At 47.4% G+C, this 72,089-nt stretch overlaps 2 protein-coding genes, 1 long non-coding RNA gene and 1 pseudogene across 7 annotated transcripts; 1 reads left to right on the top strand and 3 right to left on the bottom strand.

Annotated features, from left to right (window-relative positions):
• Positions 1-14,387: 14,387 nt before the first annotated feature.
• On the bottom strand, positions 14,388-20,247 carry LOC125535605 (uncharacterized). Of its 5 annotated transcripts, none has more exons than XR_015615738.1 (14): positions 19,805-20,245; positions 19,638-19,738; positions 19,443-19,500; positions 19,288-19,366; positions 18,754-18,815; positions 18,192-18,282; positions 18,015-18,091; positions 17,656-17,884; positions 17,167-17,567; positions 16,860-17,033; positions 16,607-16,724; positions 16,201-16,399; positions 14,721-15,963; positions 14,388-14,639 (listed from the first exon to the last, which is right to left on the bottom strand). It is a non-coding gene; the product is annotated as an uncharacterized LOC125535605 (long non-coding RNA). The 5 variants fall into 5 exon arrangements; XR_015615740.1 differs by lacking the exon at positions 18,754-18,815 and having other exon boundaries at positions 14,721-14,828; positions 15,850-15,963; positions 19,805-20,244; XR_007294734.2 differs by lacking the exon at positions 18,754-18,815 and having other exon boundaries at positions 19,805-20,247.
• Positions 20,248-26,214: 5,967 nt separating this feature from the next.
• On the top strand, positions 26,215-27,303 carry LOC125540968 (tyrosine--tRNA ligase 1, cytoplasmic pseudogene; annotated as a pseudogene).
• A 5,527-nt stretch (positions 27,304-32,830) lies between these two features.
• On the bottom strand, positions 32,831-33,833 carry LOC125535608 (ricin B-like lectin R40G3). Its single transcript, XM_048698669.2, has 2 exons — positions 33,375-33,833; positions 32,831-33,298 (listed from the first exon to the last, which is right to left on the bottom strand). The coding sequence occupies exons 1-2, from the start codon at positions 33,816-33,818 to the stop codon at positions 33,065-33,067; spliced, it is 678 nt and encodes a 225-aa protein (XP_048554626.2). The 5' UTR covers positions 33,819-33,833; the 3' UTR covers positions 32,831-33,064.
• Positions 33,834-35,812: 1,979 nt separating this feature from the next.
• LOC125535607 (ricin B-like lectin R40G2) lies at positions 35,813-37,744 on the bottom strand. Its single transcript, XM_048698668.2, has 5 exons — positions 37,370-37,744; positions 36,871-37,278; positions 36,638-36,760; positions 36,307-36,535; positions 35,813-36,216 (listed from the first exon to the last, which is right to left on the bottom strand). Coding segments are annotated over exons 1-5 (1,122 nt in total). The 5' UTR covers positions 37,730-37,744; the 3' UTR covers positions 35,813-36,214.
• Between the last annotated feature and the right edge of the window lie 34,345 nt (positions 37,745-72,089).

A 72,089-nucleotide genomic window follows, 5' to 3' on the forward strand; every position in this document is an offset into this window, starting at 1 on the left:
CGATTTTTTTATTAATGGTAAATGATAATTCTGTAATTCTGAAACTAGTAACAGCCAGTGAAAATTATAAAAATAGGAAGGACGCTAAGAATAATAACGTTCAGGTTGGACTCTATTGCTAACTACGTCCAGGTCTGGACGCTAGTATAGACGGTGTTTAGTCATGCTGTTTGATTAGTATCTAATTAGGCTTAATCGTGTTGTTTTCCTCTGATAGATAGATATTTCATGACCTATAAACCTTAGTACGCCGGCAGTCGTCGCTTCTTACCTTGCTGGATGGTAAGCAAACTCTAGCAGCGACATCACCAAACATTATTGGATGCAGGAGCAACATCATCTGGCTGGCGACTTGTCATTAGAATCATTTCCTCGTCATTAGGATAACCCACTGAACCTATGGTTGGCGCATGTGAGTTGTTCCACGGCCTGGTTGAATTTTCTTGGTTTGGTCTTCTTTACAATTTATTCTATGGTTGCGAGTGTATATTGTATAGACGAGGTTGTTACTCTTTGGTAATACAATTGGTAATTGGCTAGTTATGAGAACAGATAAGTCGGTCTTGAGTCGGCGGGGTCACGCTTTCGCCTCTAAGTGTTGGTGCACCGTTGCCGGTACTTTTGGAAACATGACGTGCCGGTGCCATATCCCGAAGTGAACCTGCCGCATGGATCATACCTCAACCTCGATAGGGTTCCGGTGCCAGCTGTACCAGACTCAGGCCGCGCGCAACTGACGGAGATCCACCACCATCGTGCTCTACTCCCGGCCGACCTCCGTCGCGACCCAGCTTACACGATGCATTCACCGAACTGGGACGCGGTCGACAAGAAGGCCTAGCGGCAGGCGGCGGAGCGCGATCGACGAGAAGGCCTAGCGGTAGGCGGCGGAGCGCACGATGTTGGCCGAGTGATAAGCAAAGCAGCAGCTGGGAGCCTTCCAGCAGATGTTCCCATGGATGGAGTTGCCGATCTATGTCGACCTGACCAAGGTGGAGGAGGACAACGATGACGCCTAGATCTACCGCCCGCCCCTAACTAATTTTCTAATGTTTTCATTTAATAATTTTTAGTTTCAATTAAAATAAACTGGACCTTTGTAGGCTGTTTTATAAAAAAAAATCAAAATCCAACGCAAATGTGAAATGTGTGTGTCCGTGTTGCTCGCATCTTTGGACTGACGGACAAAAACATGTTCGCCTGACCCATCAAACAAATAAAGAACAAATAAAATCTATGCCAGTTTGGGTTGTTTGGAGTTTCCCTTAGGTTGGACGTTAAACCAAACATTGGACGCTGCTAATTAACAACAGCATACAAGTATGGACGTGGTTCGTAACAGCGACCAGCCCTGGACGCTACTGATAATGGCATCCTTCCTATTTTCCAAATTTCCAACTTATCATTACTAGTTCAGAATTACAGCACTATTATTTATTATTAATAAAAAATCGGGTGCGGCTAGGCTAGCAGCCTAGCACCTCGCACGCCATGACGCCAATGACATGAGACGTTGCAGCACGCACAAGCCTTCCCCTCACCTTCCCTCCCTGGCGTGCCACATGTCCGCGCCATGCGGCTTGGTGGCCATGGGGACTATACATTTCCGCACGCACAAGCCTTCCCCTCACCTTCCCTCCCTGGCGTGCCACATGTCCGTGCCACTGCAAATTAATTAATTAGGCACGTCGTCATCATGGGGACTATACATTTGTAAGCTATAGATATGGATCCAAATCGTTTGTGCTTCACCAACACACTGAAGCAAAACACAACCCGGTCGATCGTTGCCAACACGAGAAGCCAACCGCGCGGGAATGACGCATGCATGCACCACCGTGTACATCGATCTAACTGAATCTGCATATCTAGCGCCACATAGGCAAATGGCAATGGCTATAGACCTGTAGTACCTAGTATGTGCTTCGCGCCGAGCTGTACTGGATCGACTTGTATTCTGTACAACAGGGCGGGTAACATCAGCACCGGAACTTGAGAGCCACCTACAGTATATACTTGCATAGGCTCGTCGATATGCACGGCTTGATAGGGTGCGTAGACGACAGGGACAGATATATACGTACGCTTGCAAGGTGTTTAATTACTGGAATGTACGTGTACATATCCGGAGAAAACGTCGTTTGCCCTGGCCTCCATTTTCTTAATCGAGAGGCCTCGTCGGGTCAGGACATTCGAGATGGTGTGTGCAGAGGCATGGGAATTTAATGGGAAACGAACATCAAAGAGTATTATGATATTGCAAATGAGCAGGACCATGTGGGCAAGCTCTCGGCCACAATCTGCACATAAGGAGTATGATATATAGTGATTAAACGGTCTTATATTTCTTTACAGAGAGAGTGGTATACAGCAAGCAACAAATTACCTTTTTGTATGGCGAACAACAAATTGCTGGTATACGATATTGTATAATATACCTTTTCATGGGCTCTTGGTGCTCATGTGGCAAGGATCTAGTGGTGCATCTTTTCTTTGGCAGTCTTCAACATTATACTTCCTTTATTATCTCTCCTTTTTTCTGTTGTAAAAAAAGGTCTAGATAGGTGCACCCTTAGTAGGTCTACTTATTACGTGACGTTGATGCTAGATCCTCTTCCAAATGATGGTGTCCTTGTCACGATGTACGCTTTGACACCAGTAGTGGTACAGTATAATTTACTTGAGACACGTACATATGTCCCGTTAATGCCGTCAACTTGAGTGCTATATACTTCAGTCCAAACACCCCAGGAAATCTCAGGCAGAATCTGAAACTTCTTCTTGGTGTACAAGTTGAAGCCTTCTCAGAAAAATATCTTGGTTTACCTACTGCAGTAGGCAAGATCAATAGCGGCACGTTTGAACACTTGGGTGACCGAGCGCGGGGCAAGATGAACGGATGGTCAGAGCGGCTTTTTGCATGTGCAGGGAGGGAGACACTCCTAAAATCTATCGTGCAAGCGATCCCGACATTCAGCATGAGCGTTTTCCTCTTGACCAAAAAGGTGTGTAAGAGTTTGACCTCAAGTATGGCGAAATACTGGTGGGGAAGTTCCCTTGATCGTCGATCCTTACACTGGCTAGCCTGGGATAAATTGGCTACGCCCAAACCCAACGGAGGGATGGGCTTTCGCGACATGCGAATTTTCAACTTGGCTCTATTGGGAAAGCACGGATGGAGATTTATGACCAACCCGAATTCACTGTGCGCCAAGGTTATGAAAGGTAGATACTTTCCCAACTCTGATTTCATGCAAGCTTCTGTTCCAAAGTCGTCTTCAGCTGTTTGGAGAGCGATTGTGGCAGGCCGGAAAGCACTAAATACAGGGTTTGTGAAGAGAGTGGGCGATGGATCTTCTATTCGGGTGTGGGAGGACAAGTGGATTCCATCCACCAACACCATGACCCCCCTGCTACGACCAACTCACACGGCAGTCCAGACTGTCAATGATCTTATTGATACATCTAACTGGACATGGCGTCGTGATCTTGTACGAGAGACTTTCATTGCTCCGGATGCTGCGGCAGTCCTAAACATACCACTGCAGCATGGAGGAGGGGAGGATTTCCTAGCCTGGGCACATGAGAAGTCAGGCATCTATACTGTTAAATCGGCGTATCGAGCTCTGGTGAATCAAAAAGAGCGACTAGCTCTAGAGGAGGGGCAGATTACCGGCACTTCAACGAATCAGCAACAGTTGTGGAAGGATGTTTGGAAACTCAATGTAGTCCCAAAAGTAAGAGTTTTTTGGTGGCGCGTGTTAAGGGGCATTCTACCAGATGAGAGCACCTTACATCGCCGTCATATTCGAGAAACCAGCACCTGCAAGGTCTGCCTCGCCATGGATGAGGATCTGGAGCACGCTCTGCTGCTCTGTTCCCATGCACGCCGTTTTTGGGAGGAAGCCCGGTTGCTCTTCGACATCAACATCCCGCGGCTACACCCACACACTTGGGCTCGAGTTATTTCATGTGACCATCGCTTCTCTGATAAAGAACGGGCGATCATTGTCACATTCATGTGGGCTATTTGGACGTCTCGTAACCGATTGACACACGACGGGGACGGGGTGGATCCAGCCAGTTCCGTTCGAAGAATCAGGGAGGACCTCGCCATTCTTGAACTGCCTCGACAGTTTAGTTTGGTACTGCCTGGTTATGGTTGGCAGCCACGAGCTGATGCTACCATTAAGATCAACACTGATGCAGCTATACATTTAGATGATGGGAAAGCAGGAGCAGGTGGAGTTTCCCGATCTTTCTCGGCTCTAAAGGGTGCATGGTGCAAGCCCCTTCCCGGAGTTACGGACCCCCTCATCGCCGAGGCCCCAGCTCTCAAGGAAGGAGTGATTTTCGCTTCCCTACGCGGCTACACACATGTGATCATAGAGACCGACTGTCTAGAGGTAGTAAACCTCTGGAACTCGCGCCTCACCGACCGTTCGGTGATTGCACCTATCTTGGCAGAAGTTAGAGAGCTCTCTCTTAGTTTCTTCTCATTTGTAATTCAACATGTACTGAGACCAGCTAACGGTCCTGCACACCTGTGTGCTAAGCGAGCTTGTTCGCTTAACGTGACCGAAAACTGGTTGGACTCTACCCCTAGCTTCCTGATCAGCAGCCTTCTGGCTGACTGCTCGGTGAATGCGTTCGTTGAATAAAGCTCTCAAAATTCCCCGCAAAAAAAAAACTTACACATATATACAACATATACTTGCCTGTATTAATCTACCATTTACAGCTACACTAATGTTCAATGGCTATTGCTATATTGCACAGCCGCACAAATGGTAGATTAATGTAGATGTACAATATAGCAATTGGTTACCGGTACAAAAACGTCACCTAAGCTACTTGACTTTCCTGTAGATCAATGTACTGATAGAAATTGGTTACCGGTACAAAAACGTCACCTAAGCTATAGATTGCTAGCTAGATGGATTGACTTTCCACTGAGTTTGGGTTTTGTATGCAGGGATTTCTGCTTGACTTTGGTACGAACATACGTACACGCGGTGCACTCTGGTATTTTATACACAATTTTACCGTTGAACATACAGATATAGCCAAGGCTATTTTAAGGCAAGCTATTGTTTGGCAATGCAACTCACATTGATTTGAGTGCATACACGCACATATATATTTACAATGAGCAGCCCACGGCCTCGACTATACATGGTAACTAGGAGGCGGGGTAAGGTAGGAAATGATCCTACATATACATGCGATATACTACCTATACAGAATATATTCAACACCCCCCCCCCCCCCCCCCCCCCGCGCGCAGTCGATACGTCACCTGTGACGCAAAGACTGGACCGAAACTCCTCGAATGTAGTCGTCGGTAACCCCTTGGTCATAACATCGGCAAACTGCTGAGCGGTGGGGACGTGCAAGACCCGGATGTGGCCAAGAGCCACCTGCTCATGCACGAAGTGAATGTCGAGCTCGATGTGCTTCGTGCGACGATGATGAACGGGGTTGGTGGAGAGGTAGACGGCAGAGACGTTGTCGCAGTAGACAACAGTAGCCTTGGCCACGCCAAGGTGCAACTCCTAAAGAAGCTGCCGTAACCAGGAGCACTCGGCAACAGCATTAGCCACAGCGTGGTACTCAGCCTCAGCACTCGACCTGGACACCGTGGGTTGTCGTTTAGACGACCACGAGATGAGGGAGGGCCCGAGGTAGACGCAGTAGCCGGAGGTGGAGCCCCGAGTGTCAGGACAGCCAGCCCAGTCGGCATCGGAGTAAGCCACCAGATCAGTGGAGGAAGACGCCGTCAACGTGAGACCAAGACCCATAGTGCCACGGATGTAACGAAGGATCCGCTTCACCAGGGACCAGTGAGAGTCACGGGGAGCGTGCATGTGTAGGCACACCTGCTGAACCGCGTACTGTAAGTCGGGACGAGTGAGCGTCAGGTACTGAAGAGCGCCGACGATGGACCTGTAGAAGGCGACGTCCTGCGTCGGCGTGCCCTCAAGAGCGGAGACCTTAGCCTTCGTGTCGATAGGCGTAGGTGCAGGCTCGCAGTTAAGCATGCCGGCGCGCTCGAGTAACTCCTGGGCGTACTGCTGCTGATGAAGAAAGAACCCATCCGCTCGGCGCACTACCTCGATTCCAAGGAAGTAGTGTAAAGGACCAAGGTCCTTCATGGCGAACTCAGTGCCGAGGCGGGCGGTGAGCTGACGGAGAAGCTCGGTCGACGAAGCAGTCAAGATGATGTCGTCGACGTAGAGCAGCAGGTAAGCCATCCCACCAGCGTGCTGATAGACGAAAAGAGAGGCATCCAAGCGAGTGGCCACGAAGCCAAGCTGCTGAAGGAATGCAGCAATCCGCTGATACCAAGCACGAGGGGCTTGCTTGAGCCCATAGAGTGAGCGCGAGAGCAGGCATACGTGATCCGGCTGGGTGGCGTCGACGAAGCCAATGGGCTGCTGACAGTAGACCTGCTCGGCGAGATGGCCATGAAGAAATGCGTTGGAGATGTCCATCTGGTGAACGGGCCACGCGCGAGAGACCGCCAGCTGCAGGATAGTGCGAATGGTGCCCGGTTTGACAACCGGGGCGAAAGTGTCGGTGAAGTCCACACCGGCATGCTGGCGGAAGCCACGAACAACCCAACGAGCCTTGTAGCGCTCGAGGGTCCCGTCAGGGCGAGTCTTATGATGAAAGACCCACTTGCCGCTGATCACGTTAGCGTGCGGCAGCCGAGGCACCAACTGCCAGGTGCGGTTGCACTGAAGAGCGTCAAACTCCTCCTGCATCGCGGCGAGCCAATGAGGGTCACGAAGAGCCGCTCGAGCCGACGATGGGAGGGGAGACGGCGCCGAGGTGGACGGCACCGAGGTGGAGGCCGCAAGAAGGTACTCGTCGACGGAGTACCACTGACTCGGGCGCAGCACACCGGTCCGGGCATGAGTCACCAAGCGGGGTGGCGTCGGGGCCGGGGCGGCGGGCGAGGGTGAAGAAGAGCCCGCCGAGGCCGAGCCTGCCGAGGTCGCGGGAGAACCCGGCGCGGACCCGGGCGCTGGAGAGGCCGACGAGGGCGCCTCGGCCGAGACTGCTGGAGAGCCCGAGGCGGTCGGCGCGTGAAGAGCCGCCGAAGAGCTCGACGCAGGGGTCCCGGCGGAGGATGCGGATGGCGAGGGAGGCGCCGACTCGATGGGCGTCGCTGCAGGAGGCGTCGGGGGCGCCGCGGTGGAGCCAGGGGCCGAACCCGTAGCCGCCGAGTGGGGCGTCGAGCCTGCAGCCCGCGAGGGGGGCAGGGGGCCGAAGCCAGGAGGCGGCCCGAGGGAGGCCCGAGGGCGCGTGCGCGCACCAAGGGGGCCCGAGGCCGAGTCGCCAGGAGTGGGTGGTGAAGGCACCGGCGAGTCGGTCGGTGGTACCTGCTGAAACGGAAAAACCCTTTCATCAAAGTAAACGTGTCTAGAAGTGAAAACACGGTGGGAGATAGGGTCATAGCAGCGGTAGCCCTTGGTGTTGGCGGGGTAGCCCAAGAAAATGCACGCGAGAGAGCGGGGGCGAGTTTATGGGGGGTGGTAGAGGCGATGCTAGGGTAGCAAAGGCACCCGAAGATGCGAAGGTCGTCATAGGATGGCGGGCTTCCGGAAAGCAAGTGGTGCGGTGCAAAGTTGCCGCGAACGCGGCAAGGCCGGATGTTGATGAGACGTGATGCGGTGGAGAGGGCGTCGGGCCAGAAGCGGGGTGGCACATTAGCATGAAATAATAGGGTGCGGATGCAATCATTAAGAGTGCGGAGAACCCGTTCGGCCCGCCCATTTTGTTGCGAGGTGTAGGGGAAAGTGAGATGAAATATCGTGCCATGTGTGGCGAGGAGATTACGAACCGCGAGGTTGTCGAATTCCTTCCCGTTGTCGGTTTGGATGGCATGGATGGGACGACCAAACTGGGTGGTGACATAAGAGTAAAATGCGGTTAGAATGGATATGACGTCGGATTTCCGCCGCAATGGGAAGGTCCACACATAGTGCGAAAAATCATCCAAAATGACGAGGTAGTAAATATAGCCGGTATTACTCGCAACTGGAGGTCCACACATCACTATGAAGTAGTTCAAATGGATACAATGCAACCGAAGAGGAAGTGCTAAAAGGAAGCCGAGTATGTTTGCCTAGACGACACGCATGACAAGTGTGACCGTCGGTCTTATTGCAAGTGAAAGAAAAACTCCGAAGAATATGACGAAGGGTGGTGTCGTTAGGATGTCCCAAGCGAGCGTGTCAAAGATCCACACCGACGGAGAGGGCGACCGGAGAGGTGTTGGTGGAGGCGGGTGGGTGGACCGGGTAGAGCTCGTCGGGACTATCACATCGGTGGGGCACCATCCGGGTACGGGCGTCCTTGACAGAAAAACCACACATGTCAAATTCAACGGTAACAGGGTTATCACGAGTAAGAGAACGAACAGAAACAAGATTGGTAATGAGTCCAGGAGACACAAGTATGTTAGATAATCATATCGGTGTGGATGTGGAAGGGAAATAAGCATGGCCTATGTGTGTAATGGGAAGTGATGATCCATCACCGACGGTAATGCGATTGGAAGTATGGACGGGATAAGAGGTATGGAGAGTACCGGGGTTGGCAGCCATATGGGAGGTGGCGCCGCTGTCCATGTACCAATCGCCGCCACCCGTGTAGTTGGCCGGCGAGGGGGCGGATTGCAGTGCCGCAAGGAGGGCCGGATCCCATGGAGTCGGCGGGAGCGGCGGTGCCGATGGTGTAGCAGCGTAGGGAGCGGGCGGCGGCGCGGCGTACGGCGCTACAGCGTAGGCTGCTGAGGAGGGCGCGGTGTACGGCGCTGGCAGAAGTGCTGCGTACGGCGCCTGCGCCGCGTACGTCGTCTGGGGCGCGGCGATCAGCGCCTGATGCGTCGCGGGGCGCGGGCCCAAGAGGCCAGGAGCGGGCGGGTGGGGCACTGGCATGCTGTACGCATGCACCAGGCCCGTCCACGGGTTCTGGGCCGCGGCCCAAGGCGCGGTGGCCTGCTGCTGGCGAGGCTGGCCACCCTGGCCATTGCCTTTGCGACCGCGACGCCCACCACGCGGCGGCGATCAGAGGAGGCAGGCGGGGGTGGCGGCCCCTGGAAGGGACCCGCGGGCGGCGGCGGGTACTGCCCGTAGGAGGCCGCCGGAGGAGGAAACCGCGGCGCGGCGGGCGCCTGTGGAGCCGGCGGGGGCGGGCCGCCGCGGGAGGTCCCGGCGGCGAGGGCGACGTGGGTAGCCTTGGTTTTCGCCATCTTCATGCGACGTTCCTCCAGACGCAAATAAGCCACGACCTTGGGGAAGGTTGGCTCCGGGATCAAGGTGAGGTTCGAGGCAGTATTGCCGAACTCCTCATTGAGCCCGGCCGTCAGGGTGCTGAGGAGGAGATCGTCGGAGATGATTTCGCCAAGGTCACAGAGCTCATCTGCAAGTTTCTTGAGACGCATGCAATAATCATCGATAGATGAATCAAGTTGATGAGACCCAAAAAATTCTTGCTGAAGAAAAACCCGGCGTTGGAGTTGGTTGTCGGTGAAGAGCCCGTTGAGTTTGGTCCAAACGGCGAGGGCGTCATCCCCGTCGGTGACCACCGTGTGGAAGAGATTTTTGGAGATGGTAAGGTAGAACCAACGGATGAGCGTAGCATCAATGGTCGTCCACTCGGCATCACCAAGAATGAGGCTGGAATCAACGGAACCGTCGATGTGATCATGGAGATGATACTCGCGGAACACTAGAGAGAAGTATGTTTTCCAGGCGTAGTAGGTGGAGGTGGAGTAGTCAAGACACACGGGGACACGACGGTGGATGTCAAGATCGCGGATGAGAACAGGATCGGGTCCGGCGAACGGGTTGGGGATGGTGGAACCGGAGGCGGATGAACCGGGTGAGGCCATGGCGATGGAGGGAGGTGGCTAAGTGTGGCGGCTGTAGGAAGGCAGCGGCGGCAGGGGGAAGGTGCGGCGGCGGCGGTGATGCGGCAGCGGCAACCTAGGCGCGGCGGCGGCAAGAGCAGAAGCTTTAGGAAGAGGATCGCGTGAGGGAAACTGATACCATATTGTTTGGCAATGCAACTCACATTGATTTGGGTGCATACACGCACGTATATATTTACAATGAGCAGCCCACGGCCTCGACTATACATGGTAACTAGGAGGCGGGGTAAGGGGTTGTTTGGATACAAAGAATTAGATGTGGAGTTTTGAAAAACTGGTTTTTAGAGGATTTTTAGGAAAACCAGTTTTTGTTAGTTTTTCTGTTACGATGAGTCTATACAATCCCTTGTTTGGGTGGAAAAAGGGGAAAACACGATTACACAATTGTCTTCCGCTCGTCCCAGAGGCCATGGCTCTTCGCTAGTAGCCTTCCTCTGCATGTTTCTCTCGTCATCTTCCTTGCATGCTGCATGACACACATGTATGGCTCTCCTGCTAGCTAGCTTATGATGTGTACATGGCAGGCCGACGTAGCAGTGGCAGCGACGCTCGTACAGGTGCACACCGGTATGAAGCAGGACGCTGCCAGCGACGGTGTCAGCCGCGCCCAAGCTGAGCATGGCGGAGATAACATGGCGAGCCGGACAAGCCGTTGCCGGCCGTGGCGACGTTGTCTCGGCAGAGGACGAACATCACGGAGTTCGACGTCGCCGCTGTCATGGTGTCGGTGTTGGACGGCGCCGTTGACGCTCGACGGAGCTACCAGCAAGGACGACTTGGACACAAAAATAGACGACAAAGAATTAATGCATACGTAGACCATGAAGCTCAACCAGCCGATGCATCCAAATAGCCAAAATAGGCCGTGCGCGGTATTGGCCTGCGCGATGGTAGAGAATGCGTTTGTAGAAAAATGACTAATAGTCGTTTTTCTATAAATTGGCTTTTTAAGATTTTATAAAACTCAGTATTACTTATCCACGGATTAGTTAGATATCCCAAATAAGTTTTTAGGTGGTTGTAACAGAAATCACGTTTTTAGAGAGCTGGTTCTCTAAAAACTCTCCATCCAAACAACCCCTAAGGTAGGAAATGATCCTACATATACATGCGATATAATGCCTATACAGAATATATTCAACACAAGCCTTGGCTGTTAGCCCGTGACCTGGTAACCGTCAGTCATTCCCCGGATTGCAGAAACACTGGCAATGCTAATTAACCAGTCAACCGAAAGATAAAATTAGACGATCAGATCTGGGAATCTAGGCATAGAATTTCGTGTACTTTTTTGACCTGGGCGGCAGTGAAATCAAAGCATATTCGCTCCCGTGCGGCCTGGGAAGCAGCGAAGCCGCAATATGGACCGGTGGATCCGCGTTTGACCGTGCGTGCGTGCGATCTCGACGGTTTGGGATCGTGTGTAACGGACAAACTACTCCTTTGCCTAGGTCTCAACGAGCCCAGGATTCTCGGGTTGGGTTCGCCGCCCCGGCATGCATGATTCCTGGAAGAACGAATCCAACTTGTCGACAAGCGGCAAAATTTTATGTTTTGACCATTTTCTGAAACCTATTTAAGATTTAACACTAGTTCAAAAAAAATTCAAGATCTGATCATTTTGCTATCGTTAGAGTCCATGACGATAGGGTCTAACAGCCTACCGTCAGGGACTTTGGCGGTAGGAAACATCACTATCGCCAACCGGGCTGGCGGTAGCCTGCACAACCCTACCGTCAAGGTACTTGGCGGTAGGCACGAGGACGCACTGTGTTCAATACTTTATACTTTTGTGTCTGTACTGATGTTAATTTTTTTTTCAAGAAATGCACGAACGCGGCAGAGGCTGTCACGAGTGAACACATGGTCCACTGACCCCATGACCTCCATGGACTCCTCCATGACAGGGTCGACAAACGGGCACGGCTATGTCCCGCTCGTTGCGGCTTGCGGGACACTAGCTGGCGTCGCCTCAAGAGACGTCACCAGGCCGGCCCAGTAACCACGGCTGGTCTCATCGCAATGTCGCGTGAGGTATCCTCTTTCGTTTTTCCTCCAGTTTTTTTCATATTTTTTTTGTTTTTTCGTCAAATTTTTCTACTCCCTCTGTTCACTCTTATAAAACATTGTAGATATCTCAGACAATGCTCAAAATAATTCAATCTAAGCTGTTTGAAACATCTTATAAAAATAATGGAGGGGTTAGTATTTTAGTATTTCAGAAATATTATATATAGATATATATTAAAAAATACTTTACATTTTCCTAAACTTAATCTTGCATTTAAAAATGTAAAAAAGTATACAAAATATTTATAATGTATATAAAAAATGTTATTTATATGTGCGAAAAGTGTTTGTGAAATTTTCAAGAATGTCACGTGTTAGACGAAAATGTATGTGCCTTAAAAAATTATAATGTGCAAATAAATGTTCTGGCAGTAAAAAAATGGTCATACATTTAGAAAATGTACATTACATTTTGAAGCATATGTTCATCCCATTTAAAAAAAATCTTTGTACAAATGAAATAAAATGTTTGCATAAACAAAACAAATATTTTCATCATTAAAAAAACCGACTTGTATTTTAAAATCACACCTATTTGAAAATAATTTTTAACAAAAAAAGAACTCATGTATTTATTAATGTTAAAAGTATATTTAAAAAATTAGATGTATACAAAAAATATACTTTATGAAGAATGCATATTTTCAAAAATATTTAGCATATATTTTATGGCATATGTTCAATGAGTACAAAAAATATGTTTCCCATATATACAAAAAATGTACAAGGAAAATTATGCATTTGTTGAAAAGAGAACCCAATAAAAATGAAGAAAGTAAAAAACGCCAAAGAAGTAAAACTAAAACAAAATAATCAGTGAAGAAACACAGATAAAAACAATAAGGAAACAAAAAGAACAAAAGTAAAACCTAAGAAAGACAAAAGGTAACATGGAAAACCAAAGTATAACAAAGAAAGGAGAGAAAACTGAAGAAAACCAATGAAAAAATAAATAAAACCAAAGTATATAGAAAAAACAAAGCACAAACAAAAAAACGAACAAGCGACTGCCCCTAATGGGCCGGCCCAATCAGCTCACCTGTAGGCCATTCTTATAAGGAATTAGTATGAACGAGATATAGTCCCTACGGTGGCGCGAGAGCTATTTATCACATTAAACGATCGAAGTGGCAGCGCTCGCTGAAGCCTTCCACCATCAGCCCAGGGCACAGTGCAGTGCTCGTAGCCACTAGGCCACACTTAAGCTCGTGCTAAACTGGGTTCATCACTTTTTCCGCTTCTTTCACTGTTTTGCATTAGTTGCTTCATTTTCTTTCTCTTTCTTCTTTTTTTCTCTTTCCTTTTTTTTCTATTTGGTTTTCTTTGTTTCTTCTGGTTATCCTTTGCTTTATTACCTTTTCCTTACATTGTATATTTTCTGTGTACAATGTGAAACATTTTTATACCTATTTACCATTTTTAAGTACATGATTAAGATACAGTAGAAACATCCTTTATAGTCATTTAACATTTCTGAAAGTCAAAATTAACATTTTTATTAGATAAATATTTTGATGTCTACTTTTATTCATACAGATTGTACTTTTTCTGTATACTTAAGAAACTTTTTTATTATACACCTTTAACAAATTTTAAAATATATCATTAATATTTTTTCACATGTATGTTTTGGTGTCTACTATTTTTTATACAGATTGTACATTTTTCATATAAAGAAGAAACATTTTGATGTGTACATTTTTTTTGCATAATGTATATTTTTTATATATACATGTTCACTTTTTATACACATCGGAAACATTTTCTAAATACATGATTAATATTTTTTTCATATATGTATGTTTTGAAGTCTATTTTGCTCATAAACTTTTTTATTTTTTCATATATATTCGAAATATTTTTTCAATACACATACATCTTTCAAATTCTTATTTAACATTTTTTATATACATGAAAAAAATCGACGGACATTGTGTATTTTCAGTATACTTTTTTGGTATACATGGGAAATATTTTTTCGATATAGATTTAACATTTTTAAAATGTTTTATATAAATTGGTTTTGTAATATACATATATATATATTTAATATTTTTAAGTTTAAGCAAAAAAATGAAGAAACAGAAAAAAAAACTAATATTTTGCATGTGGCCTGTGGCCTGTCTTGCACTGGGCCGGCCAGTCTCGCTTGTGCGCACATAGGGGCACCGCGATAACATCCAGGCTCGATGGGGTCCAATCTGGCTTGCCATGTTCGGTGCAGCATCCAAGCGTAGTATTAACTAGATCGGAAACGCGCCTTGGCGCTTGGTGCCTGGCTGAACGTTTTGTCCTAGCGGTTAAACAAACCGCAATAGTTACTTGGTATAGAATCATTTGTCAAAGTCATGACAGAAGGCAAGGCAATCACATGTACCAAATGCAAAGCAACCACGAGGGAAGTTCATAGGGAATGGAAATATATACTTTACAAAAGCGAGAGATCGGTCGATCAATCCACATCAATCAAGTTTGATACAGACAACGTACTTTTCATGCAGCAAAATCAAGCCACAGTGACAACGCAAGAACAAAAAAACTATCTACTTTCACAGAAGCATATTTTTTGGATAGATCTACCTGATCGTCTTGACTTCCAACCTTTCATACGCCACAACACATGAACCTGCTATGAGTAGTTTGTTCAGTCACTTGAAATATATAACACTTTCTCCATTGACAACAGAGTTATGAACCTTCAACTAACCTTTTCAAAGTTTGGATTATCAGCGACGACTTCCTATGCGCAGTGTCGAAGCCAAAGACACATAAGCGATTTCTTTCAATCTTTGACCAACCTGTAGTTATTCTCACTCTTCCATCCACACCATATAAAAATGAACAGAGGGAGTAAAATAACAAAACATCATGCTTTAGTTAATGCAATAAAATATGAACCCTAACAAACATGAAGGCATAGGATGATGGTTAAGTCAATAGCAAATAAGTAGTGAGAAAATAGGCCACATCACTTACTTCATCTACCTTCTGCAATATACAATACGATCAACACTTCTTTGTTTCATGTAATGACCAGTACCAAGTCTGGGTGTTACTGAAACAGTTAATGGAAAGACCAATGTTGGGGTTTGTAATGTTTCAAATAGATCTGCATAGTAGGAGACAGCTGCAAATCCAAAACTTTGTCACGAGTCACTTTTGATTGTTGATCGGATGTTTTCCCTTTATTAGTACATTGTACAATCTTTTTGCTGGTCAGAATAGGCAACCAATACTAAGCCTTTCATACAACAGTTCATGTCCACAATGTTGTTAAAATCAATTCCATAGATCCATCAAAATAAAATGTTGTTCACAAACCATTCTCTTATGGAAGACCAAATTTTAGCAGTACCAAAATGATCCACGATGCTACTGGTTTTACTAACCGTTATGAAACAAAATCCACACTCTCTAAAAATGAATTACTAAACACCCGATTAGGCAGTGGACACATTTTCTGTGGCTTAGGCAGACCAAATTAAGGAGAATTGAGAACATCTTTGTTAACGTCACAGGGTGTACAATGTACGATGTTCTCAATTCTATTAACTATGAAACATATGTTCTCTATGGTCTTACAACATTACAGAAATTATCTTATCAACGGCTGCATTAAGAAAGAGAACAAAGAAGTCCTAGCAAAATAGCGGATGAGAGCACATTTTAGTATCCACATGAATGAGGTACACACGATGTCGGTCATTGTACCACCTAGCTATCATTTTAACTACAAGCTTTGGATCTTCAGTTGGATAAATCACAAGGCTTTGGTTTCAGTTAGATTTAAAAACTTTGGGCCTTCAGACAACAAATGTACCAGCAATCCACTGTACCTTCTGCTGACCTGGGCGTCGAGGTTGGGGTGACGATGACCTGGCCGCCGGGATTGACGCTGCCGACGACCTTGGGGTCAGGGTAGGGGCTCGCGGCGATCTGGCCATCACGTCCTAGTGCAGTAAAGAGTAAAAGGTTTTCAATATTGTAACAAGCATCAGCTAAAGAAGTGCACCTATATGTAGAACAAGCACATTTGTTGCTGGCTCTCGTCTCACATCACATCTTCCATTCATGTACAAAGACTAACAATCAATCATGGCAAGAATCTGAATCATTTGGCTAACAAGTTGAACAAAATAGAGAAAGAATGGATTGAGGGGAAGAGGACATTGGAGGGGAGTTCATACCTACAGAGGCGGATCTCAGGTTGGCGTGGGTGGCACGAATTGGTCCGGAGAGCTGCGCGCAGCTCAGGGGCGGCGCATGATCCGGCAAGCCGCGTGGGCTCAGGGGCGGCCGGAAGAGCAGTGTGCCGCCGGCGGGCAGGCCGGAGGGGCGACGGCTCAAATTGTAAAGCACTGCATGCTTTTATTTGCTTCATATGAACTGAAATTCAAATCATGAGCAACAATCAGAACAGTTTTAACCAATATATATGGAAGACATAGAACATAACAAAGAGGTAAACAAAGCAAGAGCTGCAAAAATTAAGTAAATTGACCCAAGAAGCATGATAGCAGGCACATCAAATCAAGAATCACAAGAGCATAAAGGAGTGGAAGATAGAAATTAGGGGGAGGCAGAGCAGGTCACCATGCTTCTGAGGCAAGAGAAGCATGGGGTCCATTCTTGGCCAAGTTCAGATATGCAATCTAGGAGTACGAACAGGAAGACCAGTCCGCCTGCGCACTGATGTACATCTTCAAAGGCACTGCACGGCAAAAGAAAATCAGTGCACTAATTAAACAAAAAATAAATAAAGATTCATTTGAGATTAGCGATATCAGACTGTATAGAGAAGCTAACTTCTAGAAACTGGAAATTCTGAGCAAGAAAGATTATATACCAGAATAAACATAGCTTCAGTTATGGAGTTCAGGTTAACTGAGTTCAGGTAGATGCCGTCGTAATAGGTGAAGGGCAGCCCGGTCCTGCTGTTCCTCTTCCTGATGCTGTAGGGCGGCATAATGACCCCTCTATTGAACACCTCCACGTACATTACGCCCCTGGCCACGAGCAGCTGCAATAATAGTTCAAGGAGGAAGGAGATATATCAATAAGCATAATGACAAATGCCAATAGATTTGATACAATTGTAATGCACACTGTTTCCGAATCCCACAAATTTATTGCCTGAGTCAAATCTATAGTACCATTGTATCAAGGCGAGGCAATAAAGTCAAATCTATTTGCAAGTACATGCAAGGGCCCAAAGCACTCCAAAGGATGTTGCACATCATGCGAGGGCCCAAAGCACTCCATGATTTGATACAATGGTACCGCCGAGCCACAAATTGATAAAAGTCATCGATATCCACCAAGTACATGCTAAATAGGCAAGGCAATAAAGTCATCAGCAGGTTCAGCTTGTCTACACAAGTACATGCAAAATAGGCAAGGCAACAAAGTCTTCGTGACCCTCTGCACACGGAAATCTCTGTGAAACTGAAACGCGAGGGCCCAAAGCACTCCAAAGGATGTTACACATCATTGGATGAACTTGTTTCACCTCCTTCCGCCAAGTCAAGGACATGCACTTATAAGGTGCGCACCTCTAATATGCACAAAGTGAGCAGAAGTTAGTTTACAGAAATATGAGAACTCGAATAAATGAATGGAAAGGAATCCAAGTATAACTTTACCTGACTAAATGCCAGTCTCTATCTACATAGCCCGATAGTCCGGATGGAAAGCGAGATGGTCTTGATAGCAACCATCGTCGCCCAGAAGCAACCAAGTGATTTGGCGGTAAGTGCCTAGGAGCCCGAGCGCAAGCAGGGGAATCGCTAGTACAGGCATTTTGATAAAAGACCGTCTATCTACATTAACCGTCTGCAAAAGTTTTATGTCACCAGAATACTGAGTTTTGTCCTGAAACGACACAAGAATCAATCAATGGGCAGTGACTCTTACAAGGTAAAATGATAACAGATCAGTACATAGGAAAGCAAGGAAATAGTAACATGCACATCAAAGCAAGGTAAACAGATAAGATAAATACCTAACAGAAGGGATTACTTCTTCCCGCCTTTCTTGCCCACACTCACTGGGGCAATAACAGGAACAGATGGTTCAGACCTGAAAACCATGGACACAAGGGGGGGAAATTATATCAGACAACAAACATGGGTACATTTTCAGTGGAAGCGATGTCGACTGGCAGAATAACAGTAATCACCTCTTTGCGTCAGCTCGTCAGATGTTCTTTTGGACGATCTTCCCACTAACCGAATCTGCCGTATCGTCGGCCTGTAATGGGAAGTACGACCCTGAAAATGGGAAGTACGACCCTGAATACTCAAGTCCCATGGTAGTCACAGTAACTCTTTAGATATAAGAAATATAGGTGTTCTCTTAAGAAAAAAAAGAGGTGCAGACCACAAACTTTACACTGAATACTGCAGTTACATCAAGACCACCACATCAGAACCTCCTAAACTGAAGCAAAGTAATTTATCAGTAACCTTATCGTGTTCCCATTCCATGTATGACGTTCCCTTTTTTTGTATCTTTGCCGAGATATATATCTTCAGACACCTTGTTAACGTACAAATTAGAAATCCCCTTTTGTCAGACCAAAAGAAGGCTATTCTGAAACTACATCACCAGATTCCAGGAACACCGCAAATGGAGTAATTGTAACAGTAATCCTAAACTGGGACATGCATTAGCCTATATAATTATTACTCGGCAAAACACACTTTCCATAAAAATTAATTACTGTGCTCAAGAAAACCTACTCAAGATGGACGGAACCAACATTCTTCAGCTACACACAGATGGATGCAAGATGAACAGCTACCTAGGCCAGATATTGAATCAAAAGTCATTGATTTATCGAGCAGTGCAGAAAGTAAAAAAAAAAACGAACAGGTGACCATCTCCCAAGCTCATAAAGCGAGCACGAAACCTGAAATTTATCTAACATGAGGCCAACAACAGAACTGGCCAAGTAACAATTTATCCACATAGAATTTCCTTCCTAATTAAGCCAAGCCCCAAATACTCTTATCCATACACAAAAGAACAAAAACATCAACATTCCATGCACAAAAGAACAAGTGTCGCCCTACCAGGAAGGGACAAAAGGCAAGGCAACCACAAAAAAAGCCAGTGCACAAAGTGAATGATACTTTTGGTTGTATCAGAAACAAGACAAGAAATAGAAGGATCTTATTCTCCAGCCTATGCACAACCAGCATATCACCATACAACCGTGTACCTAGCTCTGGAAAAGAAGGGGAGCATAAAGGAGGGGGAGAAGAAGGGTTGACCTGCAGATCAGTAACCAGAGATGAGCACCCATAGATCGAAGGAGGCATCGACCAGGGGATTGAGCCACAGAGGACCAATCTGCAGGTATAGAAAGGGAAAAAAACAGAGATTAGCAGAATCCAATCACCAAGAACAGGAGAAAATAGACACATACCTAGAGATCGACGAGTGCATCAGTAGATCCGGCGGAAAGACTGGAAGAAAGAGGGGACCTGCAACCAAACGAGATCCCAAATCAACAAAAGGCTGGTAAATAAATGGAACCATCTCCCTCGCTGCCTCCTCCTCATCTTGTTGGCGCTCACAGGCGGCGACGTCCAAGCAAGAGAAGGCAAGGGGGTGGACTGACCTAGCGGCACGCCTCTATAGCTCGAGCTCGGATTGGGGCGGCGTCAACATGCGAGAGGCAGCAGGGGAACGAGCAGCCACCATGGCGCCTTGCCGGCGACCCTGAGCCACGACTTGTGTTAGTCATCAGGGGCGTAGAGCTCGCTCTCCCTCACGGACAGCGCTCACCTGACGAGGACGGCGGCGAGCATGCCGTGGTGCGAGTCTTGGACCAGGTCCGGGTGCCTCTCCACACGCACGGGCAGCGCGCCTCGACCCCGACACCGGATCCGACACCGCCATGAGCCGCTCGACGGGGCAGGGGCTGGAACTGCACGGCGGCGGGGCAGGGAGGCACGGGCGGGTCTAGAGTTTGAAGGGGCGGCGAGCTGGGCGACGCCATGGGTTGCGTGCGGTTGGCTAGGGTTCCGAGGGAGGAGGCGGCCGCGGTGGGTGGGTGAGGAGCGGCGACAAGGAGCAGCAGCCGCCGCGGTGCTTCTCTGAGGGCGGCGGCGCGAGGGGGAGGGGGCAGCGACGCGAGGAGAAGGGGGAGGGGGCGGCGGCGCGACGAGACGGGGTAGGGCAGTGGCTTCAACGCGAGAGAAGGGGAGGGGCGGCGGCTTCAACGCGAGAGAGATGCGAGAGAGAGACCCGGCCCAGTGTCTAGCTGATTGGGGAGGCAGCAACCAATGATGAGAAGCCACTTGGCATAGGATTAGGTGAAATCTCACAAATACCCTCGGCGGGGCACGGGAATTTCGGCGGTGGCATGAGATCTTTTACCAGTGGAGCACGCCGACGGGCCGCACGGGACGCGCCCCAGCCCAAGCAAATGACGTGCGGGGCCCATCTGCTGGTTACCCCACACGTCAGCGAGATCAGAACGAATCCGCGAAGTGAGAGAGACCGGGAGGGGGCGGTAACTATTCATTGCTACAGGCGCGCGGGGTCGATCCGACGGCCAGAATCCTTCACCGCATCGATCTAACGGATAGAAACGCATCAAGCAAACGGATCGAATGGCCAGAATGCTCTGAACTCTGAGGAGGCGCGGGAACGACTCGATCCCTTATTTCTCGATGTCGTGTCTTTGCCTAAAAAACATACGTATATATTTAATGTCGTGTCTTTCTTCTCTTGGGGAGCAAGTTACTAGGGGCGGCAGCTAGTCGTCCCGATCGGATCAGATTTTCAGGCGAGGCTGCTGCCGTCGGCTCAGCATCAACCTCTGTGCGGATCTTATTTTCCGGCAGGATTTCGCCGTGCCGTAGGTTCACGGTCCATTTCCTTGCAAGAGATCGTCTGTGTCGAAACAATGTTACGACGAGCGTTTGCTCAGCTGCCGGCAGATCTATTTGTTATTGCATCTAGCCGTCGTTCCTACTCCATGCTACGGCAGCTTCATCACTTCCATTGGCACCTAGTGCCAGCCGACGGTTTCCCCCAAATACAGTTGCAGGATAACAGGAGAGGAGACTGACTTTTCAGTACCCAGGTGTCCCATTATCTTTGGCCGTTCGTTGTGGTTGTCCCGCCTCGTGATCCAATCCTTGGTCTGGCGCAAATCTATGATTTGCAGTGCTCTGCAGTCCTTTGTACTATATTAGCAAACTGATGCACGCATGAGGCACTGTATGGACGTGAAAGAAAGCCACCTTCTGTTACATCCCATCATTCCACATCATTGGCTCATCTGCATGTGTGAGACCGCAGGAGAGAGAGGGTTCTTTTTTCTCTCTGAGAGAGAGGTGCTGTGAGGGAGAAGGGAGAAAGAGGCGTTGTGTCAGAGAGAGAAAAGAGCAGAGACAGGCGTTGTGTGTGAGAGACGGAGAGAGGAGAGAGAGGGTGCAAGAGATAGAAGAGAGAAAGGAGCATCAGCACTTCAGCAGAATATTGTGTAGTCTGTACTCAACTGCGCTGTTCTTCCATCTTCTTAGCAAAATAAAAAAAATTGGAAAGGATGTGGATGCTGCATTGGGCCAATCAAAGCTATTGTTGGCATCGGACGTCACATGACTACAGTGGTCTGACCTGCTATGAAAAAATATGTGAGAGAGAGCTCCCTCGTGCATGCAGAATCTGTGAAAGAGAGCTCCCCTCGTGCATGCAGAATCTGCATGTGAGAGACATGGCATGGGAGAGAGAGATGTGACCTGTCTTGTCAATAGTAACCAGCATGCACACCAGCAGAACCTGAGGCCAACTCCACCGCGCGACTCTAAACGGACGTCCGTTTTATCCTGTTTTTGTCCCTTTGGGTAGGGATTTGGGGTCGTGTCCGGGCCTGTCCTGGGATGCGGTGGCCGTGCGCCCACCACGCGGACGCATCCCGGCCGCATCTTGTCCGCGTATTATTTCTTTGCAAGTCATTAACTTTATTTCATCATTCATTTTTAGTACATGGAAAATGCATCATCACATTTTGACTAGTAAAGTAAGGTCAAAGAAAACAAGAACCACAAGAAAACATTTTAGAAGATACCCAATTTCCATAACTGCTCCCTTGAGTTGGGTTAGGGCCTTCTCGATGCACTCGTTGTTGATCTGTGGAGGAGGGTCGATCTGGCACCCTCCTTTCTTCTTCAAGCCAGAAGGCTCGATCTGGCATCCTCCTTTCTTCTTCAAGCCAGAAGTCGATATTGCTTCCTCCTCACACCTAGTCTCGTGTCTAGCCTCTAATCTAGCATCAAGTGCACTTGTCTCATTTACAGCCTCTATGCTAGCTAAAAGTGCACGAACATGTACTAAATTTCGCTCTATCAATATATCGATGTACTCTTCTTCCCAATACCAAAACTTGCATCCGTTCTACACAAAAAAATTTGAAATTAGCACAACTAGTTAAATCTAGAGCACAAACCGAAGCTAAAAAAAGCGCATACCCCATCGTTTAAGCACTTGATGAACACCCATCCGGGATGTTCCGACGTTGTAGACACGCGTCGCACGACCATCCTTGGGCAGTGGTCGCACTTAATGAGTGGCAACAGTGCGCCGGCGAGCTTTTGGGCAAGCACCGAGCCTGGCCGACCGCCATTCGTGTTTCTGCCGGCGGACCGCCGACGGTGCAGATCCGAGCGGCTAGAGGAGGAGCCACTGCCTGCATGTGGCCTTGCGGCCCTGCCAGGGCCTTCCGGCGAGGTGCCCGGACAGTCCATGGCGTGGCCCGGCCTCCCACAGCCGGCCGAGCTCAAGACCGACCGGATCCGCCCCAAAACCGGCCGACGGGTGCGCAAACCAGGTGGCCGTGGTTGGGTAGCTCGGCGGCGCCGAGGGGAAGGGGTTGGGCGAGCTCGCGTCCGAACTGCACGGCTGCAATGGCAGCGGCGGCGGCGGCGGCGACGGGAAGAGTGGGGAAGAGTGGAGGGGGTGCGGCCGGAGGGAGGGAGGGGGCGGATAGAAAAAGGCCCGTCTTGTGCCACTGACGGGCGGGCCAGGGGAAGACACGCGCAGACGACTCGCGTGTCCGCGTGGTGTCCGTTTCACCCCAAAAGCGGCGCAAACTTGGGCCGCGGATGGGTCGAAAGCGGACACAAAGCGGACAAAAGTCAGTTTGCTCCCGCGCGCTGGGCCACCTTTTTTGTCCCTTTTACCCCAAACGGACGTCCGTTTTGTCCTATTTTTGTCCCTTTGGGTAGGGATTTGGGGTCGTGTCCGGGCCTGTCCTGGGATGCGGTGGCCGTGCGCCCACCGCGCGGATGCATCCTTTTGCCCCATCCTGTCCGCGTCTATTTTAAAAAAAGGGACGTTTCAAATGCCAAGCCCCAGTTCACGACCCCAGTTCATCACGTCGGCAACAAAGCCAGCGGCCTACACGACCATCGCCGACAACACAGCCAGCCTCCAAAATGAATAGTTGTCCTCGCCGGCAACACAGCCAGCGGCCGGCAACACAGCCGGCCTCCAAAGTGAATGTTTTTTCGCCGGCACACTGCCAGCGGCCCAGCGGGCGGGCGGCACCCATGCCAGCTTCCAAAAAGAACGGCCACGCCGATCGGACGACCTAGTTCAGGCCTTCGGCGTCGAGCATCTCCTTCTGCTTGGCCTCGAACTAGGCCCTCGTCTTGTCGCTCATCTTCGACAAGTCCACGCTCATGATCGCAAGGGCCAACTCCTTCGCTTTGGTGGCGGCATTGGTGGCCTCGATGTCGAGCTGCCTCTGCCTGGCCTTGACGTTGTCGGCCTCGATGTCGAGCTGCCTTTGTCGGGCGGCCTCTTCCATGTCGAGTTGCCTTTGCCGGACCGCCTCCTCCATGTCTATCTTCCTCTTCTTGGCCGCCTCCTCCATCTCAAGCTTCTGTCTTTGGAGGTCTAGGTATTGCTTCATTTGCTCGTCCTTACTTTGTCGCTTCTTCTCGTCCCTCACATCCTTATGTGACATCATGCCATGCAAAGTCTCATGCAAGGCCATGGTTGAGGCGTCACGTATGTCGTCCCCTCGGCCTCTTCAACGCCTCGCCATCCCCACCTCCGGCGAACTTGGTCGTTTTCTTGCCTCTCTTCCTTTGAAGTTCACGGTATTGATCCCTGAACTTAGGGCAATTGTTGATGAGCGTCCAACAATGCGTAAGAGTGAATGGCTTGTCATTGTGCCGGGCCTTGAATGCCTCCAAAGATTGAAATGCTTACACCACATGATCAACAACAAGTGAACATGCAAACATATACACGGCCGAAGTATCATGGCCGTAGCAAGGAAAGGGCTAGAAAGAGAAGCGCATACCATGTCCCCAACACCGAGACCACTCACGGATCGTGCTTCAACGCTCTCAAATGCGGCACAATACTTGTTGCACTCTTGTTGGATGAACAACCATCTTTTTTGAATCGAACCGATGCCACGGTTGCTTGCAATTTGGTAGGGCTCAAACATCTTCCTTTCATGGAATGTTTTGTGAACTCTCGTCCAAAAAACAATGCCCTTTTGTTGCGCGTCGGTCCTTGGATCTTGGCTAATCTCCATCCAACATTGACAAATCAACTTGTCCTCATCTTGTGTATATGAACCGGTGCGAATGCTCTTCCGCTTCTTTTGTGTTTCCGCTCTTTGGGTGAGCTCGTCTATGAACAATGGAGCGCCACTAATATCAACATCATTGGCTTCATCTTCATCTTCACCTTCGACATAGATGTCGTCGTCTTCATGCCACGAATCACCATGGTCGTAGTCAGCACGGTCGTCGGCCTCCTCATCGGGCACGTACTGGGCGCGGCCATCCTGACTTTGGGTCTCCTCGGGGTCGTAGGCACTGCCATGCCCACCCTGGAAGATCACGTCCTCCATGTACCTGTTGTAGAAGGGGTCGTCCACCGTCGGCGTTGAGGATGGCATTCCGTCAAACAACACGCGGGGGGCCGGCATGGTGCCTGTGAACGGTGCACGCGCCTGCTTTCTTTGCATCTCGACGGACGGCCGCCCGCCGCTGCTGGACCCAGGCGTGACGTTGAGGTCGATGACGGCCGCGGGGCATGGTGTGGACGGCGCGAACAAGCCCACGTCCGATGACGCCGAGAAACGGGTCTGGCCGTCGTGCCTGGGCGGAGGAAAGCCGGGCGACATGGGCGCGACGCGCGATGTCGGCGACTGGCAGTGCGTAGGCCGGGCGACCGACGAGCCTGTGCTCGCTGGGCCGACGGCCGCTGCATGGAACCCCGCCGGACAGCCCATGCCAAGCATGAGGATGGCGTGCGCTTTGTTGACGAGGTCCTCCTTCTCGTCGGCAGCGGCCTTGCGCCGCGCGGCCTCCAGCTCCTCGCGCTGGGCGGCGAACTTGGCCGCGGCGGCATTGATCTTGACGGCCGCTCTCCGTTCCCTCCTCTTCGCCGATTCCGCGTCCAACTTGACGATCTCCTCCGGCATGCACTCCGACCGCGGCTTCCTTGGCGCCTTCTTGTTCACCTTTGCGGTCGGGTCGACGGCCAGACCGCCGGAACTCGGCGGGGCGTCGGCCATGGACGGGGGAGAGAGGGGGTTGCGGGAGGGACGTGGGAGGGTTTGGGGGAAATGGCGCCAAATAAGCGTGGGGGGTGACAAGCGCGCGCGTCCCGCCCGTCCGCGCGCTGTCCGTTTCACCCCAAAACCGGCGCAACTTTGGGCCGAGGATGGGTCGAAAGCGGACACAAAGCGAACAAAAGTCCGTTTGCGCCCGCGCGCTGAGCCGTCTCGTTTGTCCCTTTTACTCCAAACGAACGGGGGCGGACAGGATAGGGTCGAGCGGTGGAGTTGGCCTGACCTCCGTGCCAAGGCTACCACGGCGCTGTCCGTGACATGCAGCCACGCCTATCCTGTCTCCCGCAGCCTAGGACTAGCTCTGTTCTACTCTGTAAAATGAATGCTTAATTAACATGCAACGCAAATGACATGCTGCTGTCAAGTCCTCGGCACGAATCTTCAAAACACAGGACGCGCTGGATAACCGGGTGTCGGGGCACCCGGGTGCTGTGACGCCTTTCCGAACAGGAGAGGAGCTCCTCCCTTCAGCATCTTCGAACCAAACCGGGCCATTCCGCGTAGTTGTTTCTCAACTGCAGAGAATTCGGCTGGTGATTCTGCTGACCCTACAAAGGGCAATGGCACAAGCTTTGATCAGAGGCTTGCCATGCTGGTGAGCATCGGGGACTGCGTCAAGCGGCACGGGCTCAGGATGCTCTTAAGGGATCTGCACTTTAGGGGGGAAGATGCCCCCGTCTGCTACGCCTGGTGCGATCCTTCCCCGCAAATGCATGTAACCCAGGGGATCTCGATGGCGATCAACGTCAACAAGATGATCGAAGTGGGCTGCCAAGTCAAAATTCTGATGGCGGATTGGTTAGCTCGGATGGATCATCACATCGGTGGCAAGGTCGGTGGCGATCTGAGTAAGGTACGTGATGTTGGCCTGTACAACATTGAGATGTGGAGAGCGGCCGGCATGGATCTCGACAGGGTCGAGCTCGTGTGGCTGTCGGAGCAAATAAGCCGCCACGTGGACGAGTTCTGGCCGCTTGTCATGGATGTTGGCAGAAAAAGCGACACGAAAAGAATAAAAAAGTCGCTCTGCGTTCATCGCACGGATGATACGAGGGGCCATGGGAGCTTAGATCCCTACTTGTTTAGGGATTTCACTCCTGCCGAGATATTCCATCCTTGCTTGCAGTGTGCCGGCATAGTGCTGTTTCACCATCAGGCAGACATATGACTGCTCGACGCAGATCAGCGTGTTGCCCACATGTTAGCCAGACGATACTGCAACCGCCTGCAGATGAAAGATGGACTGGTTGCTCTATTCCACAACGTGCCGCCTAATTTGCTCGAGTACCCGGAACATGAGGCGTGGAATGATCCCAGATGGGCCATCTTCATGGAGGACGATGAGGAAAACGTCGGCTGCAAAATAAATAAAGCCTTCTGCCCTCCAAAGGTCGCAAAAGGCAACCCTTGCTTCGAGTACATAAGATGTATAATTTTCCCTTGGTTTGGAAAATTCGAGGTGGTTCAGAACGAAGGGAATTGTGGTGCGACGTTTTTTAGCATGGAGGAGCTTACTGTTGCCTATGAAAGTGGCATTCTGCATCCCGCCGACGTGAAAGATGCGCTTGAGAAGGCAATAAACATGATGTTGCGGCACATCAATGATCGCCTCAAAAGCAACACCGGAGGCAAAGAACTAGTGGAAGCAATGGAGCAGCGATTCAGCATACCGTGGTGACACTACGTTCTTTAGCATGTTTTTTTATTTTAGTTTTTGCTTGCACAAACAATTAATCAGGGCACCCATCCAGTGGAAAACAAAGTCGAAAAAATGAATAAGAAGTTGGTTAAAGATAAGGGAGGCGGCAAGCAGGCTAAGCGTCTAAAGTCTTAAGTCGCAGATATTCATGTGAGCGCATGCGACATGTATAGCACAAGGCTGCAAACCGAAGAGGAAACACTACAGCAATTCTGATTGATGAAATGACAAACTGAAGAGGAAAAACATTGGTGGACATATGCATTAAACTGTTGGTGACAAAATGCATGTTTTCTGCTATGTTGTTTTGCACAATAAACTTGCAGCAAAGATTTAAAAAATGAACATCATGGTGTAAGAATTTATTAGGCAAGACTAAAAGAGACAATAAAAACAAGTCTTGAATGAAAAAAGAGACAAGACTAAAGCGGAAAAAAAAGACTTCATTTCATGGTTCTGCATGAACTGACTGCTCACTGAAAACTCTGAATCTCAAACATGTTAAAACCGATTTCGCTCATAAAGAGAAAGGGCTGTGAGATCGACTAAAACAATGGACGGAACTAACAAACTGCATAAATTGAACATTTCCGTTTTCTTGAACCTATACTTATACTAAGAGTGGGATTTAGTGTGCTGGAGTGTAGCCACTACTTTTGCGTCAAAGATTAAGACGATAGTAGTGCCTGTTCCCCCCCCCCCCCCCCCCCCCCCCCCCCGGAAAACCACTACCAGTGTAATATATCCAGAAAAGGGGTAAAATGCAGCAATAAAACTAAAGAGTTCAGATCAAAAGGTGCGGACCATGCTACCTAGTTTGTTTTGAATCAACAGACATACCATTCGCTAGGTGGTCAACTGCATGGTAAAACTTTACCCCTTCGCTCAGTAAGCCCTTTTTTTCGTCAATTGCATGGTATGTCTGTTTAGACTAAAGACAAAGAAATCATTATGAGACAAAGTTCTTTGTCTTCAGTCTTTGTATACCATGCAATTGAACCACCATGCTTAGACTAAAGACAAAGAAAGAAACTAAAGAAAAAGACTGATAAAAGGAAAAATGATGAGAAAGTAGTAAAATGAAGAAAGAGGAATGATAAAACTTAAGAAGCCTACTGACTGACAACAAAAAAACTGAAGAATGACTCGATACACACCGTACTGAACTGAACACTCAACAAATAATAAAATGATAAACAATATGTTCTAAAGATTGATGAAATATACACCGTGAGACTAGAGATAATACTGAATTAAATATAATACTGAATTCTGCCAGTGTCAAGTTCAGTAAACACCACAGCGTTCCATCAGTCGCTCCGCCTGAAGGCTTGGCGACCTGAAACCAATGCACTCACGGTCACAAGTTGACTGCGTTGTTCTACCTTCTACGCCGAGAGACCTTCTGCTGTGTGTAAATTCATTACTGTGGTGACTAGCTGACTGCTGCTTTTACAGGAAAGCATCAGCCTCAGATGATGAAGCTCTATTGTATGAGATTATTTGGACGACAAGGAATGATTTCATTTTCAATGGCATACACCCCAACCCCAGTGTATACAATTGCAGAAGAAAATTCAAGGAGCCTGGATGGCTTGTTTCATAGAGCTACAGAAAGAAGCCTGGATGGCTTGTTTCATGGCTTGCGTCAAGGCCTTTCATTAGATCATTGGAAGTCACTACCCCACTTCCTTGAGCCTCTTTGTTTCAATTTGCATAGGCAGCTTTATCTTCTTGTAATTCATAAGCAAAAAAGTTATATAAATACACGCAGTACGAATTATCCTACTGTTTTCCGTAAGAAAAAGGAGAGATGGCTGCAAAAAACAGCGGGCGGCAGCGCTAGAGCGAACAAACGAAGAGGACAAAGGGGCTGAGCGCAGAGGAGGGGTAAACAGAGGGAGAAGCTCGACGAACCTGTCTCGCGGCCGGCGACGGGCGACGACCGGTGGTTCCGCCCCCGCGGACCACCACTCGCTCATGGCGCGCCTGATGGGAGAGCCCCGCTGGCCCCCTCTCCATCTCCTTCCTCCCGCTGCTTGCCTCCCCCTTCCCCCTGCTGCTCGTCGGCAACTCCCCTTCCCCCACCGCCTCCCCCTCTCCTCCCGCTGCGCTGGCTCACCGACGAACTGACATGACATGGGCCTCATGTAAAACCGGATCGGGCTCGAAACAACGACCCGAAAAGCCCACCTATGCAAACGTGCGAACCAGAGACAGACAAACCACGCGCCGGAGCACTGAGATTCGTGAGAGAGATTGAATGGGTCAGAATTTGACTTACAGCGAAATGAAAACCAGTCGACTAATTTCTTAGTAAAAGTGTTAACTGTCGTTGTTGTACTAAATCAACGATAGTTAATATGATAATATGGATCGGAGGGACTGGTGAATACAGAGACCACGTTACCTGAAAAACAAGCTACATCGTTAGACAATGGTTCTCACTTTCAGTTATTTCAGTAGGTGCTGACATATTTCACTTTTGATCAGCATGTTCCAGTATTTTGTAGTACATTCAAATAAATTTCAAAGTTTTGTAAAAAATGCTTAAGTTTTGCACCCGCAAAAAAATGCTTAAGTTCTGGGTTTGATTTCAATGAATTTTAAATGAAATTTTATGTACTTTGACTGAAACGCAATCGAAAATTTCAGAAACATGTGGCCGAAATATTTCCAAAAACGAAACTGAAACCAATTGCCACATGAGAGTATCCTGTGGAAATCAAGTCGCAATGAAAACTTGATGCAAATAAAGTTATAAAAAGTTCTCCAAACAATATTGTATGCTATAAAAAGGTGGTGTTATATAAGCATGTGAAATTTGAAGTTCATATCCTGATATTCATATTCATTGCAAAGGTAATAAAAAAATCATCCATGAATAGCAAAAAAGTTCTCCAAGGCGGTCCGAACATAGAGTGTGGCCAGGCCGGCCCTACCGCAGCGGCCTACGCAAACCTGGATAGGGTTTGGAGGAAAGCACGACTCTCAGACCGACGCCACCATAAACGGCGGGAAAGGGGAGCGCAGCGCCGCAAAGGCATGCACCAACACCAACCAGGGCAGCCCCCTGAACTCGCATGCCGTCAGACGCCATCCACCACCACAGACCAGATCCACAACGACCTCTGCCCAACCGACCCGACTACGTCGGGTCACGCCTGCAAGCCGACCCCATGAACCTCATTGATGCCCGAGAGTAGCAGGCCGCCCCACCACTGCCTAGAGGACCTCGAGCAGCGCATCCGCCCTTGCATGAGCACACAAGTCGTCGCCTTTTGCGCGCCACCGCCTGCATCAGACGTGCCCGAGCCTTGCCGGCGAGGAGCCCTGCACCGCTCGCCACCATTGGATATGGGCCGAGCCCAGATCAGGCCATCGCCACGGATGTGAGGCCACATTGTGAAGCCCCCCCACCGTCGCCAACCCCCGCCACCGCGCCCCTCGCCGGCGCCACGCCACTGCTCGATTGCCCGTGTGTGAGGGCATCTCCAGCCGTTGGCCCCCCAGGGGGCGTCTAAAAGCGCCGCCTGGGGGTGAGCCGGCGCAAAAAATGGCCCTGGGGGCGAGTCGGTCCCCAGCCGTCGGCCCCCAGGGCCGCCCACAGGCGCGTATTAAGAAAAGGACTGTTCGGCGAAGTTATGATAAAAACTAGTTAAATTTCGGCCAAACATGGCAAATTTTGGTGAAATTCGCGCATTTTCATTACATTAACCTAATCTAAAAAAGAAAAGGACTGAAGTCGTCGCCGCCATCGTCGTCGTCGGCCTTCTCCTCCTTGACGCGGGCGCCCCTGCTGGACCCCTGCCCGGCGTCACCATGGCGGACTGGCGGCGGCGCGTCGTCGTCGTCGTCGCTGTCGCATAAGACGACGACCCCGTCTTCAACGCGGCCGCGTCGGCGCTCCTCGAAGCGGCGCAGGGCGGCGCGCTGGCGCTCCTTCTCCTTATCCCGGCGCGCCTTCTCCATCGCAATGGAGTCCTGGCGCGCCCATTCTAGGGCCGCGTCGTCGTCGTCGAACTCCGCCTCCACCGGCGGCAGCCCCGGCTCCGTCTTCACCGGCGCCAGCCCCGGCTCCATCTTCGGCTTGACGAAGCGCGGAGGAGCCGACGAGGAGGGGGCGCGCCGGCCGCCCTCGTTGATGACGATGCCGACGCTGCGAGTGCGCCGACCGATTGGCGTCTCCGCCGCAGGCTCGGCCTTGACGCCGAGAAGCGCCGGAGAACCGGATGAGTGGAAAGATGAGCGAGAGGAGGAAGACGAGGAGGAGGCGAACCTCCTTGGCGCCCATGCGCGTCGGTGTTGCGACGGGGCGGCCCCCGTCGCAGGATAGGTCAACGGCGGGTTGTTGCCGCCGTCGAGGTGCGTCAGCACGCCCTCCAGCATGCGGCCCGGGACGCCCCACCACAGGTGGCGCCCCACGCTATTCTTCACGCCGCCGACCATCGGCGCATCGTTGGTGGAGGCCAGGCGCTGCTGCTGGCGGCGCTGGAAGTACGCCGCCCAAGCCGCGTGATTGCCGCCGGCGTACTGGGGAAGGGAGCGCTCGTCGTCGGTCAGGGAGGCACGCGCGACCTCGACCTCCTCGGCGAAGTACGTGGGCTTCGCCACGGTGTCGGGTAACGGGGGAACGGGCACTCCCCCGTCGCTGAGCCGCCACCCCATCGGCCCGGCGCGCATGTCCGGCGGTGCCTGGATGTTCGCCTGGAACAGGAGCCAGGACTCCTGTTCGCGGAGCGAACGCCGACTGAAGCCGTTCGCCGCCGCCTCGTCTCTGGGGAAGCGCTCTGCCATGGCGACGGGCTCGGCGGTGGTAGAGAGGGAGAGAGAGGGGCTGCCGGTGGCGCTCGGGAGAGGAAGACGGAGACGGAGAGAGAGGGGCTGGGCGGCGGCGAGGGGCGAGTCTGGTGTGGGCACCGGCGAGAACCGCCGGCTTTTATAGCCGCTCCGTGCCGTGTGTACGCGTGTGAGGGAGGGGAGGCGTCGGCGCGCCGTCCCGAGACGCGCCGCCCGTGAGGAATAAATGACAAGGCTGACCGGCGGCAGCCTTGCCATTGATTCCCCGCAGGAACCGAGGCAGTTGGGGGGAAGACGAGCCGTCGTGTCCCTGACGTGGCTGGCCCGCGGCTTTTTCGCGCCAAAACAGTTCGCCCCGGCGCCCCCGGGCGCCCCCCAGCGCGCCGGGTTCAGCCTGGGTCCGCCGGCGCTGTTTTCGGCCCAGGCCGGCGAAAATCAGGCTTCTGGAGGCGCGACTGGACCGCTTTTTCGGCGCCGACGCAAAAAAAAACGTCTGGGGAGGCCTTTCTGGGGGCGCGGCTGAAGATGCCCTAAGGTTCATGGAGGAGGGGGACATGGAAGAGAGGAGGTGCCAGGTCCGGAGGGGAAAATGTTTGTACAAGTTTCCTTGACACGAATCAAACTACCGAGTTTCGTTGGAAATTTGTATGTGTGAGTATTTCACATGAACTGTGCATGCGTATTCATTGCTTTTACGTATTTCACATGTTCAATCAGCTCACGAAGGTCCTTTATTGTTACGTAACTTGTGATTACACACACAAGCACAACAGCTCCGTTATTCTGCGGGGTAGGTAGCGAGAGACGCATGCATGTTGTCTATCCGGGACGGTCCACATGACATCGTTTCTTCAGTAGATACGTACGTACGCATGTGTGGATATCTCGATCTCCCCGCGTACGTGCACGAGCCATGCATGGCGCGCGCTGGCTGGCTGGCTCAGTAGTACGGCTGGAGCTTCCAGCGCTGGTTGTCGCCCTCGCACCACTTCCAGAGCACGACCTCGGTGCCGTCGCGCACGCCGCCGTGGTACTTGTCGCCGTTGAGGGCGTCGAAGTTGAGGTAGATGTTGTTCACCATGCGCACGCACCTGAACCCGTTGCCCACGTCCCTGCTCTCCGTCCACAGCACCGACTCGTCCAGGTAGTCTGGGTTGTACGGCACCAGACGCACCTGCATGCACACCAAGATGATTCTAGATTTCAGTTTATGAAAACACAAATGAATGAAGGCAGCAGAGACTACTTACAGGGTGTGACTGGCCGAGTGAGTGCTTGATGGCCTGCCCGGTGGCCTTGTTCACCATGGCGAAGGCGGGGTAGCCCTCCTCGTCCTTGATGCTGGTGCTCCACCTCATGTCCTTGATCCAGTGCTGGTAGTCGTCCTTGGGGTTGGCCGGCGCCAGCACCACCTTGCCGTTGCGCACGGACATGGCGTAGTTGGGGTTGGCGCGGCAGTAGATCTTCACCGTGGGCTGCGGCGGCATCGGCCGCCCGCCGCAGTTGCCGTCGATGTTCACCTGCGACATGCCGTACGGCACCGGCGCCGCGTACCCGGGCGTCGCCATCCCGTACCCGCCGTAGGTCTCGCGGTAGTAGTCCATGGCTATATGCTCGATCTCCTGATCGACCTGCGCAATGCATGGCGACGGGACGGAGGAATTTATAGGGGCGACGGGACGATCATATTCCATTGGTGTGCTCTAATACATGGCGTTGGCCTCACGCTGCCTGTCATGGTGATAAGCGATGTGGATGTGCGGGGTGGTGGTGGGATTCCATGGAGCGATTCCGTGGGATAGACAGATGATGCCATGGGACACTAGCTAGCTAGGTGGGGAGATGTGGGTGTGCCGGACCAAGCTAGAGCCTGAGCTGGCTAGCTTTGCGTGATTCGATTTCTTTCTGGTAGTTTTGGGAAGAAGAATCCCTCTCGTACGTACGTCCTCTATTATTGCTGGGGAGATAGCTAGGGGAAGCCGAATTTTACTATGTGCTGTGCTTTGTCGCCGCACCGATACATTCCCGGCGTGCTCATGATGTGCTCGTTTCAAAAGTGAAGATTTTTCTCCCGAAGAAAACTCTAAAGAAAAGAAAAGGAAATATTCGCGATAGAAATGGTAAGGTAAAGCGTCAAGACGGAACGGCCCATTTCTGGAATCTGGATCAATAATTCAATATACTACCCCCCGCAGCACCAGAGAGAGGCGGGCCGGACTTGATTTCGTTATTATGTAAATTAAACAATTGTACGTGGCCCGGCAAGACATATGGCATTGGATTCGTATAATCATGGCCCGGTCTACCAGCATGGCCCAGCGCAAGACAAGATCTCAAAAAACAAAACTTACCGGGGCATGCGGATTAACTGAGCTCCAGCTCGGGTGAACAGTAAAATCCAAAAGAATTTAAAACAAATTAAATAATTCTAAAAAAACTGTGGCAACATTTGACAAATGTTTAAATGCCTGCAAAGTTTCACCATAAAATGAGATTCGTGCAAGTTGTAGCAAAACAAAACCCCAAAATCAATGCTCCAAAAAGTTTTTTTCTAAGTGACTATTTTTTTGCCACGACTTCATGAAACATTGCAAACATTGAAAATATTTGTCAAAGTTTGTCACACAAAAATTTCAGAATTTTTTGCTTTTGTTTTCAATTTTTTCGGATTTTACTGTTCACCCGAGTTCATATGAGTTCGAGCTGAGAACGGCACTTTCGCTTATGAGGTTGTATAGTTCAATCAATTTTTCAAGACCTTCAAGATTAGTTTAGTTTGAGCTGATATGGTCTTCTGGCAAAGGGCATCTTCAACGCTGAAAGGGCATTTTCAACGCTGACTCCCAAATCGGACATACCAAATTCGTCCGTGGACTGGTGGGTATCATTCCGTGGAAAGTGATGCGGGAAGTAACGCAAATCAAATGTTTTTCATCTAAATCGGAGCACATTCATTACATTTTCGTCATATTTTCATTAAACTAGCATTTACATGTCAATGCCTCTTCTTATTCCCTTTTTTTGGAGTCCTTTTCAACATGTTTTGTGTATTTTATTCTCACGGTGGTAACTGAATTTTGAAGGAAATTTGTAGATTGCTTAAGTGGCAATAGTATGGAAACAAAATCTAGGACTTTTCATGACCAATTGCCCTAGTTCTTTAGAATGGTATCATTTTATTTTTTCGGGAGCTTTCGAATGGTATCATGGTGTAATGTAAAGGCTAGTATCACTACAAGGAGGTTGCTATACATGGCATACTCATTGCAAAGAGCACTTTCGGCACTTGTTGTTCCTGTGGAAAACTTGTCTTGCAAATCGTTAAGGCCTTGTTCGGTTCCATGATAAATGAGAGGGATCGACATGTATCGGCAGGGATTAAATCCCATCTAGTTCAAATTCCCCCCCAAATCCCCTCCATTCCACTCCAATCCACCTGGGGAGTGGCTTAACCAAGGCCTAAAGGGAAAATTTAACGGACTAGTTCTCACATTTCAACTCCATGTTAGAGGCACAACTTGAGCTTACAGTATGATTTTCAAGTATGGAATTTAGATACAGTATTTCTAAGGAGAGTACACATTTCCCCTCGCAAAATCAAGCCTGTTTGATCTGAGAAATTGGGCATGGCAGAAGCTGATGAACAAGCAAGGCCCCAACGGGTACAACAAACGTAGTACGAGGAGGGTGGAAGATAGGTGAGCCCATTGATTAGATCGCAGAAAAACGGAGACAGTGCAGGTCACAGAGTAGCACAGTACAGGGCCCAGTACCAAGAAAACACAGACGAGTTACATCAAAGTTCAGACTTCGGAATCATGGTCCCTCTCCTCACTCTCTCCAACACTCTCTTCTTCCTCGCAGAAACGCCGGCTCAATCATTCAATCACAAGGCGACACACGCACACAGACACCATTGCCACACATCGCACACGGTTTTATTTGGACACAGCAACATTATTCGCTACCAGCGGCACAGGACTACGACGACGACGGACGGACGGACGGACGGACGGCGACTACGACGACTTGGGGGGCTTGTCCCCGGACTAATCCATGGCGATGTGTCGATGGCAATGCGGCAGCTCATCTCTGCACGAAGCAACAATTCACTGGTCAGAACACAGATGCAAGCAAGATGTATCAGGTTGAACTGCAGAGCAGTACGACTATAGTACTTACACCAGGGGAGGATCTTCCAGCGCTGGTTGTCGCCCTCGCACCACTTCCAGAGCACGATCTCGGTGCCGTCGTGGACGCCGCCGTGGGCCTTGTCGCCGTGGAAGGCGTCGAAGTTGAGGTAGATGTTGTTCACCATGCGCACGCAGCGGAAGCCCTTGCCCACGTCTCGGCTCTCCGTCCACAGCACCGACTCGTCCTGGTACGCCGGGTTGTACGGCACCAGCTTCACCTGCACATGCACGCACCATCAATTACAGATCTTCAGTAAGAACTGCCGCCAGATGCTTCTCTGCTCAAATCATGCACAATCTTTATGTGTGTGGGTGCTTACGGGGTGGCCCTGGCCGGTGGAGTGCTTGATGCATTCGCCGGTGACCATGTTCACCAGTGCGAACGCAGGGTACCCTTCCTCGTCCCTGATCTTGTTGCTGTGCCTCATGTCCTTGATCCAGTGCTGCACAAAGATCCGGTAATTTCAGTTTCATTTACAGATCGCCACACGGCACGACAGGTAAAAAGAAAGGACTCTGTTTAATTTGGTCAAGTAGCGGCAGCAGAACTGACCTGGTAGTCGTCCCTGGGGTTGGTGGGGGCGAGGCAGACGGTGCCGTTGCGGGCGGTGAGGCTGTAGTCTTCCCCGGCCTTGCAGAAGACGCGCACGGCGTGCACGGGGGGCCCGCCGCCCATGGCGTGGGCGTTGTTGCCCATGGTGGCGCCGGACTCGACGGCGGCGTGCGCCTCGGCCCAGGGCCAGATCTTCCAGCACTGGTTGTCCCCCTTGCACCACTCCCAGAGCACGACGGTGGTGCCGTCGTGCACGCCGCCGTGGTCCTTGTCGCCGTTGAGGGCGTCGAAGCCGAGGCGGGTGTTGTTGACCATGCGGATGCAGCGGAAGCCCTTGCCCATGTCCTTGCTCTCCGTCCACAGCACCGACGCGTCCTCGTACGCCGGGTTGAACGGCACCAGCTTCACCTGCAACGCCACCGTCCCCCATGGACGCATATGTCAAAGATCAATCCAACCAACCAACCGAACCGAAGGAGGAGATGGACGGACGACTTACGGGGTGGGACTGGCCGATGGAGTGCTTGACGGCGAGGCCGGTGGCCTTGTTGACGAGCGCGAAGGCCGGCATGCCCTCCTCGTCCTTGACGGTGGTGCTGAAGCGCATGTCCTTGAGCCAGTGCTGGGTCTCGTCCTTGGGGTTGACGGGGGCGAGCACCACCTCGCCGTCGCGGACGGCGAGGCAGTAGTCCTCGGAGGCGCGGCAGTAGATCTTGAAGATCTGGTTGGGGCCCGACGCCGGCGGCGCCTGGTCCTTGTGGTGGTGCCCGAACCCGAACATCTCGGCGGCGAGGAGAGCGTGCGTGATCGACTGGAGAACGGTGGGAGCTGTGGGAGTGAGGAGAGAGCGCTGCCCCATGGCCCCGTTATATAGAGCCGGGAGCAGAGCAAACCAGGAGCATATCTCCACTCATCACGCGCTGTAAAATCTTGAAAATCTTTGGAGCATATCTCCAGCGGCCTGGACTAAATGGTAAAAAGTAATTACAGGATACGCTCGCTCGATCGATCGCTGCCAGTGCAGCACTAGCACTAGCCGTTTGGCGTGAATGTACTACCGGAAGATTTTGGTTCGATTAGCAGGATTTTGGCTCGATTCACAGCAGCAACCAGCCGGTTGCTGCCAGTGAAAAGTTTTGATCAGCATTGGCTGGACGCATGCAAATGTATGCAATGGCCAAAAATGCCAGCAGCATACAGTATGAGTTGTTGTATTGGTGGAGTACAGTTAGTGTATTTTGTATTTTGCACATCATCCGTTGTCTAATCCTAGCTGCTAGCAGTGTCTTCTTCTGGTGGGAGTATCATCCTTAGAGGCTAAGTATCCTGGTAATTAAAGACTAAATATTTTTCTCTGCTCTTGGATTGTTTTGGTCCTGCAGCAGTACTGGTGTCAGATTTCAGCTGACACTTGGCACTGCCTTGCAACATAGGAGTACTACTACTAGCCGTTTGGTGTGAATGTACTGGAAGGTTCTGGTTCGGTTTACCTACTACTTCAGTGTTTTCCATGGCATTAACTTTGCATTAGCTGTATGCATGCAAACACGCAATGGCCAGCGTATTTTGGATTAGTGGAGTACAGTTAATGTTTTTTGTATTTTGTACTCTATCCATTGTCTTATCTCAGCAGCGTTTTCTTCTAGTATACTCATTTTTTTTAGAAAATCTAGTGTACTCATCCTTAGAGGCTAAGTATCTATGTAATTTGGTCGACTTCAACAGGCCGACGCAAACGTACGCGGATTTGATCCATTTTGTGTCTATTTGGATCGGCCGAGCGCACGAAGATGCTCGGTTCTGTTCAATGGATCATAGGTGCATCCAATGCGGCCAATGCATTTCAAATTTGCGTATTAAAAAATAGTAATCCAAGTAAATCGTTAAAAAAATATAAACTTCATAGCTAAAACGCCAGTCAAAGTCTACTTACATTAACTAAATTTTAAAAAACAATAAACATAGAAACTTTTATAAAAATGCAGCCGTTGGCCCTAGGTTGCGTCCTCGTTCTCCTCGTTGGTCTGATCGATGAACGTTCGTGTCTACACCCACAGGAAGGCCCGCAGTAGGCTACCTGTGCCATGTCTGGCTGGGTAGTCTGCACCTCTTACACCACCTAGGCCGCTAGCTGCTTGGCCGCCTCCGTCGTCTACTCCACTTGGCGTTCAGCCGCCTCCCACTTGGCCGCCAATGCACCCCACCCGGGCATGCACGACATGTAGAGAGGCAAGGTGCTCGTCTATGACCACGTTTGGAGTGGCGATGGAGCGGGCGGCGCGTTGGCCTCCACCCCGGCCGCAGATTCGACCATCACGAAAGCAAGGCCAGGTCAATGCGCCATCTCCTCGCGCTCGGATTCCTCGAGCGTCCGCCTAGTCGCCTCCTCTAGAGCCGTGAGGTACCCGGCCTCCTCCTTAATGACCACAGGTGGTGGTGCAACACGGGCCTCCATCGTGACGCTCCTAAGGCGGCCCACATTGTGCTTCGTGGCGAACCACACATCCCACATCGGGGAGTTCAGCGCGTAGTCCGGGTCACAATAGAGCGCGGGCAGGAGGGTAGCACGACGGTTGTGAATGCCGGCCGCACGCGTGCGGTCAGACGGCGGCACCGTCGACACCGGAACCCTGTTCGGGTTGAGGTGCGAGCCGTGTGGGAGGTTGACGTCCGGCCATGGCAGAAGCAAGTGGTGCTCCCAATGGTAGAGCGTCCAGTGCACAGGGATGTACAACCTATTGCATTCGCGTGCCTGTCACCTCCAAGGGGCATGCGACACCAAAGTGAAGTGGGCGGGGCGGCCTCGTGGTCATGCTTGCCACACTTGCTAAAGATGTCCATGGCGACGACATCGTGTCGGCCGGCAGGGAGCAAGCTAGATGTGGACTGGTAGACTGGTGGGGATGGAAGTGGATGAGGCGGCCCCCATCGCACGCTTGCCATCTAAATAGGACGGGCGTGGATGCTTCATGTGGCTGACGTGTGGGCCCGAACGTGCGCGTGGTATTTACTTGGACCGAAGGTGGTGTGTAGGATCTAGAAGTAGATGTGTCTAGAGGGGGGTGATTAGACACTTCGTGCTAAAGTTGCAGTTTTTAAGCCTTTTTGGTTAAGTGGAGTTTAGGCACAATTTCAGCGCACACAATACATATCAAGCAAGCAAGCAAAGAGTATATGAGCAGCGGAATGTAAAGCATGCAACTTGCAAGAATGTAAAGGGAAGGGTTTGGAGATTTCAAACGCAATTGGAGACACGGATGTTTTTCCCGTGGTTCGGATAGGTGGTGCTATCCTACATCCACGTTGATGGAGACTTCAACCCACGAAGGGTAACGGTTGCGCGAGTCCACACAGGGCTCCACCCAAGGGCAATGGTTGCGCGAGTCCACGGAGGGCTCCACCCACGAAGGGTCCACGAAGAAGCAACCACCCACAAAGGGTCCACGAAGAAGCAACCTTGTCTATCCCACCATGGCCAACGCCCACGAAGGACTTGCCTCACTAGCGGTAGATCTTCACGAAGTAGGCGATCTCCTTGCCCTTACAAACTCCTTGGTTCAACTCCACAATCTTGTCGGAGGCTCCCAAGTGACACCTAGCCAATCTAGGAGACACCACTCTCCAAGAAGTAACAAATGGTGTGTAGGTAATGAACTCCTTGCTCTTGTGCTTCAAATGATAGTCTCCCCAACACTCAACTCTCTCTCATAGGGTTTGGATTTGGTGGAAAGAAGATTTGAGTGGAAAGCAACTTGGGAAGGCTAGAGATCAAGATTCATATGGTAGGAATGGAATGTCTTGGTCTCAACACATGAGTAGGTGGTTTTCTCTCAGAACATATGAGTAGGAATGGTGTGTGTGTTCTGATGGCTGTCTCTTCGAATGAGAAGGAGGTGGAGGGGTATATATAGCCTCCACTCAAAATCCAACCGTTACACACAATTTACCAATCTCGGTGGGACCGAATCAGAAAACTCGGTCGGACCGAAATGGTAAACCTAGTGACCGTTAGGAATTTCGGTGGGACTGACATGCAACTCGGTAGGACCGATTCGGTTAGGGTTTGGGCATAACGTAATCTCGGTGAGACCGATTACACAAACTCGGTGAGACCGAGTTTGGTAATTAGCTAACCAGAGAGTTGGTCAGGCAAACTCGGTGGGACCGATTTGCTCTTTCGGTGAGACCGAAAGTTACAAAGGGGAAACACTGAGTTTACATTGCAATCTCGGTGGGACCGATTACACAAACTCGGTGGGACCGAGAATAGTGCAATGGGTAACAGAGAGTTTGCAACCCCATCCCGGTGGGACCGAGATCCTTATCGGTAGAACCGAATTGCTAGGGTTTGGCAGTGGCTAATGACAAGTGAAACTCGGTGGCGCCGGATAGGAAAAATCGGTAGGACCGAGTTTGGCTTAGAGTTTAGGTCATATGTGGATGTGGGAAAGTAGTTGAGGATTTTGGAGCATATCATTAAGCACATGGAGCAAGAGGCTCATTAAGCAACACCTCATCCCTCCTTGATAGTATTGGCTTTTCCTATGGACTCAATGTGATCTTGGATCACTAAAATATAAAATGAAGAGTCTTGAGCTTTTGAGCTTGAGCCAATCCTTTGTCCTTAGCATTTTGAGGGTTCCTCTTTCACATCCATGCCATGCCATTGTTGAACTTATCTGAAACATGCTAGATAGAAGTGTTAGTCCAACACGAGATATGTTGTCATCAATTATCAAAACCACCTAGGGAGCACTTGTGCTTTCAATCTCCCCCTTTTTGGTAATTGGTGGCAACATACATCAAAGCTTTAGATAAAGATATAAAGAACAACAAGTAAAGCTTTGGAAGGACATGTAACAAGCATAGGCTCCCCCTACATGTATGCACTCATGTAAATATGAAATATAGTGGCATGTGAGAGCATAAACATGACAGAGCAGGCAATGTGTTACATGTATCTTGGACATATGCATCAGAGCAAAAGATTAAAAGAATGCCTTCATGCTCATGAGTCCTTCTTGCAAACAATATGTACATAAGCAAGAACTCCTCATACTCATGATTTTGATGCATATACTTACCTTGTGGTCTCAAGTTGGCTTAGAATGGAATGAACCTGCACAAACAAGGTTAGATAACACAGGTACGTCCACTAGCCAGAGCAAACAAAAGAAACCACAAGAATACCAAGACTGGGATGACATGTAGAGAGTGATAACATTGGATTCAACATGTCCCCAAGAATAAAGATATGCAATGAATTTGGCTGATTTCTTCTCCTTTAGGTGTCTTGCTCCCCCTGAATCTTACATGGGATATTGGGAGGAGATAGGAGACAGAAAATCAGAGCTGAATAGAAATTAATTCAAATGAGTTCATATGAACATGTCTTTCCCCCAAAAAGACATGTGGCATCTCTCCTCTTGAACATCTAGCATCTGGGATCCTTGAGTATTTTTCTCTCCCCCTTAACACTTTTTCTCTCTTGGTGTGATCTCTCTTTCCTACAGGCTTTGATGCGATCTCTCTCTCCCCCTTTGACATCAATTTCCAAGAAGGTTTTTCCTGGAATCCGTCGAAATAGGTTTGGTCCTTGAGATTCAGCACAAAGCAGAGGATAAAATTGTGATGCTTGTAGAGGACAAGATTCATTGAGTGGAGCTGGATCCGAAGAAATGTAGAATAAGTGGCAAATTGGTTTTCTGATTGCAAAGTCGGTGGCACCGAGTGGCATATTTCGGTGGTACCGAAAATATTCGGTTGGACCAAAATTTGCAAGTCGGTGGTACCGAGTTTACACATAGAAACACACTTGTCACCTCAGCTCACTAGACAAGTAAGATCTCACAAAGATTTGCAATGAATTACCTGAAGGATTTGCAATGAATTAAATGCAGAAAATGCAGAACAGACACAAAGAGAAAAGAGAAGAAACTGAAAGATCTAGATGAAGTTTTTTTTTGTTTAAATGACAGAAACTAAACATGCATGAGACAAATGCAATAACACAGAGAAGAACATAAGAGAACTTCATCTAGAGTTGGGCGGTGACACAGTCACCTATGTTAGAGTATATTGACTTAGGAGTCAAGTGAGAACACTTGATCATAGGTCATACTCATCGTTTAAGCTCAAAATGGGGTTACCATTTTTCGTTTAAGCATCTTGATGTATTCACATCTTGTTGAGTTGCTTTGACTCATGTCTTGGAGTAAAGCTTCTCTAAGATGGAATAACATACCTTGGGTGGTGGTGTGATTCTTGTAGTTGAACTTGTGTGGGTGCTCAAGGTTGATGTAGCTCATCAAGAGTTGGGAGCACCACTTGGAGTTTGAGTTCATCTACCTACATGGGTTAGTTCTTGCAAGGAAGAGCACTTGTGTATCCAAAAATGACACTCATGAAGCTCATCATAGAATTTGTCAAAGGATATGTTTGAATGGTTTTGTGCTTCCTTGTCTTCAACCACCATTGTGTAGAGTCTTGGTGATGTAGAGATTGCTCAAGATGTGAGTGAGTCGCAATCTCATGGAATTAGATTCAACCAAGTGCCTACATTGGTTAGACAACATGCAAGGTACAAATATATCCAAGACAGAAGATAGTTATCACAAGAGATATATCATGGATTAGTCATAAGCTCATGTCTTGCATGTATCCAATGGAGTTTCTACTCCAAATTCGAAGCATCAATGATGTTCAATTCTCCTCTCAACCTGCAAAACACTTTCTCATCAAGTGGTTTAGTGAATATATCCGCCAATTGTTTATCGGTGCGAACATGCTTAAGATTGATGTCACCCTTAGCAACATGATCTCGAATGAAATGATGACGAACTTCAATATGCTTAGTTCGAGAATGTTGTACAGGATTATGACCAATTTTGATAGCACTTTCATTGTCACAAAGCAGTGGAACATGTTTCACATAAATCCCATAATCTTTAAGAGTTTGGGTCATCCAAAGTAATTGAGCACAACATGAACCAGCGGCAATGTATTCCGCTTCGGCGGTGGATAAGGATACGGAGTTTTGTTTCTTGGAAGACCAAGACACAAGAGATCTTCCAAGAAATTGACAAGTACCCGAAGTGGACTTTCTATCAACCTTGTCTCCGGCATAATCTGAGTCGGAATAGCCAACAAGATCAAAAGAAGACCTCTTAGGATACCAAATGCCAAAGTTTGGTGTATGGATTAAATATCTCACTATCCTTTTCACAGCCTTAAGATGACAATCTTTAGGAGCAGCTTGATATCGTGCACACATGCATACACTTAGCATAATATCGGGACGTGAAGCACATAGGTATAACAGTGAACCAATCATAGAGCGATAAACCTTTTGATCAACGGGTTCACCATCTTTGGTCAAATCATTATGTCCACTAGTTGGCATGGGTGTAGACATACCTTTGCATTCTTGCATATTGAACTTCTTGAATAAGTCCTTGGTGTACTTTGTTTGAGAGACAAATGTACCTTCTTTAGTTTGCTTGATTTGCAATCCAAGAAAGAATTTGAGTTCACTCATCATAGACATCTCAAACTTCTCTGACATTAGCTTTCCAAACTTTTCACTAAAGAGAGGATTAGTTGAACCAAATATGATGTCATCAACATAAATTTGGCATACAAAAAGTTCTCCATTAACCTTTTTAGTGAAAAGAGTAGAGTCAATTTTACCAATTTCAAAACCACTTGTAGTAAGGAACTTGGTCAAGCATTTATACCATGCTCTAGGAGCTTGTTTAAGACCATAAAGAGCTTTGTGAAGTTTGTAAACATGATTTGGTTTCTTAGGATTGACAAAGCCGGGAGGCTGTTTGACATAAACTTCCTCCTCTATTTCTCCATTTAGAAAAGCACGTTTAATGTCCATTTGGTACAAGGTGATATTATGGTGATTAGCATAGGCAAGTAAGATGCGAATGGACTCAAGTCTAGCAACGGGAGCATATGTCTCACCATAGTCCATACCTTCGACTTGTGTGTATCCTTGGGCGACGAGACGTGCTTTGTTGCGGACCACTTGTCCATCTTCATCTTGCTTGTTGCGGAACACCCATTTGGTACCAATGATGTTGTGGTTGTTGTCGGGCTTCTCAACCAATGTCCAAACTTGGTTTCTCTCAAAATTATGTAGCTCTTCATGCATAGCGTTTATCCAATCCGGATCTTCCAATGCTTCTTCAACCTTCATTGGTTCAATGCTCGAGATGAATGAATAGTTTTCACAAAAGTTAGCTAAACGAGTTTTTGAGCGAGTGATTCTCCCGGTTTGTATATCATTGAGGATTTGCTCGACGGGATGATCTTTGGCAATTCTTGCTCGAACTCGTGAGAGCTTTTGCTTGGGTCTTTGTTGAGCATCTTCTTCATCTTGTTCTTCTTCTTGGCCTTCTTCATTGTTGACGTCGTCGTTCTCTTGTCGTGGTGGGGAAGGAGGCTGTTGATGTTCATCTTGACGTACTTCCTCGTTTTCTTCATCTTGGTGTGGCCCACTTGTGGATGCTTCCGTGTCGATCCTTGGTTCACCTTGTTGTGAAGTAGAAGCTTCCACTTGGACGGATGAAGTACTCTCCTTCACCTCCGTTGGACGAATTTTGCCAATGGACAAATCTTGAATTGCTTCTGAAGGGTCTTTGTCTCCTACATCAATTGGCAATTGCTCTACTTGCGATCCATTATATTCATCAAACTTCACATCTACCGTCTCCTCAACCTTTCGGGTGAAATTGTTGTAGACACGGTAAGTGTGAGAGTTTGAGCCATAACCAAGTAGAAAACCCTCATGAGATCTGGGAGCAAACTTTGAACGACGATGCTTATCAAGAATGTAGCACTTTGAGCCGAATACTCGAAAGTATCCAACTTGAGGCTTGTTACCGGTGAGGAGCTCGTATGCCGTCTTGCCGAGTAGCTTGTGAAGATATAAGCGATTTGTTGCGTGACAAGCTGTCTCAACTGCTTCTGCCCAAAAGTGCTTTGGCGTCTTGTATTCATCAAGCATTGTCCTTGCCATTTCAATGAGCGTGCGGTTCTTCCTCTCAACAACTCCATTTTGTTGAGGTGTGTATGTAGCCGAGAACTCGTGTGAAATCCCTTCTTCGTCAAGAAAGGTGTCCACATTTGTGTTCTTGAACTCCGTTCCTTTGTCACTCCGAACCTTCTTGATCTTCACATCAAACTGATTTTGGGCTTTCCTAGCGAAGTTTCTGAAGATCTTCTGGACCTGCGATTTATCATTGAGGAAAAATACCCACGTAAATCTTGAAAAATCATCAACTATAACTAGACCAAAGGAATTTCCACCGAGACTCTTGTAGGCATTGGGACCATAAAGATCCATGTGAAGCAACTCAAGTGGCCTCCTTGTGGTCATGATGTTCTTCACTTGATGTCTTCCTCCAACCTGTTTACCTGCTTGACAAGCACTGCAAAGTCTATCCTTATCAAATATGACATCGTTAACTCCAAGGATATGATTTCCTTTAATAAGCTTGTCAAGGTTTCTCATGCCAACGTGACCTAGTCGTCTATGCCACAACCAACCTTTTGAGGATTTAGCAACAAAGCAAGTTTTAGGTTGTGCCTTTTTAGAGAAATCGACGATGTAAAGATCACCTCTACGCATACCGGTAAAGACCATTTTATGATTGTCCCGACGAAATACTTGGCAATCTACCTCAGTAAATAGGACATTCAAACCGAAATTAGTAAGTCTAGATACTGAAAGTAAGTTGTATCCAAGAGATTCAACGAGCATGACATTTTGAATGGAGCTATCATGTGAGATGGCCACCTTACCAAGGCCAACCACTTTACCCTTTGAATTATCACCAAAGGTGACATATTTTTGAGGACCGTTGTTTTCAGCAAGCTCACGAAACATCTCTTCATCTCCGGTCATATGATCAGTACATCCACTATCAAGAACCCATTCCTTTCCTCCTGATTCATATCCCCGAAGATTTGCCATAAGACCAAAATGTCTCATTGCATCGTCGAGATCGAAGTCACTATCATCATCATCATAATATTCATGTTCATCATGATCTTGTGACTCGTCATTTCCTGGAGAGGGCAATTCATTAGATAAATGATCAAAGTGGTTACTTTTATGAATTCTCAAGGCTTTGAGTATGATATCATTAATGATTCCAACATCCCCTTTAGCATGCTTAAGATTGGCAAGTCCAAGAAGACATTTACCAAAACTAGGATCACTAGAGTTCATCTTACTCAAGGCAATGGATTTATGGAGAATTTCATCCAAAGTTTTCAAGGAATGATTGGGAAATCGATCCTCAAGAAATTTCCATATAGTATAGGCACAATCTTGAGTAGGCAAACTAGCAATCAGATTTTTGGGCAATCCTCTAATGATGAGCTCAATAGTTCTAAGATTGCGAATCATGTCAATATCTTCATCTAGGGTAGGATGCAAGGGATCAATATGGGGTGCACAAGAGCTAGTAATATACTTGTTCAAATGATATTGATTGAAGATTACAAGCATCTCATTTTTCCACTCATGAAAATACTTTCCATCAAGAATAGGCACTCTATGTCTAAGACTCCCTAGAGTAGACACATCCATCTTCCTCCAATGGTGATTAGACCAAGGCAATGGAGACCAAAGCTTTGATACCACTTGTAGGATCTAGAAGTAGATGTGTCTAGAGGGGGGTGATTAGACACTTCGTGCTAAAGTTGCAGTTTTTAAGCCTTTTTGGTTAAGTGGAGTTTAGGCACAATTTCAGCGCACACAATACATATCAAGCAAGCAAGCAAAGAGTATATGAGCAGCGGAATGTAAAGCATGCAACTTGCAAGAATGTAAAGGGAAGGGTTTGGAGATTTCAAACGCAATTGGAGACACGGATGTTTTTCCCATGGTTCGGATAGGTGGTGCTATCCTACATCCACGTTGATGGAGACTTCAACCCACGAAGGGTAACGGTTGCGCGAGTCCACACAGGGCTCCACCCAAGGGCAATGGTTGCGCGAGTCCACGGAGGGCTCCACCCACGAAGGGTCCACGAAGAAGCAACCACCCACAAAGGGTCCACGAAGAAGCAACCTTGTCTATCCCACCTTGGCCAACGCCCACGAAGGACTTGCCTCACTAGCGGTAGATCTTCACGAAGTAGGCGATCTCCTTGCCCTTACAAACTCCTTGGTTCAACTCCACAATCTTGTCGGAGGCTCCCAAGTGACACCTAGCCAATCTAGGAGACACCACTCTCCAAGAAGTAACAAATGGTGTGTAGGTAATGAACTCCTTGCTCTTGTGCTTCAAATGATAGTCTCCCCAACACTCAACTCTCTCTCATAGGGTTTGGATTTGGTGGAAAGAAGATTTGAGTGGAAAGCAACTTGGGAAGGCTAGAGATCAAGATTCATATGGTAGGAATGGAATGTCTTGGTCTCAACACATGAGTAGGTGGTTTTCTCTCAGAACATATGAGTAGGAATGGTGTGTGTGTTCTGATGGCTGTCTCTTCGAATGAGAAGGAGGTGGAGGGGTATATATAGCCTCCACTCAAAATCCAACCGTTACACACAATTTACCAATCTCGGTGGGACCGAATCAGAAAACTCGGTCGGACCGAAATGGTAAACCTAGTGACCGTTAGGAATTTCGGTGGGACTGACATGCAACTCGGTAGGACCGATTCGGTTAGGGTTTGGGCATAACGTAATCTCGGTGAGACCGATTACACAAACTCGGTGAGAATGAGTTTGGTAATTAGCTAACCAGAGAGTTGGTCAGGCAAACTCGGTGGGACCGATTTGCTCTTTCGGTGAGACCGAGTGGAACTCGGTGAGACCGAAAGTTACAAAGGGGAAACACTGAGTTTACATTGCAATCTCGGTGGGACCGATTACACAAACTCGGTGGGACCGAGAATAGTGCAATGGGTAACAGAGAGTTTGCAACCCCATCCCGGTGGGACCGAGATCCTTATCGGTAGAACCGAATTGCTAGGGTTTGGCAGTGGCTAATGACAAGTGAAACTCGGTGGCGCCGGATAGGAAAAATCGGTAGGACCGAGTTTGGCTTAGAGTTTAGGTCATATGTGGATGTGGGAAAGTAGTTGAGGATTTTGGAGCATATCATTAAGCACATGGAGCAAGAGGCTCATTAAGCAACACCTCATCCCTCCTTGATAGTATTGGCTTTTCCTATGGACTTAATGTGATCTTGGATCACTAAAATATAAAATGAAGAGTCTTGAGCTTTTGAGCTTGAGCCAATCCTTTGTCCTTAGCATTTTGAGGGTTCCTCTTTCACATCCATGCCATGCCATTGTTGAACTTATCTGAAACATGCTAGATAGAAGTGTTAGTCCAACACGAGATATGTTGTCATCAATTATCAAAACCACCTAGGGAGCACTTGTGCTTTCAATCTCCCCCTTTTTGGTAATTGGTGGCAACATACATCAAAGCTTTAGATAAAGATATAAAGAACAACAAGTAAAGCTTTGGAAGGACATGTAACAAGCATAGGCTCCCCCTACATGTATGCACTCATGTAAATATGAAATATAGTGGCATGTGAGAGCATAAACATGACAGAGCAGGCAATGTGTTACATGTATCTTGGCCATATGCATCAGAGCAAAAGATTAAAAGAATGCCTTCATGCTCATGAGTCCTTCTTGCAAACAATATGTACATAAGCAAGAACTCCTCATACTCATGATTTTGATGCATATACTTACCTTGTGGTCTCAAGTTGGCTTAGAATGGAATGAACCTGCACAAACAAGGTTAGATAACACAGGTACGTCCACTAGCCAGAGCAAACAAAAGAAACCACAAGAATACCAAGACTGGGATGACATGTAGAGAGTGATAACATTGGATTCAACATGTCCCCAAGAATAAAGATATGCAATGAATTTGGCTTATTTCTTCTCCTTTAGGTGTCTTGCTCCCCCTGAATCTTACATGGGATATTGGGAGGAGATAGGAGACAGAAAATCAGAGCTGAATAGAAATTAATTCAAATGAGTTCATATGAACATGTCTTTCCCCCAAAAAGACATGTGGCATCTCTCCTCTTGAACATCTAGCATCTGGGATCCTTGAGTATTTTTCTCTCCCCCTTAACACTTTTTCTCTCTTGGTGTGATCTCTCTTTCCTACAGGCTTTGATGTGATCTCTCTCTCCCCCTTTGACATCAATTTCCAAGAAGGTTTTTCCTGGAATCCGTCGAAATAGGTTTGGTCCTTGAGATTCAGCACAAAGCAGAGGATAAAATTGTGATGCTTGTAGAGGACAAGATTCATTGAGTGGAGCTGGATCCGAAGAAATGTAGAATAAGTGGCAAATTGGTTTTCTGATTGCAAAGTCGGTGGCACCGAGTGGCATATTTCGGTGGTACCGAAAATATTCGGTTGGACCGAAATTTGCAAGTCGGTGGTACCGAGTTTACACATAGAAACACACTTGTCACCTCAGCTCACTAGACAAGTAAGATCTCACAAAGATTTGCAATGAATTACCTGAAGGATTTGCAATGAATTAAATGCAGAAAATGCAGAACAAACACAAAGAGAAAAGAGAAGAAACTGAAAGATCTAGATGAAGTTTTTTTGTTTAAATGACAGAAACTAAACATGCATGAGACAAATGCAATAACACAGAAAAGAACATAAGAGAACTTCATCTAGAGTTGGGCGGTGACACAGTCACCTATGTTAGAGTATATTGACTTAGGAGTCAAGTGAGAACACTTGATCATAGGTCATACTCATCGTTTAAGCTCAAAATGGGGTTACCATTTTTCGTTTAAGCATCTTGATGTATTCACATCTTGTTGAGTTGCTTTGACTCATGTCTTGGAGTAAAGCTTCTCTAAGATGGAATAACATACCTTGGGTGGTGGTGTGATTCTTGCTCATGTAGTTGAACTCGTGTGGGTGCTCAAGGTTGATGTAGCTCATCAAGAGTTGGGAGCACCACTTGGAGTTTGAGTTCATCTACCTACATGGGTTAGTTCTTGCAAGGAAGAGCACTTGTGTATCCAAAAATGACACTCATGAAGCTCATCATAGAATTTGTCAAAGGATATGTTTGAATGGTTTTGTGCTTCCTTGTCTTCAACCACCATTGTGTAGAGTCTTGGTGATGTAGAGATTGCTCAAGATGTGAGTGAGTCGCAATCTCATGGAATTAGATTCAACCAAGCGCCTACATTGGTTAGACAACATGCAAGGTACAAATATATCCAAGACAGAAGATAGTTATCACAAGAGATATATCATGGATTAGTCATAAGCTCATGTATTGCATGTATCCAATGGAGTTTCTACTCCAAATTCGAAGCATCAATGATGTTCAATTCTCCTCTCAACCTGCAAAACACTTTATCATCAAGTGGTTTAGTGAATATATCCGCCAATTGTTTATCGGTGCGAACATGCTTAAGATTGATGTCACCCTTAGCAACATGATCTCGAATGAAATGATGACGAACTTCAATATGCTTAGTTCGAGAATGTTGTACAGGATTATGACCAATTTTGATAGCACTTTCATTGTCACAAAGCAGTGGAACATGTTTCACATAAATCCCATAATCTTTAAGAGTTTGGGTCATCCAAAGTAATTGAGCACAACATGAACCAGCGGCAATGTATTCCGCTTCGGCGGTGGATAAGGATACGGAGTTTTGTTTCTTGGAAGACCAAGACACAAGAGATCTTCCAAGAAATTGACAAGTACCCGAAGTGGACTTTCTATCAACCTTGTCTCCGGCATAATCTGAGTCGGAATAGCCAACAAGATCAAAAGAAGACCTCTTAGGATACCAAATGCCAAAGTTTGGTGTATGGATTAAATATCTCACTATCCTTTTCACAGCCTTAAGATGACAATCTTTAGGAGCAGCTTGATATCGTGCACACATGCATACACTTAGCATAATATCGGGACGTGAAGCACATAGGTATAACAATGAACCAATCATAGAGCGATAAACCTTTTGATCAACGGGTTCACCATCTTTGGTCAAATCATTATGTCCACTAGTTGGCATGGGTGTAGACATACCTTTGCATTCTTGCATATTGAACTTCTTGAATAAGTCCTTGGTGTACTTTGTTTGAGAGACAAATGTACCTTCTTTAGTTTGCTTGATTTGCAATCCAAGAAAGAATTTGAGTTCACTCATCATAGACATCTCAAACTTCTCTGACATTAGCTTTCCAAACTTTTCACTAAAGAGAGGATTAGTTGAACCAAATATGATGTCATCAACATAAATTTGGCATACAAAAAGTTCTCCATTAACCTTTTTAGTGAAAAGAGTAGAGTCAATTTTACCAATTTCAAAACCACTTGTAGTAAGGAACTTGGTCAAGCATTTATACCATTCTCTAGGAGCTTGTTTAAGACCATAAAGAGCTTTGTGAAGTTTGTAAACATGATTTGGTTTCTTAGGATTGACAAAGCCGGGAGGCTGTTTGACATAAACTTCCTCCTCTATTTCTCCATTTAGAAAAGCACGTTTAATGTCCATTTGGTACAAGGTGATATTATGGTGATTAGCATAGGCAAGTAAGATGCGAATGGACTAAAGTCTAGCAACGGGAGCATATGTCTCACCATAGTCCATACCTTCGACTTGTGTGTATCCTTGGGCGACGAGACGTGCTTTGTTGCGGACCACTTGTCCATCTTCATCTTGCTTGTTGCGAAACACCCATTTGGTACCAATGATGTTGTGGTTGTTGTCGGGCTTCTCAACCAATGTCCAAACTTGGTTTCTCTCAAAATTATGTAGCTCTTCATGCATAGCGTTTATCCAATCCGGATCTTCCAATGCTTCTTCAACCTTCATTGGTTCAATGCTCGAGATGAATGAATAGTTTTCACAAAAGTTAGCTAAACGAGTTTTTGAGCGAGTGATTCTCCCGGTTTGTATATCATTGAGGATTTGCTCGACGGGATGATCTTTGGCAATTCTTGCTCGAACTCGTGAGAGCTTTTGCTTGGGTCTTTGTTGAGCATCTTCTTCATCTTGTTCTTCTTCTTGGCCTTCTTCATTGTTGACGTCGTCGTTCTCTTGTCGTGGTGGGGAAGGAGGTTGTTGATGTTCATCTTGACGTACTTCCTCGTTTTCTTCATCTTGGTGTGGCCCACTTGTGGATGCTTCCGTGTCGATCCTTGGTTCACCTTGTTGTGAAGTAGAAGCTTCCACTTGGACGGATGAAGTACTCTCCTTCACCTCCGTTGGACGAATTTTGCCAATGGACAAATCTTGAATTGCTTCTGAAGGGTCTTTGTCTCCTACATCAATTGGCAATTGCTCTACTTGCGATCCATTATATTCATCAAACTTCACATCTACCGTGTCCTCAACCTTTCGGGTGAAATTGTTGTAGACACGGTAAGTGTGAGAGTTTGAGCCATAACCAAGTAGAAAACCCTCATGAGATTTGGGAGCAAACTTTGAACGACGATGCTTATCAAGAATGTAGCACTTTGAGCCGAATACTCGAAAGTATCCAACTTGAGGCTTGTTACCGGTGAGGAGCTCGTATGCCGTCTTGCCGAGTAGCTTGTGAAGATATAAGCGATTTGTTGTGTGACAAGCTGTCTCAACTGCTTCTGCCCAAAAGTGCTTTGGCGTCTTGTATTCATCAAGCATTGTCCTTGCCATTTCAATGAGCGTGCGGTTCTTCCTCTCAACAACTCCATTTTGTTGAGGTGTGTATGTAGCCGAGAACTCGTGTGAAATCCCTTCTTCGTCAAGAAAGGTGTCCACATTTGTGTTCTTGAACTCTGTTCCGTTGTCACTCCGAACCTTCTTGATCTTCACATCAAACTGATTTTGGGCTTTCCTAGCGAAGTTTCTGAAGATCTTCTGGACCTGCGATTTATCATTGAGGAAAAATACCCACGTAAATCTTGAAAAATCATCAACTATAACTAGACCAAAGGAATTTCCACCGAGACTCTTGTAGGCATTGGGACCATAAAGATCCATGTGAAGCAGCTCAAGTGGCCTCCTTGTGGTCATGATGTTCTTCACTTGATGTCTTCCTCCAACCTGTTTACCTGCTTGACAAGCACTGCAAAGTCTATCCTTATCAAATATGACATCGTTAACTCCAAGGATATGATTTCCTTTAATAAGCTTGTCAAGGTTTCTCATGCCAACGTGACCTAGTCGTCTATGCCACAACCAACCTTTTGAGGATTTAGCAACAAAGCAAGTTTTAGGTTGTGCCTTTTTAGAGAAATCGACGATGTAAAGATCACCTCTACGCATACCGGTAAAGACCATTTTATGATTGTCCCGACGAAATACTTGGCGGGACCGAGAATAGTGCAATGGGTAACAGAGAGTTTGCAACCCCATTCCGGTGGGACCGAGATCCTTATCGGTAGAACCGAATTGCTAGGGTTTGGCAGTGGCTAATGACAAGTGAAACTCGGTGGCGCCGGATAGGAAAAATCGGTAGGACCGAGTTTGGCTTAGAGTTTAGGTCATATGTGGATGTGGGAAAGTAGTTGAGGATTTTGGAGCATATCATTAAGCACATGGAGCAAGAGGCTCATTAAGCAACACCTCATCCCTCCTTGATAGTATTGGCTTTTCCTATGGACTCAATGTGATCTTGGATCACTAAAATATAAAATGAAGAGTCTTGAGCTTTTGAGCTTGAGCCAATCCTTTGTCCTTAGCATTTTGAGGGTTCCTCTTTCACATCCATGCCATGCCATTGTTGAACTTATCTGAAACATGCTAGATAGAAGTGTTAGTCCAACACGAGATATGTTGTCATCAATTATCAAAACCACCTAGGGAGCACTTGTGCTTTCATGGTGGTTGGGCGGCCGACACGCGGGCCCGAGGTAGACATAAAGCGAACGGGAGGTGCTTCCTTCTTGTGTCCGTGTGGAAACAAATCATGCATAGAATTTGGGTGAAAGTGCGTCCAGACGAACACCAAGCAGACATAATTTGTGTGTGCCGGCGCATCGGGCCATGTTTTCTGTCCGCGCGAACCCAAACAGGCACGGCCGGATTGAAGGGAATATGCCCTAGAGGCAATAATAAAGTTATTATTTATTTCCTTATATCATGATAAATGTTTATTATTCATGCTAGAATTGTATTAACCGGAAACATGATACATGTGTGAATACATAGACAAACAGAGTGTCACTAGTATGCCTCTACTTGACTAGCTCGTTTATCAAAGATGGTTATGTTTTCTAGCAATAGACATGAGTTGTCATTTGATTAACGGGATCACATCATTAGGAGAATGATGTGATTGACTTGACCCATTCCGTTAGCTTAGCACTTGATCGTTTGCTCTACAGGTGTCTCCGAAGGTACTTGTTGAGTTGGCATATTTCGAGATTAGGATTTGTCACTCCGATTGTCGGAGAGGTATCTCTGGGCCCACTCGGTAATGCACATCACTATAAGCCTTGCAAGCATTGTAACCAATGAGTTAGTTGCGGGATGATGTATTACGGAATGAGTAAAGAGACTTGCCGGTAACGAGATTGAACTAGGTATTGAGATACCGACGATCGAATCTCGGGCAAGTAACATACCGATGACAAAGGGAACAACGTATGTTGTTATGCGGTTTGACCGATAAAGATCTTCATAGAATATGTAGGAACCAATATGAGAATCCAGGTTCCGCTATTGGTTATTGACCGGAGACGTGTCTCGGCCATGTCTACATAGTTCTCGAACCCGTAGGGTCCGCACGCTTACAGTTCGGTGACAATCGGTATTATGAGTTTTTGTGTTTTGATGTACCAAAGGTAGTTCGGAGTCCTGGATATGATCATGATCACGGACATGATGAGGAGTCTCGAAATGGTCGAGACATAAAGATCGATATATTGGACGACTATATTTGCATACCAGAATGGTTCCGGGTGAGATCGGGAATATACCGGAGCACCGGGAGGTTTTCGGAACCCCCCGGGAGGTATATGGGCCTTATTGGGCTTTAGTGGAAAGGAGGGGAAAGGAGCAAGGGAGGTGCACGCCCCCAAGCCCAATCCGAATTGGGAAGGGGGCCGCCCCCCTTTCCTTCCTCCCTCTCTGCTCTTCCTTCCCTCTCCTACTCCAAGTTGGAAAGGGGGGAATCCTACTCCCAGTGGGAGTAGGACTCCCCTTGGCGCGCCTCTCCTGGACGGCTGCCTCCTCCCCCTTGCTCCTTTATATACAGGGGCAAGGGGCACCCCATAGACACACAATTGATCATTGATCCCTTAGCCATGTGCGGTGCCCCCCTCCACCATAATCCACCTCGATCATATCGTAGCGGTGCTTAGGCACAGCCCTGCGTCGGTAGCATCATCATCACCGTCACCACGCCGTCGTGCTGACGAAACTCTCCTGTGAAGCTTTGCTGGATCGGAGCTCGCAGGATGTCATCGAGTTGAATGTGTGCAGAACTCGGAGGTGCCGTGCGTTTAGTATTTGGATCGGTCGGATCGTGAAGACGTACGACTACATCAACCGCGTTGTGCTAACGCTTCCGCTTTCGGTCTACGAGGGTACGTGGACACACTCTCCCCTCTCGTTGCTATGCATCACCATGATCCCGCGTGTGCGTAGGATTTTTTTTTGAAATTACTACGTTCCCCGACAGTGGCATCCGAGCCAGGTTTTATGCGTAGATGTTATATGCACGAGTAGAACACAAGTGAGTTGTGGGCGATACAAGTCATACTGCTTACCAGCATGTCATACTTTGGTTCGGCGGTATTGTTGGATGAAGCGGCTTGGACCGACATTACGCGTACGCTTACGCGAGACTGGTTCTACCGACGTGCTTTGCACATAGGTGGCTGGCGGGTGTTAGTTTCTCCAACTTTAGTTGAACCGAGTGTGGCTACGCCCGGTCCTTGAGAAGTTTAAAACAACACTAACTTGACGAACTATCGTTGTGGTTTTGATGCGTAGGTAAGAACAGCTTTTGGCATCCCATAGCAGCCACGTAAAATTTACAACAACAAAGTAGAGGACGTCTAACTTGTTTTTGCAGGGCATGTTGTGATGTGATATGGTCAAGACATGATGCTATATTTTGTTGTATGAGATGATCATGTTTTGTAACCGAGTTATCGGCAACTGGTAGGAGCCATATGGTTGTCGCTTTGTTGTATGCAATGCAATCGCCCTGTAATTGCTTTACTTTATCACTAAGCGGTAGCGATAGTCGTAGAAGCAATAGTTGGCGAAACGACAACGATGCTACGATGGAGATCAAGGTGTCGCGCAGGTGACGATGGTGAACATGATGGTGCTTCGGAGATAGAGATCACAAGCACAAGATGATGATGGCCATATCATATCACTTATATTGATTGCACGTGATGTTTATCCTTTATGCATCTTATTCTGCTTTGTTTGACGGCAGCATTATAAGATGATCTCTCACTAAATTTCAAGGTAAATGTGTTCTCCCTGAGTATGCACCGTTGCCAAAGTTTCTCGTGCAGAGACACCACATGATGATCGGGTGTGATAAGCTCTACGTTCATCTACAATGGGTGCAAGCCAGTTTTGCACACGCGGAATACTCAGGTTAAACTTGACGAGCCTAGCATATGCAGATATGGCCCCGGAACACTGAGACCAAAAGGTCGAGCGTGAATCATATAGTAGACATGATCAACATAGTCATGTTCATCATTGAAAACTACTCCATCTCACGTGATGATCGGACATGGTTTAGTTGATTTGGATCACGTGATCACTTAGATGATTAGAGGGATGTCTATCTAAGTGGGAGTTCTTAAGTAATATGATTAATTCAACTTAAATTTATCATGAACTTAGTACCTGATAGTATTTTGCTTGTCTATGTTGATTGTAGACAGATGGCCCGTGCTGTTGTTCCGTTGAATTTTAATGCGTTCCTTGAGAAAGCAAAGTTGAAAGATGATGGTAGCAATTACACGGACTGGGTCCGTAACTTGAGGATTATCCTCATTGCTGCACAGAAGAATTACGTCCTGGAAGCACCGCTGGGTGCCAGGCCTGCTGCAGATGCTGCTGATGATGTTAAGAACGTTTGGCAGAGTAAAGCTGATGACTACTTGATGGTTCAGTGTGCCATGCTTTATGGCTTAGAACCGGGACTTCAACGACGTTTTGAACGTCATGGAGCATATGAGATGTTTCAGGGGTTGAAGTTAATATTTCAAGCAAATGCCCAGATTGAGAGATATGAAGTCTCTAATAAGTTCTATAGCTGCAAGATGGAGGAGAATAGTTTTGTCAGTGAACATATACTCAAAATGTCTGGGTATCATAATCACTTGACTCAACTGGGAGTTAATCTTCCTGTTGATAGTGTCATTGACAGAGTTCTTCAATCACTGCCACCAAGCTACAAAAGCTTCATGATGAACTATAATATGCAAGGGATGAACAAGACAATTCCCGAGCTCTTCGCAATGCTAAAGGCAGCGTAGGTAGAAATAAAAAAGGAGCATCAAGTGTTGATGGTCAACAAGACCACCAGTTTCAAGAAAAAGGGCAAAGGGAATAAGAAGGGGAACTTCAAGAAGAACAACAAACAAGTTGCTGCTCAAGAGAAGAAACCCAAGTCCGGACCTAAGCCTGAGACCGAGTGCTTCTACTGCAAACAGACTGGTCACTGGAAGCAGAACTGCCCCAAGTATTTGGCGGATAAGAAGGATGGCAAGGTGAACAAAGGTATATGTGATATACATGTTATTGATGTGTACCTTACCGGAGCTCGCAGTAGCACCTGGGTATTTGATACTGGTTTTGTTGCTAATATTTGCAACTCGAAACAGGGACTACGGATTAAGCGAAGACTGGCTAAGGACGAGGTGACGATGCGCGTGGGAAATGGTTCCAAATTTGATGTGATCGCCGTCGGCACGCTACCTCTACATCTACCTTCGGGATTAGTTTTAGACCTAAATAATTGTTATTTGGTGCCAGCGTTAAGCATGAACATTATATCTGGATCTTGTTTGATGCGAGACGGTTATTCATTTAAATATGAGAATAATGGTTGTTCTATTTATATGAGTAATATCTTTTATGGTCATGCACCCTTGAAGAGTGGTCTATTTTTTGTTGAATCTCGATAGTAGTGATACACATATTCATAATGTTGAAGCCAAAATATGCAGAGTTGATAATGATAGTGCAACTTATTTGTGGCACTGCCGTTTGGGTCATATTGGTATAAAGCGCATGAAGAAACTCCATACTGATGGATTTTTGGAATCACTTGATTATGAATCACTTGGTACTTGCGAACCATGCCTTATGGGCAAGATGACTAAAACACCGTTCTCCGGAACTATGGAGCGAGCAACAGATTTGTTGGAAATCATACATACTGATGTATGTGGTCCGATGAATATTGAGGCTCGCGGCGGGTATCGTTGTTTTCTCACCTTCACAGATGATTTGAGCAGATATGGGTATATCTACTTAATGAAACATAAGTCTGAAACATTTGAAAAGTTCAAAGAATTTCAGAGTGAAGTGGAAAATCATCGTAACAAGAAAATAAAGTTTCTATGATCTGATCGTGGAGGAGAATATTTGAGTTACGAGTTTGGTCTACATTTGAAACAATGCGGAATAGTTTCGCAACTCACGCCACCTGGAACACCACAGCGTAATGGTGTGTCCGAACGTCGTAATCGTACTTTACTAGATATGGTGCGATCTATGATGTCTCTTACTGATTTACTGCTATCGTTTTGGGGTTATGCTTTAGAGATGGCGGCATTCACGTTAAATAGGGCACCATCAAAATCCGTCGAGACGACGCCTTATAAACTATGGTTTGGCAAGAAACCAAAGTTGTCGTTTCTTAAAGTTTGAGACTGCGATGCTTATGTGAAAAAGCTTCAACCTGATAAGCTCGAACCCAAATTGGAGAAATGTGTCTTCATAGGATACCCAAAGGAAACTATTGGGTACACCTTCTATCACAGATCCGAAGGCAAGTCATTCGTTGCTAAGAATGGATCCTTTCTAGAGAAGGAGTTTCTCTCGAAAGAAGTGAGTGGGAGGAAAGTAGAACTTGATGAGGTAACTATACCTGCTCCCTTATTGGAAAGTAGTTCATCACAGAAACCGGTTCCTGTGACACCTACACCAATTAGTGAGGAAACCAGTGTTGATGATCATGAAACTTCAGATCAAGTTACTACCAAACCTCGTAGGTCAACCAGAGCAAGATCCGCACCAGAGTGGTACGGTAATCCTGTTCTGGAGGTCATGTTACTTGACCATGATGAACCTACGAACTATGAGGAAGCGATGATGAGCCCAGATTCCACAAAATGGCTTGAGGCCATGAAATCTGAGATGGGATCCATGTATGAGAACAAAGTGTGGACTTTGGTTGACTTGCCTGATGATCGGAAGGCCATCGAAAATAAATGGATCTTCAAGAAGAAGACAGATGCTAATGGTAATGTTACTGTCTACAAAGCTCGACTTGTTGCGAAAGGTTTTCGACAAGTTCAAGGAGTTGACTACGATGAGACCTCACCAGTAGTGATGCTTAAGTCCATCCAAATCATGTTAGCTATTGTCGCATTTTTTGATTATGAAATTTGGCAAATGGATGTAAAGACTGCATTCCTGAATGGATTTCTGGAAGAAGAGTTGTATATGATGCAACCTGGAGGTGCTAACAAAGTATGCAAGCTCTAGCGATCCATTTATGGACTGGTGCAAGCCTCTTGGAGTTGGAATAAACGTTTTGATAGTGTGATCAAAGCATATGGTTTTATACAGACTTTTGGAGAAGCATGTATTTACAAGAAAGTGAGTGGGAGCTCTGTAGCATTTCTAATATTATATGTGGATGACATATTGTTGATTGGAAATGATATATAATTTCTGGATAGCATAAAAGGATACTTGAATAAGAGTTTTTCAATGAAAGACCTCGGTGAAGCTGCTTACATATTGGGCATCAAGATCTATAGAGATAGATCAAGATGCTTAATTGGAATTTCACAAAGCACATACCTTGACAAAATTTTGAAGAAGTTCAAAATGGATCAGGCAAAGAAAGGGTTCTTGCCTGTGTTTACAAGGTGTGAAGTTGAGTAAGACTCAATGCCCAACCACTTCAGAAGATAGAGAGAAAATGAAAGATGTTCCCTATGCTTCAGCCATAGGCTCTATCATGTATGCAATGCTGTGTACCAGACCTGATGTGTGCCTTGCTATTAGTTTAGCAGGGAAGTACGAAAGTAATCCAAGAGTGGATCATTGGATAGCGGTCAAGAACATCCTGAAATACTTGAACAGGACTAAGGATATGTTTCTCCTTTATGGAGGTGACAAAGAGCTCATCGTAAATGGTTACGTTGATGCAAGCTTTTGTGGCACCCTGGCTCAGAGAAAACTGGAACACCCCGTATTCCAGCCCAGAGATCGAGGTGAAGTCTTCTGGAATACGGCACTGCTTAGAATAGAACAAACCAGCTCTCTATTACAACACAAATATGAATACACGGGTTCCGATATTACAATGAATAACATCGGCACGGTGACACTACGCCAACCACGGTTGCTCTATACAAGCATCATAACAACTCGAAGCAGCGGAACAACTACTGGCAGCGGAACAACGAACGGTGATGAAGGACTCCAATCCGCAGGGACTCTCGCTGGAACGTTTATCCTAGCTCGCGAACACAGGAACAACACCAAACAAGCAAGCAATCCAGGCACAATCTGCAAGCTGGCATGACACGCAGGTCAGTACATTGAATGTACTTGCAAGCTCACCATAACCAGAAGCATTCAAGACAAACAACAACATGGAAATTACAAGTTAAGCAGGAATTATCATGAGATCATCAGAATAACATGGCATGAACAACATGAACATAATACTGCTAGAACAATATGATCATGGCAAGAACATATAAATCTGATGATACTAGCATGCAACATGATGACACTACATGCACCATTTATTCTGCTCGGGTTACCTCATAACCAGCACATGCATCACTTACCAACCTCGGACATCACACGATCATCTCAGAATCAAATCAAGCTTGGTATAAACAATACTGTAGTAATCAGTAAATGACTACAAGGAGCTTGATCTTTACCCACGATTCTCGCACAACATCACGAATATCCAACAACTCGGTATCCTCCATACCACGATGATCATTCCGGCAATCACAACCATGACCAACACTTAGTCTCAAACCATCATCCTTCTAGCAATCACAACCAACTTATCTCAAACAGTGGTCCTTCCGGCAATCACAACCAACTTATTTCCTCATCGAACTGGGGTTGTTATTATGCACATTATTATTAAGGACGTTGACTCACGATGGGACCGACACGAACTGGGCCCTTATCCACGGGCGCGACTATCGATAGATTTAATATACACTCTGCAAAGGTAGTACACTGTACCCACACTACGGAACCCATGGTCTCGCACTCCCATACGTGCGGACACAGCGTTCCGACAGAACCAATCTATTGCCATGGCACTCTCCCGGCCACTCCGACCAACTCCCCTTTGGGCTAGGTCCTGGGTGGCCTCGTGCCTACCAAAGGCACCAATGGCCACCGTCGTGGTGAAACGGTCCCAAACGGGGACGAGGATCCATACTCAACAACAACAGGCACACAAGGTTATGTCCACCTACCTGATCAGGGTAGCGCGCGCCCATAACCTTCCCTCGTTGGAGGCACCGACGAGAGGCACGACAATAGACCCAGTTAGGACCTTCCATAAAGGTAAGTGTGGTTGCACTGGTCAATTTCGATATGGTGGCACCATGACTCAGCCAACAGTTGTTCAAGTTCAATTTAATCCGGTTAAACTTGAATGCAATATACTGAGCCATGATAAAATAACATGATGCAATTACAATACATGAGCATGATATCAACATAATCATGTGAGAACCACATAACTATCCACCATATCAACAATGAATTATATCCAACTAAACATGGCATACTGACTAGCATGAACCTCATAAGTACATACTACTCATTGAAACCTAGCATGACCACTAGCATCAACAATAAATATCATGCAAGACATATCAATAAAGCTACCATGCAATCATTTAACCAACTGGATGCAACAGAACATGCATACCAACGGTACTCGGGACAGACGACAGTCATGCAGCGAAGACCATCACCACTATCAACATATACTACTAACAAGCATAAGCATAAAGAATATTAGCAACTAGTAGGGCATGACAACGAAGTGCATAACAACATAGCAAGTAAGTAGGCATGAACCCATAAGCGTTACCGAAACAACTATAACCATATTTTAAGCAAACAAACATTTAATAAATATTCAAGTTGAAAACCATGGCTGCTGCATGACTATCATGCAAGTGGGTATTGTGGCTTGCCTGGGGATGAAGAAGGCACCGGGAAGAAGTGCGTGAAACCATGAAACGAAACGTCGGACGATACGTTCTCGGAGGGGGCTGAATAGAGGCAAGGGCAAAATGGTCATTTTCACTGTGATAACACCTAGTGAAAATGTTACCAAAAGATAGAGCTCGACGAGACGAAGAAGCGAGCGTTGGTTTCACCTCAATCGGAGTTACGGTTGAAAAGTTGTGAAGGTAGGAAGAACAAGGACTAATCTGTGAAGAATTTATAACAAACAGGTCCCTGACGAGGAAAAACGGAACACGCCTTCGCCCAGATTACGTTTTCTGTGAAGAGAAACGTATTTTCAGCCGCAATAGATAGAAAATACGCTTTTCCAAAATGGAAACGTATTTCCAGAAAAACATCTCCACTTATCCACATGGACTAGGGGGAGGGGAGGCTTACTGGTGGGGTCCATGCGCAGGGGGAGGGGCCAGGCGATCGTTGTCTTCCTCCTCTCGCTGCACCCGACTGAAACAGAGGAGGCAGGGGCGGGGCCACGATGCCGGCGATGACCTGGTCGGCTCAGGCCACCTCAGGCCAAGGCGGGAGCACCGGTGGCTTCAGGGCAGAGTGTCGCACCCATTCCGAGGGAAAGGAGGCGCCGGAGATGAGTGAGACAGACGGTGCCGTGAGGGGAACAGAGAGGCGCCAGCGGCGATGGTGGAGATGAGCGCGAGGCCCTGGTGGCTCTGGCAACAAATGGAGGAGGTGGGGAGGATTGTGGATGAGTGGGGATAGCGATGGCGGCGTCGGGAGAGATGGAGGAACTCCGGATGGGGGAGGGGGGCGACGAGGCGACCGAGAGGCACGGGCGGTGGCCGGACGAGGAGCACGCGGCCAGAGGGCTTTCCGATGAAGGGCGAGGTGGTGGGGCGAACAACGGTGATGAGGAGGCTCTGGTGGACAGCTCGGGAGGAGAGGAGAGGGGCTGTGGTGGTCGGAACCGAGACCAACTCCGACGAGGTCATGGGGATCCGGGGAAGAAACAGCGAGGGAGAGCTGCTCGGGTGGGTAAAAGAGGCAGGAGAGGAGTGAGTGAGGAGCGGGGGACCTCGGGCATGCCTCATATAGCCGCGGGGAGGCTTCTCGAGCTCACAACCGAGCTGGAGCGATGCACTAATGGAGGTCAGAGGAGGGGCATGGAACGGGCACTGCTCTAGCGGCGCATTTATGGCGAACCACAACAAGACACCGATGCAGGGCGACGCAGTCGATCACGGGGAAGCTCCAAGACATGAATTGAGGTCGAGACGAGGAGGGAGAAGACGAGCATAGTGGCCGGAACAAGCCAGAGCATGCCTGCAGCCATGACGCCAGCGTGATCACCACACGCACTGGCGCAAGCGATGCTGTTTGGCGTGGCCAACCATGTCCAGTAGATGGACCTTGGTGCCCTGAGTCAAAATGAGGAAATAAATCGGTCCAGGGGCAAAGAAAAGATTTGCACTCAGCTCCAAAAGTAAATCAGTAAGAAGGTGTTTGTAACTTGCTGTGGTTAAACCAGCCGGTAACAAGGTAAAGAGTTTGTCTGGCGATGATCACACACTAAGGTGATGCCGATCACCAAAAATCAGACTAAGAAGAGGAGTTTAGATGGTGGTTGCAGTAGAAAGTGCAATACTGGCCAGAATTGGGGATTTGGATGATACACTCACATACTTGATCTCTGTGAACTGAAATTTGGCAGAGAGGGGTTATATGATGATATGAAGCTGCTGTAAAAATTTCATGCCATTTGGAAATACCAAAGTGGCACTTGCTTCACAAAGCTTCATTCTGTACAGAAACTTGGAAAAATTACACAGGGTAATTGTATTAACCAATTGAGGTAAAACTTGGTGGGAGTAGTTGATATAGGTATAAACATGTCCTGGTAAATTTTCAGCTCAATTTAAGCAATATAAAATATAGTTGCTTCACAAACTGAAAATCTGACCAGAAACTAAGATTTGGAGCTGGGCTCACATAGATGAGTTACATGAGCTCCTATTTGGTGGATAGTCATTATTTGACCATAGGAAATACCCTGAAAAATTTCAACTCATTTGGATATGCCTAGAATATAGCTCCTTCATAAAGTTCCTTCCTAGACAGAAACTTTGGAAAATTGCTAAAAAATATTTACTAGGCAAATTGAGTTTAATTTTTGGCATGAGCCAATGAGATGGACAGGAAAAAGTGTCCAAGAAGTTTGGGGTCAAATGGGCAAAGATAAAGAGCACTTCCTTTGCAAAGTGCCATTCAGGACAAAATAGGAAAAAAATTATGGAAGGATTATTTTTGAACATGGAAATGAAATATTTTGCCATATTTGAGGAAGATATGACCCAAACAATTTATGAGAATTATTTGGGAATTTTAGGAGTGACAGAAATATAGGTTGCTTCGCAACCTAGGGTTTTAAGGGTTATTCCTTTATCAGAAAAGGAATATTACCAACAAAAGAATTTTGGGTTAGGTCAAGGATGGAAATGAGATGATCTTGAGTTGATGATGAGGGTGACAAGCCACTAGAAAACCTAGGAAGACATGATCGTCCCAAGTTTCAGACCCTCATAGCCATGGAAAAGCAAATCAAAACAGGAAACCCCAGAAAATCAAAGGATAAAGAAAAGGGCAAAAATCCAGGCTGTTACAAACCTTCCCCCCCTTAAAGAAATCTCGTCCTCGAGATTTGGTTGCTCAGGGTTAAATAATCTTTCTGACTTGAAGAAACCGTTTCCCACTCAGGTTTCTTTTATTCATAATATTTCCACTGAATTGGATCTGACTGATTGTCTTGATCTGGGGTGGTTTGCTTCACTGGATCTGACATTCTGACAGGACGTACCTCGGATGTCCCTGTTAATACTGACTCAAAATTTTCTTTGGCTGAGCTAGCATCCAAAATATTATTTTTACGGACATACTTGTCCTTCTTGATATTGATCCTTGCTGAAAATGTTATTCTAGTGTCTAGTACCGAGAACATTCCACGGAGTTGGGGAACATATCTTCCCGTGGAACAACGAATCCCTTTTATCCAGGCATCGGATTCCTCGAATATAGACATGCCTTCTGGTTCCAAAACAGTGATGTGGATCATATCTATTTTTGCTAACGGATGCTGACATCTTGCTTGAGTTTCTGACTTATCTTGACTGGCTTCAAAGTCTTGAGTATCCAGGTTGTTCCAAAGGTTTGACTGTCGCTTGTCGCGACTGATAGAAAAAATGCACCATCTCCTGATGATAAGATTTGCAGACTTGACTGCCGGTGATCTTGGCAAAGAATCCCATTTACACAGGCTATTCCTTTCATTGCTTCCCCTATGCGAGAGATAACGATCCTCAACGTATATGTTTTCACACGGATTCTTCATTGTTGCCAGTATCTCTCCGGGAACAACAGTCTGTGCAAAGCTCCATCGCGGGTGTTGAGGTTAATATATTGAGCTGTCCAGTACCACAATGGAGTATACTTCTTGGGTGGATCTTTGCTTGGGTTTGCCATGGAATAAGACGGTCTTGGGCATCCACATTTTTCACATAATAACCGACATACATTGGTCTGGTTCATGTTTTGAGCCTCGGTATACTTATCCGGCTCACGTGTGGTCATACAGATCTCAATCCTATTGTGGATTATGCCAGACAGTGACAGGGTTAATAATATCACCTTGTGAGGCTGATTTTTATAATCAGTGCCAAGATTATGGTCTCAATGTTGTCTTTCCTTCAAGACTTGTTGATTATGGCATCACCCACTGGTTTTTGTTTCTTGAATAACCGGTGAGGTTGTCGGATGTGTACCGTGAATTCTTCCTTGAGAGACTTGCATGGACTTGGCAGCATACTGAATGAACTAATATCTAATTCTCAAGGCATACCTTTGTTCTGACTGATTTCAGACCAAACTGTTGCAGATCTGCCACTTGGAAAACACTGTCATATGCTGACAATTCATAGTTTAATGTCTTGTATTAGTGTCGTACAGAAGAATACTGGGCAGCTTGCGTTCGGAAGCAATCGGGGTATCGTGTTGAGGAAGGCTTGGGGGCTTATGCTCGAAGCCATCGGTGGATATCTTATTGAGGAAATCGGGGTACCGTACCTTATAAGCTTCCCCCCTTAAAGACTTGTTAGGGAAGACTCGGTACCTTATGCCAGAAGCTTTTGCAGTATTTTATCGAGAAGACTAAAAATCTTGCATGGGAATCCATTCAAACCCTATCGATGCAGACTGGGAACCTTATCTTTGTACACTTCGTCAATACATTGTGGAGAAGGATGGGACTGATTTTCTTGGTGATGGGAATGACATATATATTTGTCAATCCGGCAGCTTATTATTGATATGACAAGAATTGTCTGACTATCCTTACTGAATTCACTGTGCAATTGGACTGACTTCTAGGTGTCGCAATGTTTTAATTTTGACTTATGGCACATTCAATCATTGTGCATAGCCCATACCTTTGACTTGAAATGCACTATCGATCCAATTTTGTTCTCTTGCTGATTTAATCTTTGCTGCGATAAAGTGTAACTCTGACAGGTATTTGTTGCTGAAAGTCTGATCAAAATACAATTTGTATCCGGACGAATGTCTGCAATACAATGTTGTCGGCTGAAAACCTCATTGATTTTAATTGACTTCCTTGGTGTATATCTGTACTGCTTACGGCTCCTTTTGATTCGGTGTAGGTTGAGGAATAATTTCCATAAGGGGGGTAACACCGAGGATTCAAAACAAAGAAGCACGAGAAAACAATTTATTGCAACAAAGCACACAACAAACAAGCTACAAAGCTGCTCCACACATACACACACAAGCATGATACTACAACGGATGCACAAGCGCTACACGAAGGACTACATCCTACGCTTGAGCAAACGCTCACGAACTGACGAGGAAGCTAAGGGAGTAGCGAGTGGAACTGCTGACTCTGAAACTCCCGATGGACATGGGAGAGGAGTTGGAGAAGCTGGCGGAGACTGAGGTAAAGCGACACCAAGCAATCTCCTGGCCCGAATGGCGTCTCGGACTAACTCAGAAATAAGAAGACACTCGGTCGTCATGTAATGAGACATGGCTAGGATAGCCGGGTCATCTTGAGGGTTGACGGAGGGAAATTGGATTCGCCTAGGATTCTCGGCGATGGTGGGATAATATTGATAAGCATGGTTCTCCTGCACCATGCTCTCTTGGTGACGAAGACCGGTGACTCCTGCCATTGCGGCAAGCTGAACGGCATGCTCAGGAGTAGCGCCGTAACCACCATGGAAACTGTAGGTGCGCTTACCGACAGGAATCGGGGCTGACAGATGAACATGAGCAACATATTCCCGAATTCTTCCTCCAACAGAAAACTGGAATACTTGATAATGAGGTGGATCTCCGAGGGGATAAATATTATGCCACATGTCGCCAAGGAGGGCGGCAAAGCTGAGAGGCACAGTGTTGGGGATCGTAACAGAAATTTAAAATTTTCTACGCATCACCAAGATCAATCTATGGAGTAATCTAGCAACGAGGGGAAGGGGAGTGCATCTACATACCCTTGTAGATCGATAAGCGGAAGCGTTCAAGTGAACGGGGTTGATGGAGTCGTACTCGTCGTGATCCAAATCACCGATGATCCTAGCGCCGAACGGACGGCACCTCCGCGTTCAACACACGTACGGAAAGGAGACGTCTCCCACGCCTTGATCTAGCAAGGAGGAGGGAGAGGTTGAGGAAGAGAGTCCAACAGCAGCACGACGGCGTGGTGGTGATGGAGTGGCAGTTCTCCGGTAGGGCTTCGCCAAGCTCATCCGGAGGAGGAGAGGTATTGGAGGGGAGGGGCTGCGCCAGGTTCAAGGGTGTGGCCGCCCTCCCACCCCTCCACTATTTATAGGTGGGGAGAGAGGGGGCCGGCCCCCTTAGATCCCATCTAGGGTTGGGGGCGGCGGCCAAGGGGGGGAGGAGTGCCTCCCAAGTCAAGTGGAGGCCCTCCCCCTTAGGGTTTCCCCTCTCCCATGCGCATGGGCCTTGGGGGGGCTGGTGCCCTTGGCCCATTAAGGTTAGGGCGCCCCCTTACAGCCCATGCTGCTGTATTGGACGTGGTGGAACATTTTCCGGACCTCCGGAATCCTCCGGAACCTTCCGGAAGCTTCCCGGTACAATACCGGAAAAAACCGAACTTTTCCCGGAACCCGAACAACAACTTTCCATATATAAATCTTTACCTCCGGACCATTCCGGAACTCCTCATGACGTCCGGGATCTCATCCGGGACTCCGAACAACATTCGGTAATCACATACAAGTCTTCCTAATAACCCTAGCGTCATCGAACCTTAAGTGTGTAGACCCAACGAGTTCGGGAACCATGCAGACATGACCGAGACAACTCTTCGGCCAATAACCAACAGTGGGATATGGATACCCATGTTGGCTCCCACATGTTCCACGATGATCTCATCGGATGAACCGCGATGTCGAGGATTCAATCAATCCCGTATTCAATTCCCTTTGTCCAGCGGTATTGTACTTGCTCGAGATTCGATCGTCGGTATCTCGATACCTTGTTCAATCTCGTTACCGGCAAGTCTCTTTACTCGTTCCATAACACATCATCCCGTGATCAAATCCTTGGTCACATCGTGCACATTATGATGATGTCCTACCGAGTGGGCCCAGAGATACCTCTCCGTTACACGGAGTGACAAATCCCAGTCTCGATTCGTGCCAACCCAACAGACAATTTCGGAGATACCTGTAGTGAACCTTTGTAGCCACCTAGTTATGTTGTGACATTTGGCACACCCAAAGCACTCCTACGGTATCCGGGAGTTGCACAATCTCATGGTCTAAGGAAATGATACTTGACATTAGAAAAGCTTTAGCAAACGAACTACACGATCTTGTGCTAGGCTTAGGATTGGGTCTTGTCCATCACATCATTCTCCTAATGATGTGATCCCGTTATCAGCGACATCCAATGTCCATGGTCAGGAAACTGTAACCATCTATTGATCAACGAGCTAGTCAACTAGAGGCTTACTAGGGACATGGTGTTGTCTATGTATCCACACATGTATCTGAGTTTCCTATCAATACAATTCTAGCATGGATAAGAAACGATTATCATGAACAAGGAAATATAATAATAACCAATTTATTATTGCCTCTAGGGAATATTTCCAACAGTCTCCCACTTGCACTAGAGTCAATAATCTAGTTCACATCGCCATGTGATTAACACTCACAGGTCACATCGCCATGTGACCAACATCCAAAGAGTTTACTAGACTCAATAATCTAGTTCACATCACTATGTGATTAACACTCAATGAGTTCTGGGTTTGATCATGTTATGCTTGTGAGAGAGGTTGTAGTCAACGGGTCTTGCCATATTCAGATCCCTATGTATTTCGCAAAACTTTATGTCGTAGATGCTGCTACCACGTTCCACTTGGAGCTATTCCAAGTTATTGCTCCATTATACGTATCCGGTATCTCTACTCAGAGCTATCCGGATAGGTGTTAAGCTTGCATTGATGTAACTCTTTATGTCGAACTCTTTATCACCTCCATAATCGAGAAACATTTCCTTATTCCTCTAAGGATAATTTTGACTGCTATCTGGTGATCCACTCCTAGATCACCTTTGTACCGTCTTGCCAGACATGTGGCAAGGCACACATTAGGTGCGGTACTTCAGCATGGCATACCGTATAGAGCCTATGACAAGAGCATAGGGGACGACCTTCGTCCTTCTTCTTTGTTCTGCCGTGGTCAAGCTTTGAGTCTTACTCAACTTCACACCTTACAACTCAGGTGAGAACCCCTTCTTTGACTGATCTATTTTGAACTCCTTCAAAAACATGTCAAGGTGTGCGTTCTTTGAAAGTATCATCAGGCGTTTTGATCTATCTCTATAGATCTTGATGCCCAATATGTAAGCAGCTTTATCCAGGTCTTCATTTGAAAAACATTCTTCAAACAACCGTTTATGCTTTCCAGAAATTCTACATTATTTCGGGTCAACAATATGTCATCCACATATACTTATCAGAAATGTTGTAGTGCTCCCACTCACTTTCTTGTAAATACAAGTTTCCAGCAAACATTGTATAAACCTAAAAGCTTTGATCACTCCATCAAAGCATATATTCCGACTCCGAGATGCTTGCTCTAGTCCATAGAAGGATTGCTGGAGCCAGCATACCTTTTAGCATCCTTAGGATCGACAAAACCTTTTATTGTATCACATACAACTTTTTCTTATGAAAACTGGTAAGAAAATTTGTTTTGACATCCATCTGTCAGATTTCATAATCGAAAAATACAGCTAATGCTAACATGATTCCGAAGGACTTAAGCATCGCCACGGGTGAGAAATTCTCATCGTAGTCAACTCCTTGAACTTGTGAAAAGACTCTTTCCCACAAGTCGAGCTTCATAGACGGTAACATTACCGCCCACGTCCGTCTTCTTCTTAAAGATCCATTTATCTCAATGGCTTGCCGATCATCAGGCAAGTCCACCAAAGTCCATACTTTGTTCTGATACATGGATCCTATCTCGGATTTCATGGATTCTAACCATTTGTCGGAATACGGGCCCACCATCGCTTCTCCATAGCTCGTAGGTTCATTGTTGTCTAACAACATGATATCTAAGACAGGATTACCGTACCACTCAGGAGTAGTACATATCCTTGTCGACCTATGAGGTTCGATAGAAACTTGATCCGAAGCTTCATGATCACTATCATTAACTTCCT

Source organism: Triticum urartu, chromosome 2A (genome assembly GCF_056163025.1).
Source record: "Triticum urartu cultivar PI428250 chromosome 2A, HENAU_Tu73, whole genome shotgun sequence".
NCBI classification, from domain to species: domain Eukaryota; kingdom Viridiplantae; phylum Streptophyta; class Magnoliopsida; order Poales; family Poaceae; genus Triticum; species Triticum urartu.

Excerpts from the sequence above, each read along its gene's own strand:
- LOC125535607 (XM_048698668.2), bottom strand. The coding sequence starts at position 37,729 with ATGGGGCAGCGCTCTCTCCTCACTCCCACAGCTCCCACCGTTCTCCAG. Across the intron at positions 37,279-37,369 it reads CCATCGGCCAGTCCCACCCC|GTGAAGCTGGTGCCGTTCAA; the intron begins GTAAGTCGTCCG and ends GTGGCGTTGCAG. Across the intron at positions 36,536-36,637 it reads CCACCGGCCAGGGCCACCCC|GTGAAGCTGGTGCCGTACAA; the intron begins GTAAGCACCCAC and ends GTGCATGTGCAG.
- LOC125535608 (XM_048698669.2), bottom strand. The coding sequence starts at position 33,818 with ATGGAATATGATCGTCCCGTCGCCCCTATAAATTCCTCCGTCCCGTCG. Across the intron at positions 33,299-33,374 it reads CACTCGGCCAGTCACACCCT|GTGCGTCTGGTGCCGTACAA; the intron begins GTAAGTAGTCTC and ends GTGTGCATGCAG.